This window comes from Rhinolophus ferrumequinum, assembly GCF_004115265.2.
Source record: "Rhinolophus ferrumequinum isolate MPI-CBG mRhiFer1 chromosome 5 unlocalized genomic scaffold, mRhiFer1_v1.p scaffold_110_arrow_ctg1, whole genome shotgun sequence".
In the NCBI taxonomy this organism is placed as follows: Eukaryota; Metazoa; Chordata; class Mammalia; order Chiroptera; family Rhinolophidae; genus Rhinolophus; species Rhinolophus ferrumequinum.
The window spans coordinates 14623907-14695995 of record NW_022680355.1 but is presented as its reverse complement, the minus strand read 5'-3'; positions in this window follow the sequence as shown (position 1 = coordinate 14695995).

The following is a 72089-nucleotide window of genomic DNA, read 5'->3' as shown; positions in this document are numbered from 1 at the left end:
CCTAAAGACTAGGATGTGTGTCTTTGTCCTATAAAACCACCACCGCTTCAGCACTGACATTTAATACTCAAGACTTAAATATCCTCTTTATATTTAATATGTCTCCCTGCACACACATTTTATTTCATCCCATTAATCTCAATCTCAACTGTATTTAAGTAATGGTATTTTATATACATTTTTATAGAATTGTATCAGGAGAATGATTCAGATTCCCTCAGTCAATAAATTATCATTTTCAAATACTGTGTTTCCCCGAAAATAAGACCTAGCCAGATCATCAGTTCTAATTGTTTGTCTTTTGGAGCAAAAGTTAATATGACCTGGTCTTATTTTACTATAAGACCGGGTATAATATAATATAATATAATATAATATAATATAATATAATACTGACTCTTATAATAATTTTTGCTCCAAAAGATGCTTCAAAAGAGCTGATGATCTGTCTAGGTCTTATTTTCGGGGAAACAGGGTACATTATTGAAAGTTAGAGTTAGAAACACTAAGTTATAAAAATTCTAAAAGGTAATACTTCAGAGTAGATTTGATGGGGAGATAGGAGATGTCGTTTTAGAACTGCATATATATATATATATATATATATATATATATATAGAGAGAGAGAGAGAGAGAGAGAGAGAGAGAGAGAGAGAGAGAGAGAGAGAGAGACAGAGAGAGAGACAGAGAGAGAGAGAGAGAAAGGTTATTACTATAAGGTGAATATGTTTTTGTGCCAAGAATAGTACAAAAAACATCCAAATTTCATAGCAAGCTGTACTGGCTATTGCCTGTTTACCTCTACAGATCCAATTTCCACTCTCCCTACCTCAGTACAGAGATAGTGATTCACTCAGATTGACTAATGTGTTTCTATTCCTTTTGGCTTCCTGTTAGACTCAATCAGTTGTGGGGCAGCAGGGAAGAAGGACACTTGCAAGAAGAAAAGGGCAGGAGGAGAGTGACTTTGGCCTGTTTTCCCCATCCTGCTCCAGGCTGGTTTGCATGAGCTTGTTGTACGTCTCATCACCAAGGCTATGGCTTCTTTCAGGACCTTTCAGTTTCGCCCACACTGTCGCTGGTTCTGGAAGTACACTGTCTCGTGTCTCTAAATCCTCCCCCGCCACACACACACTTTGAAAATAGTTCCTTTATTAAACTCACCCTATTGAAACTTAGTGTGTCCTCTCGTTTCTGATAGGACTATGACTTGTACCATCACTTTTCCCAGAGTAGCCTCAGGCAATAGTGTCATATGTGTCTAAGATCGGGGCTCTAGGTTGAGTTGCCCCCATAGTTGAGGAGGGCACAAATAAATTTTAGCTGGGGTCAGACTGAAAGCTGAGCTTGTGGTGACAACACAGCTACTCAGATCACTGCTACTGTGACACGGGAATGAGTATAATAAGGAGTGACAAGATACCTAGAGATCAGGTGACTCTGGTACTGATCATTATGGTAACAATAGTGAGTGTAACGATGACGGAACCAGCTGGCAGCTTGAGAAGGCCTTAGAGACCATCCACAAGGAAAGGGCTAAGGGAGGACCACGGATGTTCAGTTTGGAACACAGATAGGGTCACCTGGGGAGTGACATCATCAAAATGGCGGAATTGGAATTTTTACCATCTTTCCCCCAAAGACTACTGATTTTTGACAATCACGTGTAGGTGACAAGCATTTTGGAACCCACCAGTGCAGCACACTGTCAGAGAAAACAACAATAACAACAACAACAACATCCAAGGTTAAATACATTGAAGAGGGTAGGAGGAACAGCTTGGATTCACTCACGTCACTCCTCCTCTAGGGCAGGGCCGTTCAGCCACAAGAGAGCCTTCTCTGCCCATGATTTCCCCCATGAGGGAACATGAGAGCATGTGAGTGAGAGCCTGGCCTCCCCAGGTGTGTAGGATGCCGACAGAGACGCCCATTTCTCTTTGGCCCCATCCAGAGTCCTGAGTCCTGAGCTGCATGATTTGGCATGTGCTGGGTAACTGGGAGAGCAGCAGCCAGAGTTTGGAACATAACGAAGGGACACAAATCCTACTAATCACATCTCAGACACCATCGAGAGCCCTGTACATGAGCCTATGGGGACACCTCACCTTTGGAGTCCCCTAAATTGGCCCATTGGAACCCCCAATGCTTTGGCACCTCACCCACACACTCCTTAACCCTTTTGCTGGCTCCATGTATGCACTGCTAATGGCAGTGAAGATGAGCTTATGCATGAGGAAAGTGAGAACACACAGAAAGGCAGCATAGATCTGCAGGCCTGGGAGAAACCACACACTTGGGCACTGAGAAGCCACTAGGGACAGCCCAAGGGAAGCTGCCGGAACTTGGCTGGGCTCTGCAGGATCCAGAGAAAACATGCAAACTTAAGAAACCTACCACAGGAAGGAATAGAGAAGAGACCGAAAACTTTGCACTTTCAAATACCCCTTGCCAGCATAGACCACTGTCTCTGGTCCTGGCCATTCCATTATTTCCCCATATACGTATGAGGTGGCCATTGTGGTAAGGATGAAACGTCACAAGACGAGGCAAAACCAAGGATATTATGTAATACTTTACATACAAAGAAAGAAATTTCACAACATTTTTATTGACAATATTCTAAAAGTATTAATAGGATATGAATACCATTTTTTGGTAACATGGGTCTGTTCATCTGAAGAGCGAAATTCTTTTTGGAGGAGGCAACATTGTGTTTAATTGGAGTTCCGAGTTAGTGTTCTCTATAATCAAACTACTGGACACATTCACCTGTGAATGCTGATCTGTAAGGAGATTGTACATATTTTATCTTCGAAAATAGGTTTTCTGCGTGCTTTCTCATGCAGATATTTACTGCCAAATCCTAATATCCAATAAGCATATGACTTTAATTGAGCAGGTTCATCAATTCAAAGGCAGTCACAGAATTCTTAGGTTGTACTCGATATTGGTGTTTCAGCATGTCACTCCACCGCGTATCGATCAGTCCCAATCGAAGGGGAGGTGAAAAGTCCTCAACTGCACATTTAAGTGGATTGTGCAGTATGGAAATTATATTTGCATTTGCATCGAGGTAATAACGAAAATGCTTCCGGAACTGTAGTCTGCTCTTGGAACACATATTCTATGCATCTCTGTGGGTACGAAGATCTCACTTCTTGTTTTAACTTTTGACAGCACTAGAAACGTATCAAACAGCTTAACGTTACTTGCGATTTAAACATTTGTTGTTGAAATGAATTTAATGCAGTAGAAGTTTCACATATAAGCACTGTTTTGCCTTGCAATTTTAGGTTGAATTAATTAAGAAACATGCTCAAGTATACAGAAAAAGCTAATTTTGAACTCCATTTAGTGTCAAATAAAAGTGGTTGAGGGCTGTTCAGATAAATTTCAATCTTGACCCTGAGATCAAAAATTCACAATAAAATTTTACTGCTGCAAAGCTATGGAATTGTTGGTACAGGAGGTAGGGTAAGTCAAGCAACTCAACTGTTTCTGGCAAAAATTCATAGAACCGACAATTGTTAAGCATATGAGAGTGACTGAATTTCACTGTTGACACGACTGTTCAATACTTCAAGATAGATTCAAGCATTTTCTGCAGAGTATCGGCTGATGAATAAATACTACAGTGAATAACCACAAGCTTTAAACACCTTATATTTTCACAAGCTTTGTAAATTTGTGCAACTAAGCCTTTTTCTGCTCCACACATGTTTTACCACCATCAATTGTGATCCATCTTAGCAGATTTTACTTCAGTTTTCACCGAATGGTTTTTCAATTTTAAAGATATTTTACCTCAAGTTTTCCCATGCAGACTATTTGTAGAGGCTAATTCTAAAGTTATTTCAAACTCAGGGTTGACTCCTTTATCAACAATGACAACTGAGCAGTATCAGTCACATCTGTGGATGCATCAAAAGCCAAGAAAACCAATCAAAATTGTTTGCCTTGTTTTTTTAATCAACGGTTGTTACGACTCCCAATGTTTCAACTTATTGAGCAACTGTTCTTAAGAAAAGATTAGCAACCTTAAACAAGTTTTTTTGTTGTTGTTTGTTTGAAAATCTGGACACATTTCTTCAGCTGCTGCAATCAAACATGAATTAATTAACTCATGATAGGCAAACAGATTTCCTTGCTTGGCTAACAAATGAGCCACATATTAAATTGCTTCCCCAGCCCCAGAAAGGATCAGCTGAGTCCTCAGTAGCAAATACATCACAGGTAGGCTTTTCCCTCTGACTTGATCTTTGTCATTTCTATGCAGAAATTCTGCTGTGATGAGAGATTCTGTAAACAGTGTTACCCTCTCTTAGCACCTTGAATGCTTGGGGATCTTTCAGTGTACAGTGTGAGCTAAACCTGCTTCTGATTTGTGATGGTCTTGTCTATGTTGGATTACCTCAGAAAAACCTATAGAAGTAGAAATTGCAGAGGCGAAGTCTTAGCTATTCTTTTTTCTTTCTCCTTTTTTTCTCCTGCTACTTTGTATGAAAAGCACTGATGGTGTTATATCATAAGCAGAAAGAGTAGTGCTGTAGGGAGACGGGGGAGGAAAGGAAAGAAGAAGTAAGGGGAGACAAAAGTGAGAGGAGATGAGATCATCCTTAAGAAAAAGTGCAGCTACCGGACCAGCCAGAACTAGGTTTTGGTGACTGAGAACAGATCCAGGAAGCCATCTTGCCCTTCAAGGTGAAGTTTAGTTAATTGTAATGGATTATAACACTATTAGTGTTGCGGGCAGGGAAAGATCTCCTCTCCACCACCTGTGTCGCAATGACAGTTCCTACAAGGGCTAAATAGGAATCCCACCTCCCAACAGCAAGGACCTGCCTAGGAATGCCTAGAATGCCACCCCTAAAACTTGAATATTTTTCACCCTCATTTTAGAAGTAATAAATTCCTAAGCCTCTGTTCTTTGGAGCAGTTGCTCTTCTCCTGCCTTGCCTGCTCCCACTCTTATGGGAGTGTACTCTCTTCTCTTAGTAAATCCCCTGCTTACTTGGCTTGGCTTGCTTGGATTATTTGGTACGTCCTTGAGTTCTTTCCTGTGATGACACCAAGACCCTGATTTTGGCAACAGTGGTAGCTAACATTTCTGTTTCCAGTACGACCAGGTGAACACTGGCCCGCTGGCTTTCTGTTAAGGAGCATTGGCAGGAAACAGAAGGCAGGAGGTGAAACTGGGGATTAAGTCCCCTGGTTTCCTTTCTGCCTGTCCCAAAGGCCACATGTCCTATTGAGGAGCTTTCTCCACACAACTGGTGCCTCTGACTTGTAATAACTCTCCTTGCTCTTGTCCCTTCAAGCCTAGCGACAGGGGCTCCCTGCTGTTGTTCTCCCCAGACTATAATATCCTGCTTTATGGCTTTCCTAAACACTGCCCACACCTTAACAAATAAGTTCTTTAGTGAACTCTCCTCAGCTACCATGTTTAAGCTATTGTTTTCCATGTTAAAAAAAAAAAAAACCCACAGCAAATAGAGTGCCTGAAACAAGATCTTTTTATTGTTCATGATTATGTAATTCAATAATTTGAGCAGGAACCCGTAATGAGGGCTCATCTCTATCCCAAAGTATTGGCTGTGTTGTTTGGATTGTGGCTGAAGGATCAAAGATGGCCTAACTCACATGTCTGGCCCCTCAGCAGAGATAGCTCAAACGGCTTCTTTGAGGAATTTGGCTGGGATGGTTGAGTATATTCATGATTAAAAATTCCCAGCGAACGAGGAATTGAAGGGAACCTATAATGGGGTAACTACCAAAAAAATCTACAATTAACATTATACTTAATAGTGAAAACAGAATGCTTTTACCTTAAGAAGATCCCAGCCAGTGAGATATGGCAAGAAAAACAAATAAAATCTATTCAAACTGAAAAAAAGAAATAAAACTGTTTCTATTCTCAGACATCATCATAATATATGTAGAATATACTAAAGACTCTACAAAAGCTACTATCAATAAATGAGGTTAGCAAAGTCACAGGATACAAGAACAATAGAAATAAAATTAATTCTATTATATATGCTAGCAATGAACATTCAGAAATTGAAATAATTGAAAATAGGACCAATTAAAGCCCAGCAAAGGCAGAGAGTCCCAAACAACATGAACCCAAAGAGGCCCACACCAACACACATCATAGTTAAAATGGTAAAGGTTAAAGCCAAAAGGGAATTCTAAAAACAAGAGAAAGACAACTAGTTACTCAAAAGGGAACTCCGGTAAGACTATCAGCTGATTTCTCAACAGAAACTTTGCAGGCCAGAAGGGAGTGGCGGGAAATATTGCAAGTGATGAAAAAGGTGCAAGGTGCCTACCACCAAGACTACCTAGCAAGGCTGTCATTTAAAATTGAAGGAGAGATAAAGAGCTTCCCAGATAAGGAAAACCTAAAGGAATTCATTACCACCAAGCCAGTACTAACAGGAAATCTTAAGCAAAAGAAAGAAGAAAACAAAGTAATGAAGATCACAAATATGAATAATAAAATGACAACAATTATGTACCTATCAATAATAACTTTAAATGTAAATGTATTAAATGCTCCAATCAAAATACATAGGGTAGCTGCGTGTATAAGAGAATAAAACCCATGCATATGCTGTCTAAAAGAGAACCACCTCAGTTCAAAAGACACACGGACTGAAAGTAAAGTGATGGAACAAGATATTTCACACAAATGGAAATGAGAAAAAATCTGAGGTAGCAATACTTATATTGGGCAAAATAGACTTTAAAATAAAGATTATAAAAACAGACAAAGGACATTACATAAAAAAAAGGGATCAATTCAACAGGAGGATATAACTTTAGAAAACATCTACACACCCAACATAGGAACACCTAAATATATAAAACAAATATTGACAGACATAAAGGCAGAGATCAATAGTAATAGTGAGTAGTAGCGAACTTTAACACCCTGCTGATACAAATGGACAGATCCTCCAGACAGAAAATCAACACGGAAACAACAACCTTAAATGACTCAGGAGACCAGATTGATACAATTGATAGTTTTGGAGCATTTCATTCGAAAGCAGCAAAATATACGTTCTTTTCAAATGCATATGGAACATTTTCCAAGATAGACCACATGTTAGGCCACAAAACAAGTCTCAATAAATTTAAGAAGATTGACATCATATCAGGCATCTTCTCTGATGTGGTATAAAACCCAGTGGTATAAAACTAGAAATTAATTACAAGAAAACCTGAAAAACACACAAACGTGGAGATTAAACATACTACTAAGTAATAAATGGGTTAACAATGAGATCAAGGAAGAAACCAAAGATATCTTGAAACAAAACAACCCAAAACAAAACAACCCAAAATCTGTGGAACATATAGCCAAAGCAATCCTAAAAGGGAAATTTATAACAATGCAGGCCTATCTAAAGGAACAAGAAAATTCTCAAACCAACAGTCTATCTTTGCACCTAAGGGAACTGGAAAAAAGAACGGAAAATAAGCCCAAAATGAATACAAGGAAGGAAATAATAAAGATCAGAGCAGAAATAAATGAAATAGAGACCAAAAAAAAAAAAAAAAAAATTCAAAAGATCGGTGAAACCAAGAGCTTTTTTTTTCCTGAAAAGTGACATGATACTATATATAGAGAACCCGAACGATTCCACCAAAAACTATTAGAATTGATAAATGAGTTTAGTAATGTAGCAGGATACAAAATTAATATTCAGAAATTGGTTGCATTTTTATACATCAATAATGAACTATCAGAAAAAGAAATTAAGAAAACAATCCCACTTACAATTGCATATATATATATATATATGTGTATATATATATATATATATATATATATATATATATGAATAAATTTACCAAGGAAGTAAAAGACTTCTACACAGAAAATTATAAGATATTGAAGAGAGAAAATAAAGAAGATACAAATAAGTGGAAACATATGCTGTGCTCATGGATAGGAAGAATTAATATAGTTTAAATGTCCATACTACCCAAAGCAATCTATAGATTCAGTGCAATCCCTATCAAAATACCAATGAAATTTCTCATAAAGCTAGAACAAATAATCCTAACATTTATATGGAACCATAAAAGACACTGAATAGCCATGGCAAAACTGAAAAATAAGAATAAAGGGTAAAGTATCATGCTACCTGATATCAAATTATACTACAAGGCTATAGTAATCAAAACAGTATGGTACCGGCATAAAAACAGATGCATAGATCAATGGAACAGAGTAGAGAGCCCAGAAAGAAACCCATTCATATATGGTCATTTAATCTATGACAAGTGAAGCAAGAATTTACATTGGGGTAAAGACAGTCTATTTAATAAATGCTGCTCGGAAAACAGGACAAATAAATGCAAAAAATGAAACTGGACCACCTTCTTAAACCATATATGAGAATAAACTCAAAATGGATTAAAGACTTAAATGTAAGACTCAAAACCATAAAACTCCTAGAAAAAAATATATAGGAAGTAAACTTGCAGACATTACCCTTAATAACATGTTTTACTGATATATCCCCTTGGGCTAGGGAAACAAGAGAAAAAAATAAATAAATGGGACTACATTAAACTAAAAAGTTTTGTCACAGCAAAGGAAACCATCAAAATAACAAAAAGACATCCTACTGAATGGGAGAAGATATTTGCCAATAGTACATTTGATAAGAGGTTAATACCCAAAATTTATAAAATACTCAAAATTTATGAAAAAAATGGGTAGAGGACATGAAGAGACATTTCTCCAAAGAGGACATACAGATGGTCAATAGACATGAAAGGATTGTCAACGTCATTAATCATCAAAGAAATGCAAATAAAAACCACCATGAGATACCACCTCACACCTGTCAGAATGGCCATCATCAGTAAATCAACAAACAACAAGTTGCTGAGGGTGTGGAGAAAAGGGGACCCTCATGCACTGATGGTGGGATTGCAAATTGGTGCAGCCACTATGAAAAACAGTATGGAGGTTACTCAAAAAATTAAAAATAGAACTACCTTATGACCCAGCAATTCCACTTATAGGTATTTACCCAGAGAAATGCAAAACACAAATTCGAAAAAATATATGCACCCCTATGTTTACTGCAGCGCTGTTAACAATAGCCAAGACATGGAAACAACCAAAATACCCATTAATAGATGATTGGATAAAGAAACCGTGGTACATTTATACAGTGGAGTATTATTCTGCCATAAAAAAGAATGAAATCTTACCATTTGTAACATTGTAACGTGGATGGACTTAGAGGATACCATGCAAAGTGAAATAAGTCAAATTGAGAAAGACAGATACTATATGGTCTGACTTATAGTTGGAATCTAAAACAATCACAATAAATTAGCAAACAAAACAGAAATAGACTCACTGATACAGAGAAAAAACTGATGGTTGCTAGATGGAGGGGCTTGAGGGCTGGGGAAGAAGATAAAGGGATTAGGAAGTACAAATTTGTAGTCACAAAATAATCACGGGGATGTAAAATACATTATGGGGAATATAATCAATAATGTTGTAAAGTTTATGGAGGGTGCCAGATAGGCACTGGACTTAATGGGGGGATCACTTCATAGATTGTGTAGTGCCTCCTGACTATTGCACCATACACCTGAAGCTGAAGTAGAATTACACAAAGGTACCTTGGTTTTCAAACGTAATCCGTTCCGGAAAACCGTTGGAGTTCTGAAACATTCGGAAACAACTGACAGCGAGGCCTCAGGATCTTGCACTCAGCGGAAGTTGTGTGACATGTTCGACTTCTGAGGCGTGTTTGAAAACCAAAGCATTTACTTCCGGGTTTACGGCATTCATAAACCGAAATGTTCGTCAACAGAGACGTTCGAAAACCGAAGTACTACTGTATTGAATATCAACTGTTATGTGTGTGTGTGTGTATATATATATATATATATATATATATGTATATATTATATAAAAGTACAGTACGGCACAGGATGTAAAGTCAGTGGTACTGTAACTGCTATATACGGCAGCAGATGCGGGGATTCTCATTTTGTGAGGGGTGTAAATGTCTCATCATTATGTTGCTTTGTACACGTGAAACTAATGTAATAAAAAATATATACTGATAAGACCAAGTCGTGGCAGAGATGCAGAAAACGTGGAACTCTCAGAATGTCTTTACGAAATACAGAATGATGCAGCCACTAAAACATTCAGAGATTTGAGTAAGACTCCTGTCTGCCTTTGAGAAGAGTATGAGACTGGATGAGACTGTAGTATGTATGTCCAGTTGTAAATTTTCTTGAAATTTAATTTAAAGGCACAGTGCAATATAATTTTTGTATTTAAGGTTATTCATGGAAATTGCCTATTTTGAATGTGTTTGTATTCATATTTGGGTCACCTCTGCTGTTGACAATTTATTATGTAACATTTTTCTTCTGTCATTTACCATTATGCAGGATCTCAGATGAACTACATTTAACAATATAACGAACTGATCATATGTTGTTAAATAGAGTAAGGAATGTATTTTTGTGCCCTTAGACCTAGACTGAAAGAATATACAGGTAACCCCCATATAACACGGTTGTTAGGTTCCTAACTATCCCGTGTTACGCGAATCTGTGTTATACGAAATAAAAAACTAGTACAAAAAAGGTGGTTAGGTACCAAAAAATTTTAAAAAAAACACTATTATATTTTTATAATTAAAAAAACATATTTATTAAAGCAATTTTCACCAAAAGTATAACATATTAATATGTATTAAATAATGTTTTCTTCGTCATCACTACTAAGCACCATTAACTGAGGGTGCTTTCTTTTTAAGAGATAGCTTCATCCTCTGAACTTAATATTCCACGAACAAAATAGATTTAAAATTCTAATAAATTTTAAAATTCTGCAATCAAATCTAATACAACATCTATGCTCAAATGAAAAATTTCAAGTAAGTTATCTTTTGCTCTTGAAAGCTATTATTATGTTCCGTGTTATTAGGGGATTTCCCTAATTTCAAATGAGATATCTTTTCCTCTTAAGAGCTCTTATTACGCTCCATGTTGTTCAGGGATTTCTCTAATTCTCAAACCGTGTTAGAGTGAAACTGTTTTCTAGGCTGCCGTGTTTTAGGAGGGTTCCCCCCAATTCTCGAACCATGTTAGAGCGAAACCGGGTTATAGAAGTGCCATGTTATATGGGGGTTACCTGTACCTCATTTTATGTCCTGTATTAGTGAAAAGAGCTTTTGTTTCCTTTGCCCATCTTTTGCATTATATATATATTTCTTAGTTATTACATGAAGTAAAATGGGTAGATTTTCACCAAATTTGAAAGGTATATTTGAAATAGTTTGTTTAACTCTTGGCAATATATTTGAAGTTCTTGTTGAGCATGACTACCAACTGAGTCAGCTGAAACTGGATACAAGGCCTGTGTAGCTGCCAATTGAGAGAAACATGAGAGTTTGGTTGCAATGCCCTGCACAGGAAAAAAAAAAAAAGAAGAAAGGTTTTAAATATAAAGCCAAATCAATTGTGAAAACTACACATCATTCTAAGGCCTGTTTCAACTGCCATTTCCTCATTAAAGGCTCCGCTGTTCTTCTGAACCAGAAGTTGTATTTCTCTCCTTTGAAATCCTGCAGCACTTTCTACCACTTTTGCCATAAATCATAATCTTTCTTATTGAAGTGTCTCATTCCCTGATTAAACTGTGATTTATTTGAAGGTATTAACTATATCATATTTATCTGTGTATTTCTGACAATGTCTAGAATGGCATCTAGAGCGAAGTAAATGCTCAATAACTGGGTTCTGGGTTCTTCCCATGCTTCCATCATTGTTTGTTTTTTGTAGATTTTGTTGTTAAGTATAAAATACCAAGAAGAAAGTGCAAAAACTAACATGAACACCACCTTATGCATATTTTAAACTGCCTACGATCGTGTAGCCAGCACCCAGGTAAAGATGCAAAACATTACCAGAGTCTAGTAGTTCCCCTCATACACATACAGCCCCACTCCCCCCCCACCCCAAGGGTAACCATTCTCTTAATTCTAATGGCATAGATTAACTTTGCCTACTTTGAACTTCATAGAAATGGAGTAACACCAAGTTTGCTCTTTGGTGTCTGGGTTTTTTCACTCAACATTCCTTTGATTAGATCCATTTGTACTGTAGTTCATGCCTTCACACGACTGTGCAGCTGCGCTATTCAAAGTCTGTTTCCTAGACCAGCAGACTCAGCACTATCTGGGATCTTGTCAGAGGGGCAGATTCCCAGGCCCCACCCGAGACCTGCTGACTCAGGATATCTTGGGGCCAGGCCCAGGAATCTGTGTTTTATCAAGCTGTCCAGGTGATTGCTATGCCTGGAGAGTTTGAGAACTAAGTAGAACATCCCTTTAAATGAATACACCATGATCTGATCATCTGGTTTACTACTGATGGCACCAGCCTCCGTTATCAATTTTTGTCTCTTATCCATAGGAACCGGATGATACAGATAAGTAAAACTATTTGAGTTTTTTCCTCCAAATATTCCATACTCGTTCATACCTCTGAACTGTTGCACATGATATCTCATCTGGCTACTATATACTTAATATCCCATACAGAAAGCCGTTGCTGATCTGCGACAGATTTTTCTTTCTAATTCAATGTGCCTAGTGTCTATTTCATATCTCTTCCATAAGTCTTAATCATTTTTAATTTTTTCCTTTATATTATGACATTAGGACATCTTGAAAAACCTTTCTGGCTCTAAACACCAGAGACTGCCCCACCCCGGGCAAGCCAATTGTTAGAAATAGCGAAGGCTTCTGCGAGGAACATGCCTTTTATATGCAACTAACCACCCCAGAGCCAGACCTCCTCTGTCTGACCTGTACACTTAGGAGGCAATACGCCTCTGCCTTAACCACTCCAGGGCCGGCTAGAGGAGAGCTAGAGGTCACCCCGATAGCCCAAAGCCTGCTGGGATTATTCAGACTAACCAATCCGAAACTGTTTACCCGCGGGCCTTCCTAGCAGAAGTCCCAGTAAAGGCCTGGTCCTACCCCTCACTCTGACATCTGCTTCCTGATTGAAACCAGCTGTCCCTTCTGTGGCCCTGCATGGGGAACCACGCCTCTTGTTTCTGGGGGAAACAGTGAGTGACAACAAACTTTTCTTTTACTGGCATTTGGCCTCTCCTTGTCATCACTAAATCACCTTCATAAATAAAGACCTGGACAGAGAATACCGTCACCTATTGTATATAACTTATCTGTCCCCCCCGCCCCATGAGACTGGAAGCTCCTTCAGGATCACCAACTTTTTGGTTTTGTTTTTTGCATCCTTAACACTGAAAACAGGGTCTGACACAAAATTCATTCTCAAAATAGATTGTGGAGTTAAAAAATTAATTCAGCAATGATGCAAAAAGACCTATAAAAAGAAGCACAAATCCTAATGGACTAAAACAATCATCATTTCTTATCTACACTATAAAGTGACAAAAACATCTTCAAATTATCTGAAAAAGACCTGTGAACACTTACGTGCCGAGGGCAAAGCTTAGTATTTGGGGAAATATAAATTAATGAGTATTGATGGGTGCTTTCAAAGAGTTCTATTATAGTAAGGGGCATTATGTAATCAAGACTGGCGGTCCTTTACAGCCTAAACCTGCCAGGACTACTTGTTTTTAGGTCTCTGACTCTTTTCTTCCCTTTAAAGAGACAACAACAACAACAAAAAGAAGGGAAAGAGGGATGACGAGGGGGACGAGGGGATGGGAGGGGAGACGAGGGGAAGGAAGGAAAAGGGAGAAAAAGTGAAGGGACAGGAAGGGAAAGGGAATGAGAAGAGAGGAGAGAGAGAGGACAAAAGACAGAAGAGGGAAGAAGGGAGACGGAAGAGGGGAGAGGTGAAAAAGTACAGATTTCCTAGGAGTAGCTGGCTGTTGCTTTAGGAGAGCCAGGTCCGTATGCCTTGTGTAAGTAACAGTGCACGTAGAAGAAGGAACCACCTGCCTCCTGAAACTTCTCTTTCAATCTGTGTATTATCATTATGAATGTATTATTTTGTTTTAATTTTCTTACATACTCTTAAACGACCAATATTCCTAGGAGTGGCAATAATTTCGCCTTTTAAAGCATTATCACGATGTCAAATAGTCTCTGGAATTTAAAACACAGATGAATTTAGAATCCCGATGAATGGGATTAGTGGGCATTTAAAAGAAGTTGGGTAAGGAAGGGTCAGCCTACGAAAGAGGAAAATGCCTCTATAAATGATGAGTTGGTCTGTTCACTTTATTTTTTCGTCTGGTCTGTCCGTGCCCATCCTACAATCCAAGTAGAAGTCAGAAACTCCTTTACATGAATATATATGAATTTTTGTCCACTCTTCATTTGATGGTTCTCAACCAGACAGCTTCAGATTAGTGTGGAAGAAGGAAAGTATGCTCAATACAGGTGAAAAGTTTCTGAAATGTTCCAGGTGTTTTCAAGAAAGAATATGGGTATGAATTTTAAAACATTCCCGTCTTGTAGAATAATTAAATGCCTATCAGATCCTATACATATGGAGTGGTTGGAGGCAGTGTGATGGTAGAGATACAGTTGAGGCTATGTGGGAAAATCATACAAAATAGAGATGAACTTTAGATAAGCAAGTTTCCGAGCATTCCTCAAATCAAAAATGTTAGAACTTAACATAATAATCTTAAGATCCATCCATGCCTTTGCAAATGGCACTATTTCATCCTTTCTTCTGGCAGCGTAGTATTCCATTGTGTATATATGCCACATCGTCTTTATCCAATCGTCTATCAAAGGACACTTTGGTTGTTTCCATGTCTTGGGCCACTGTAAATAAACTGCAGTGAACATTGGAAAACATATATCTTTATGGATAAATGATTTCAGGTTTTTTAGGTATATACCCAGGAGAGGGATTGCTGGGTCATATGGTAAGTCAGACAGAAAAAGCCAAGAACCATATGACTTCACTGATATGTGGGATATAAAACTTAAAACAACAAAGAAACAAGACAAAGAAATAAACAAAACTCATAGACACAGGCAATAGCTCAATGGTTACCAGAGGGTAAGGGGGGAAGGGGGTGGTAGATGAGGGCAAGGGAGTCAGATATATGGTGACGGAAGGAGAGCTGACTCTGGGTGGGGCACACACAATCTGATATATAAGTGACATATTACAGAATTGTACATGTGAAACCTACGTAATTTTACTAACCATTGTCATCCCAGAAATTTTAATTAAAAATTTGTTAGAACTGTTGTATGTATCTTTGGAAATGTATCATATTACATATACATCGAATGCTATTTAACTGCTATGTTCAGATACTCTGCATGCTTTAGCAATCTGAGTCAAAAAAAGCCTCACTCCACAGTAATAGCCCATATACTAGTTAAGAAAGAGAGATAGTGTTCTGTGGTATTTGGAGCATTACTTATTTATACCAGCAATACACATTCAGTGCTAACTATTGAAAGATACCTTCAATGGTACACACTTTAAAACAGAAGGGATAGCATAGAAAGCACACTGTAATCTTTCTCATTGATTATCAAGGACACTCCCAAAAGGGTCTTAACAAAGTTTCGCATAGATTTAAGTCCCCGATCTAAAATGTCAGACCCCGTTCTCTGTGGATGACTGTGTCTCCTGTTTCACTGAGAAACTTAAGAACATTTGGCTGCCACTGCATTATCAACCCCTACCTCCACACATCCAGCTTCACATTTCTCCCATTATGTCCAGGGTAAACAGTATCTGTGTGTGTTCAAAAGCAGCACTACTCTTTTGTCCCCATCTTCCCTGACCTGCTGTCATCTCAGTGAAGGTAACCCCTTCAAACTTTCCTATTGCACAACTCCCCAATACGCTCTCTGGGCTTTAGCTAAACTGGTCTGCTTTCCAACCCTTGACCACACTAAGACAGGTTGCATTTCAGGGCTTCACTCATGTTTTTCTTCTCAGTCTAGAAGGAAACAACAAAAGCCTCCCTATTTTTTTATCGAATTGCTTCCTTCGTATAACTTCATATTCACAATTGCTCGGAAAGGACTTCCTCTAATAATGCACCCTACGTTAATATCATACTCCTATTTTCTGACACTAAGTTTATTTTTAATAGCTTTCATCAGACTTTGTAATTTTGGCCTGTCTCTCTACCTGACTAGATTACAACATGAGGGCAGTACTCATGTCAACTTATTCAATATAGCCAGAGACATAGAAGGTCCTCAATAAATATTTGATGACTAAAGAAATGGAAATGAAAATTCAGTTAGCAGCAGTAGTCCTGTGTATTAGTTGGCAGTTTATGGTTTTCAGGTGGCAAAATGTCAAATCAAATTAATGTGAAAAAAAAAATCAGAAAGTAATGGACTCTTGTACCTGAAAAATCCAAGGATGTATCTGACTATGGGTACAGTGAGGTCGAGAGGGTGGTGTAATATCATATGGCTTTGGTGCAGCCCCAGCTTTGCTTTGACGAGCTTTATTCTGCAGTCGAGTTCTCTTCACATGGTAAGCGTGAGCTTCCCGTCTCAGACACCGATTCTTCCACCTTGGCCATATCTCAACAAGGACCTTTTACAATGGTTATTTATTTATTTGTTTGTTTGTTTGTTTATTGACTCATTTAATCACAGACACTTATTTAATGACACTTAGTTTGGGCAGACACTCTTCAAGGTGCTTCCCAAATATAAACTCATATAGTCCTTGTGACTATTGTCCCCATTTTATAGATGAGGGTATTTACTTTCTAGGACTGATTCTGTCCGTGTTCATCTTCATTCATTATCTAATGTTAATTAGCTGCAGTCAGTCATCCCATGTTTAACTCTCTGTGATATTATTGAATAGCCAGTGTATTGACAGTGGATGAAGCTGTTTATGAGGGAGTAATCAGCGGCCGTGTCTTAGGATGTCAGGGCGAGTGAACCACCGACACAACACTTGCTATTGGTTGAAGTGATTGGCTTGTTTTCTTTTATCAGCTAACAACTATTTTAATGAGCGTACTAGCAAAGAACTTTGTGATAAAAGAAAGAAGTAAATGAAAAAAAATCACTGAGTACAAATTTGATGCAAAAAAACAAAACAAAATAAAACATAAAAACCATACCCACCACAACGTGACAAACATGTGGATTACACCAGATATGTGCCCTGTGTTGAGGCCTTTGCCTTACTTCATTGTGTGAACCTTACACAAGGGTGAGACCCACACGTAATATATCTATGAGTCAGAAACCATCAGGTGTTGAAAGAGTAGCCTGTGCACAATCCGTGGGGCGTGGCGAGGGTTCAAAGAAAATAGATGCTGGTCTTAACTTCAAAATCTTGTAAATCAATGGTAAACTTGATCTTTTTTTGTTTGTTTAAATTGTGCTCTCTAAAGAAAATTTCAGCATTTTTTGTGGCATGCTACAAACACTATCTGACTTAAGAATTTGAGTTATTTTGTATGCTTTTGTATTTAAGTATATTTGAGATGTTTCTGAATTTTGTTTTCTCTAATCTTCAGTGTCCAAGTCCCAACTTCAATTTCACCCTATCGAAATGGATTGTTTTACGAGGACCCTGTCTTTAGATCTTTGATTCTGTGGTGCTTCTCAGACTCACTGAGGTGTTCAAGCATTAGAGTGTAGAATCTCATTCTGATCTCATGAAATCATCATCACAATTACACTTACATTGCTCCAGACAATTAGAAATTATCCCCCTCTCTCATCCCAGTGTTTCTGAAATTGTTCTCCAGGCATTTACTACTATTGTCCTATATTTTGCCCCAGAAATAATGGACACTAATTTTTTTCTTGTTTTGCTCTCTGATACTCAATTTGGTTAAGTATTTTCCTCTCTTGACATGTCATTTTAACTTGGCTTCCAACACACAACTTTGTGCTGTATTTTCTTCTACCTAATTGTCTCTTTCTTCTTGATTTCCTTCTATAGAATCTCTGTTGTCACATGACTCATAAGTGTTCATTTCCCCAGGTCTTCTGTCCCAGAGGCCTTACCAAATCTTCTGTCTCTGGTCAGTCTCATTTACTTCCAAAGTTACAACTATATCTCTTATTTAAACCTTCTTTTGAGCCTTAGACTAGAATATCTGACTCATTTTTAGACAAAGTCATTTCATCTTCCCCACTTCCAATAAATCCCCCATTGAATCTGGTCACTTCTCCCTCTAAATAACTTCCTTAATCTGCTGGGTCTCTCCTCCCATTCTGCCACAGCTCCAGACCTCATCTTTCAGCTGGATGCCTCCAGCATCACGGGAAGAGTTCTCAGTGGTTTTTAGCCTAGGTGCCCCCTTATTCCACTCCCTCATTGCCGTTCAAGTCCTAACATTTTTTCAAGTCTTAGCTCAAAGGCCATTGCTTTGGTGAAGCCTTTCCCATCCCTGAAGTGGAATTAGCCTTTGCCATCTCTGAGATCATAAAATAACTTAGTTGTAACTTTAGTGTGAACTATTTGCATCCCAATGTTTATGATGTTCATTTTTACTGTATGTCTTTCCAACTAGATTGTATGCTTTAGAAGGCAGAAATGTCTTTTTTACTTTGTGTACTTCAGAGTTCATAATGTAATGTATTTTCTATAACAAGCAAGAAAGAAATGGTGAGGAAGACAAGTGAATTATCTTCACTTGTCTTGAATATGAATATTGAATATGAATATTCAATTCATATTTTCAACAAAGGTATTTATTCTATATGTACTCATCCCCATGAATGCTAATTATAAATAGAAATTAAGCTAAACTTGGTAGAAGGCAGATAGTGAATATCCCACATTATTTTACATTTTGAATCACAGCAAGTTTCAAGTATTATTTTTTTAAGAATTTTAGTCCGTTGTGTATATACAGAATACTTTGAATATTAGTTTTAATTCACATCATTAATTGGTTAAAATATAATACCTATGTCATTTATATCACATGTTCTATCAGTTTTTAAAGTATTTACTTTGCACTTTTTGATTCTCCTTTGAATAATTATAGTGTATTCTTTATAATGAGATACTTTGTGTGTGTGTGTGTGTGTGTGTGTGTGTGTGTGTGTGTGTGTGGCTTCTCCTGTTTTTTTCACATTCCTACCTCCCAGGACACAGTAGGTTTCCAAGAATGTTGGTGAATGGCTGGAGAAATGGAGGAGCAGAGACTTAACAGCACAGGAGATTTGAAAAATGAGAATATTTTATCATGTCACTATGAATATGAATTTTAAGTTATCATAAAAGATTTTACAACCAAATATAAACCCTTAACTTCTGCTACCTTTGAACAGTCCAAGAAGGAATTTAAATTAACAATCTGCCTGTTACTCATATAGTTGTTCAAAACGAGGATTTATTCAGTGATGCATTTAAAAGGAGCCAAATTAAAAGTATCTTTGAAACCCTAGTTTTATGACAAGAACAGCAAGAATTAAAAAGTATGTAGAGGTACTGAAGGACATTCAAAAGTTTAGGGAAAAAAACCTTAAAATCTAGTTTGACTTCTTTTTCTTTAAAAGTTGATACCTAAATAGAATCTATTAGTCTGATGCAGAAATAACTCCTAAAAAGCCCACTTTTGGAAATATCTAAGAAGCAGTTTTAGACATGAATTTCTGGTATATAAGATATATTCAGGGCACCAGCCTGAAATGTTGTCTTCTATATTTTTAATATTCAATCACATTTATTCATCATCAGTATAGAATTTCTGAGTTAGCAGGTCCATTCCCTGAAGTACTGTATGTCCACACCCTTGTTTATGCTCTTTTCCAGAACTTAAAATACCTTTACCCTTAGCCCATTCATTCATGATGAGGCCACCTACCACTTTGTGTCCTGTTACTAATTTTATGTATTTCCTATTTTATGCATTTGATTTGTCTTTTACTACACAATTCAGAAAAGATTTGTCTTTTACTACACAATTCAGAAAAGGATCAAGCAAAAATGACCCTTAAACAATGCAGGGATTTGGGGCACCAAGCCCTGTGCAGTCAAAAATCTGCATGTAACTTTTGAGATATAACTATTCTTTGGGATAAAGAGATAACCATTCATATCAAAGTGGGACCACACCAGAATGCAAGTCGACCTAAGGTAGCACAAATGAGATTCAAGAAATGAAATTACATTTACCTTCTGATGCATTGTGGAAATAAAATTGATATTTTCCTTTAAGTACTAGATTATATTTTCAGAATTACTAACGCATACCCCAGGGAAGAACAACTTTACCAACTATAGGACTGTCTTGTATTTTTCTAAGTCATTTTATTTTCCCAATTAAAAATATTTTAAGATATAATCCTCTGAGATTTGTCTGTACAGCAAGCATTTATACCTGTTCTGTCTCTTAATCTTCAAACTCAATATTTTGGTTCCGGAGAAAATAAAGATTTCTTAGCTAAGACTCAGATAAGAAGCAGCAGCCGGGGTTGCATTTCCAAATTATTTGTATGTGGTGAGACATGGCTTTTCCTGAAACTAAATTTCAAACATCAGAGGAGGGGAAACAGCTGAGCCCTTCTGCTAAATGGCCCTGTTGCTCCAGAATGGAGACCCTTTGGGTAAAATACAGCTTTAGCATCATCTATTGGAGAAGTGGATAACACATATTCACATGGTGTCCTGACAGCCAAATCGGTGTGGTGTGCTCTTAATCATCTTGAAAATATTCAGCCTTTTCCCCATGTAACTTAGAAAGGCAACAGCAAATAATTTTAGGGATAAATTTAACATTTTCTTAAAAAAAAAAAAAAAACGAGAAAAAAAACAAGCAAGAGTTTATGTTCTTAGGCCAGGAAGCAATTAAGATGGGACTAAAAGAAAGAGAAGTAGTCTATATTTTTTTCTAGTAGCTGCCAGCCCACATTTTTTTAATTATGGAAAATTCACAAGCCAGGTAATTATATTATTTAGATAGTCTCTCTCGTCGCAGCAGAATAACAACTGAGTTGTGGCATAATAGCAACTGAATAGATATAATTTTAGCTCCCCAGCTGGCTCTGTCACTAACATGCTGACAGATACCTGTTTTGAATGAATGGACAGATTGCTAAAATGTTGTTTTTTGGTTATCTGTTAATTGAACTTTGAAAATGAATATAAAAATTCAGTGATAAAGAGTACTTTTTAAAAACTGAAAAGAGTACTTAAAAACCTTCTCTACTGACAAAAAAGATGTACGGTTATTAACCCTTTGTCGCAACGTGTTAGATGGTACTGGTAATTTCTGAAGAGAAATGGAAGGTTCATTTCATATTCATCTTTGCCTCATAAGTGTTTAGCATATACCTTGTTAATTTCTATCGAATTAAATGGGTGCAAGTATAGACACAAATCTTTGAATTTTTAAGAGGTTTGGAAGATACGCTCCATTTGGACGTATCTGACGGTCCCCAGTTTTTAAATGACTGTCGGACTCTACACAGATTGAAAAGCTCATGTTAGTAGAGATACTCAGTTTTTCCTTCACTTGCAGCTGTTTGAAGATGCACACATATTTCTAATACCTAGTAGTACATTTAGCTTCTATTCCTCCTAATTGCCCCTTGGGAATAAAATTGAGTCTGAAATTCTTCTCTTTAGCTTGAAACCTACAATTAGAGTCCAAATTCCAGTCCAGATGGAAGTGAAGTAAGTTGTTTCAACTGAACCAAGCATCTATCTCCAGTATAAAATGCACAGGACTGGTTTACAATTGCTTATTGATAGATCAATGTTCTTTCTCACTAGACTTGAAGAGTTTTGAAGGTAGAGTTCATATTTTATTTGGTTTCTAGTCACCAGAATTTAGCAGAGTTCTGCTCAGAACAATCTGATGAACGGATGTCAAATGATTGCAGGCTATTCAGCCTCTCCGCATGCACACACCTGCCAGGGATCGTAGCAAACTCCTTTAGAAAACTGTAGCTGCTGTCCTGATTTTCACACGTTCTGTTGCAACTCAGGAGGAGCATTAAAATGCTGGAGAAGTTTTTGTAAATTTCGCCCATATTCTTTCTGGTTTCTCTGATATTTCAAAAGTTAAAATATAACTTTTAGTGTCTGTAAATGAGCTGAAAAATTCAGCTCAAGGAATGTTTCAGGGATCTTGGGAACCCACATTCCCTATCACATTGCACGTTATTCAGGTGGATATTTCCCTTCTAAGTGTACTTACTACGAAAATTTTATCAAAGTAGCCATCTTAGTTAATATACATTTTTTTAAATTTCAAAAACAAGCTTTATTGAGATACAATGCACATACCATAACATTCATACTGTAAAATATAAACTTCAATGGCTTCATTATTACAGTTATGTTATCATCAGCATTATCTAATTTTAGGAAAATTTTATCACCGCAAAATGTAACCTCATACCGAGTAGCCTCCCCTAGCACAGGAATCCACTAGTCTATTTTATGGGCTCCACAAATGGACCATTCTGGCCATTTCATGTAAATCAAGTCATAAAATATGTGGCTTTTTCTGACAGGTTTCCTTCATTTAGCATAATATTTTCAAAGTTTACTCATGCCCTAGCGTGTATCAGTACTTTATTCCTTTCTAATGTCAAATAATATACTTTTGTATAGATATTTGATTTCTCCATTCATCAATGGGTGGATATTTGAGTTACTTTTACTTTTTTGCCTATTATGAATAATGTTGCTGTTAACATTCATGCTTCTGTGTGACGTATGTTTTCAATTCTCTTGGGTATATATTAATACTTACAAGTGGAATTGCTAGGTGAAATGATAATTCTATGTTTAACATTTTGAGGGATTGCCAATCTGTTTTCTAAAGTGGTTGTACCATTAATGAAGTTAACAGCTATATGAAGGTTTCATGCTCTCCACATCCTTGCCAATACTTGTCATTTGGGTTTTGTTGTTTGTTTGTTTTGTTTGTTTGTTTTTTGCCATCTTAATGTAATGAACTGGTATCTTATGGTGGATCTGACTTGTATTTCCCTAATGACTGATGGAATTGAACATCTTTTCCTACCTTATTTATTATTTGGTGTTTTTTTTTTTTGTTTTTTTTGGGAAAATATCTGTACAAATCTTTCTATTTAAATTGGGTAATTTGTCTTTTAATTGTTGAGTTGAAAGATTTATATATATATATATATATTCCAGATGCAAGCACCTTATCAGATATATGATTTGAAAATATTTTCTCCCATTATGTGAGGTGCTGTTCCACTTTTCTGATGGTGTGATTTGAAGCAGAAACTATCGCCTAATTCAAGTTTACAAGGGTTTACTCCTGTTTTCTTTTAAGAGCTTTATAATTTTACCTTTTATACTTGGGTCTGTGATACATTTTTATTTAATTTTTGAATATGATGTGAAGTACTGGTTCATATTCATTCATGTGCATGTAAATATCCTTTTGTTAAAGGATCATTTATTGAAAATACTGTTGTTTCTCCCACTGAATTGTTTTGGCATCATTGTAGAAAATCTGTTGACTACAAATTAATTAGTTAATTTCTGGACTCCTAATTATTGTCTGATTTTTGATGTTAAACCAACCTTGATTTCCAGAGATAAATCATACTTTTTCATGGTATAAGATCCTTATTTTTTTAATGTTGCTAGATAATGTTTCTAGTATTTTTTTTAAGTATATCCGCCCCCCCCCCAATATCCCCCAATAAGGGATATTGGTCTGCAGATTTCTTGTGATGTCTTTGGTTTGGCATCAGAGTAACTCTGGATTATTGTATGACTGGGAAAGTCTTTTTTCTACTTCTACTTTTGCAAAGAATTAGTGAAGGGTTGGTTTTCACTCTTCTTTAAATATTGGCATATTTTATCATTGAAGCTACCTGGCACAGAGGGTTTGTTTTTTGTTGTTGTTGTTGTTTTTGTTTTTTAATGGGAAGGTTTTTTTTTGTTTGTTTGTTTCTTTTTTTTTTTTTTTTGATTGCTAATTCATTCTCTTGCTATAGGTCTATCAGATTCCTTTTTTTCTTTTTGAGTCATTTTCTGTGATTTGTATCTTACTAATAACTTTCCATTTAATCTGGGTAATCTAATTTATGGGTGTACAACTATTCATAACAGTCTCTTTTAATCTCTTTTAAAAATTTATTTCTGTAAGGTTAGTAGTGATACCCCTCTTTCATTCTTTCTTTTAATAATTTGACTTTTGTTAACTATCGTTTCCTTGATTTTTCTCTATTGTTTTTCAATAAATAACCTTTTGGTTTCATTGATTTTTTTTCGTTTTCTTTTCTTTTATCATTTATTTTCCTCTGATTCTTTTTAATTAAAGTTTATTGGGGTGACAATTGTTAGTAAAGTTACATAGGTTTCAGGTGTCTGCTTCTGTTATTATTACCTTCTTTTTGCTTATCTTAAGCTTAATTTGCTCTCTTTTTTTCTAATTTCTTAAGATGCAAGAGAAAGTTATTGACATAAGATATTCTTTTTACTAATGCTTTTACACCTATAAATTTTCCTCTAAGCACTGTTTTTAGCTGCAACTGATAAATTTTGTTGTATATTCATTTTAAAATACTTCCTAATTTCCCCTGTGATTTCTCTTTTAGTTAACTGGTTATTGGAGAGTGTGTTAATTTCCACATATTGGTAAATTTCTCAAATAGCATTTTCTTGTTGTTTTATAATTCCTTTCTCTTGTGGATGGAGAACATACTTTCTGTTATTTTAATCCTTTTAAATGTAAGTTTTATGACCTAACACATGACCTACCATGGAGAATGAATGCTCCACGAGCACTTGGGAGGAAAGTTGCACTCTGCTGTTGTTGGGTAGAGTGTTCTATATTTATTATTTATTTATTTATTTATTTATTTATTTATTTATTTATTTATTTATTTATTCTTTTTTTGTGTGTGGCAGATAAGTCCTCTTATTTTGAAATAAAATGTAATAGAAATAAATTATGAAGTCCAAAGAGCCATTCAAATTCCAAACCTTAGCTAAATATTATCTAGAGACATGACCAACTACTTTATGGCTTATTTTGTGGCTGCTTTCTTCACAAAATTCATAGAATTTATTTTAACTTTGAACTGTTAAAACAATGCATAACTTGAAATTGCACTAAATTTCTCCAGTAGTTAAAAGTAGCATCCTTTAAACCAAGATGTTTTTATGATAGCACAGACAATTCAGTTCCTAAACGCACAATTTCTAATGATGATACCTAAACCCATAATGCCCAAATTGACAACAGCAGGAAAATATACCAAAAATAATTCAAGTTAATTTTCTATTTAATAGGCTGTTTAGGCTCTTCAATTACCCATGTCCATTCCAGTGTATGATTTTTTTTTTTGCACTCCTATGTTTATTGCAGCACTATACACAATAGTCAAGACATGGAAACAACCGAAATGCCCATCGGTAGATGACTGGATTAAGTAACTGTGGTACATTTATACAATGGAGTATTACGCAGCCATAAAGAAGAAAGAAATCTTACCATTTGCAACAACATGGATGGACCTAGAGAACATTATGTTAAGTGAAATAAGTCAGACAGAGAAAGACAAATACCATATGATCTCACTTATATGTAGAATCTAAAGAAAAGAATAAGTGAATGAACTGATCAGAAACAGTTCTGAGACATAGAGGAAAAACTGAGGGTTGCTAGATGAGAGGGGGGTGGGGACAAGGAAGAAGGTGAGGGGTTTAGAAAGCACAGTCGGTAACCACAAGATTGCCATGGGGTTACGAAAGTTAATGTGGGGAATGTAATCAATAATGTTGTAAAGATTTTGTAGGGTATCCGATGGACACTTGTCTTGTTAGGGAGACCACCTCAGGGATGATGTAGATGCCTGATCACTGCACTGTACACCTGAAGCTGAAGCTGAACAATAATGAATGTCAACTACAAGTTTATATACACACACACACACACACACACACACACACACACACACACATATATGTATACTTACAAGAAGCAGAGTACAGCATTAGGAATAGAGACAGTAGAAATGTATTGTCTATGTGCGATGTCAGAGGGATAGTGGATAGTGGGGGAGGGGAATTGACACAATGTGAGGGATATAAATGATAAAAGTCTAACTATTACTTTGTTTTGTGCACCTAAAACTAATAAAAAAATAGAATAAAAAAAATCATTGTAGTGCAGGGGATCCTGCCGACTTCGCCAAGTGTCATGCGGGGCGTCCGGCGGGGTCTCTGCTCCCACTCCCCACATAAGAACGCAGGACATGGTGAGGCCAAAAAGGAACACCCACGGAGCCATAGGTAGGGGAGTCATACCATTATACTCTTGCTGGTGGCTGGGTTGGAGACACAGGAAACAGGAGCAACACAATTCTCAACCCTCACTGTGCCGCTTGCAGACTCAGCCACTATCTTCTTACTAGCTCCCCCTTTTTCTGCTAGCCTAGCCACGGCAGTTATATTCATAGCCAATGGCTCACTGGTTACAGCTGACGGCCAACTAGCCACAGCTGCTGGCCATTTGATCACAGTCGATGGCCATTTACTACCTGAGCCAGCACCTTTCTATGTGAGGCCAAGAGCCTGGATACTGCTTTTTGGGGCTCTGTCCCCACAATCATACTCCGGAAAGTTCTATATTTATTAATTCTGTTAGTTTATAGAATTGTTCATGTTTTCTACTTTCTTACTGATCTAATGTGTAGTTGTATTAGCCATCATTATAAGTAGGGTATGAAGTCTCCAACTATTATTGTTGAAATTTCCATTTCTTTTATCAGTTCTGTCAGTTTTTACTTCATGTACTTTGTGGTTCTTTAGTTAGGATCATATATGTTTATAATTGTTGTGTTTTCTTTGTGAATTCATTCTTTTATTATTATAAAAGGTTCTTTTTAGTCTATAGTAAAATTTTTTATCCTAAAGTCTACTTGATAATAGTTTTGCCATATCAGCTTTCTTTTGATTACTGTTTGCCTAGTACAGTTGACCCTAGAACAACATGACAGTTAGGGGCACCGACCTCTTGTGCAGTCAGAAATCTGCACATAACTACAGTCAGTTGATTGTAGTTATGTGGAATCACATATGTGAATTCCTAACTGTCCGAGTTGATCTCAAACCGAACATCGGTTTGAGATAGGCAAGTTGATGAAACTGATCCATTGAACTGCACATGTCAATTGAACGGTGGTCAGTTGAAAACAATCTGCATATAAGTGGACCTGTACAGTTCAAATCCATGTTGTTCAATGGTCAACTGTATATCTTTTTTTTTTAACTTACAATTTATTTGTGTTTTTGAATCTAAAGTGTGTCTCTTACACACAGCACATAATTGGGTCATTTTTTAAATTCATTTTGTGAATATCTGCCTTTTCATTAAAGTAGTTAACCCTTTACATTTAATGTAATTACTGGTAATGTAGTATTTAATGCTTGCCATTTTGCTGTTTGTTTCTTCCATAAATTATGTCTTTTATGTTCTCTCATTACTTAATCACTGCCTTTTCATGTTAATAGATATTAAATATAATAAAACAATATACCATTTTAGTTTTTTTTGTTGAACTTTATGCTGTTTTTGTATTCTCTAAGTGATGTCCACGGAATTTCAATGAATGTAACTTATGACAATCTAGTTTAGTTTATTACCAACTTAATTTCAATACTAAACAAAAAATTTGTGCCAATATAGCCTTATTTCTTCCTGCTCTTTTGTGCTCTGATTGCCATGCAAATTACATATTTGTACATTTTACGCTATCAACACAGTTTTGTAATTATTGCTTTACGTTGGTGTCTTACAAATTAAATAGAAGAAAAGAAGCATTGTGAACAAAAAAACATATTTTATACTTACCTATGCATTTATTTTTACTGGGATTCTTTACTTTTGTGTGTGTTTTTGATTTACTGTCCAGTAAATTTCAGCCTGAAGAACCCCCATTAGAGTAATTCTGTAAATGAAAACTCCCCTCAAATTTTATCATGGAGTGTCTTAAATTATTGTTTGATTTTTTGAAGGATCATTTTGCATAGGATTCTTAATTTACAGTCTTTTCAGCACTTTGAATATGTTGTCCCATTACTTTCTGACATCAATGATTTCTGATGAGATGTCAACTGTTAATCTTATTTAAGATCACTTGTACTCAATAAGTCATCTCTGACTGTTTTCAAGAATTTTTCTTTGACTCTAGGCATTTTTACTATGATATGCTTAGATATGCATTCCTTTGAGTTAATTCTACTCGAAGTTTGTTGGAATTCTTAGACATGATGAATGTTTTTTATCAAACTGGAAGTTTTTGACCATTATTTTCTCAAATATTTTGTCTTTCTTTCATCTTCTTTTGATACTCCCCATATAAGTCGGTTGTTAGGCTTTATTTGGCCTCATAGGTCTCTGAAGGTTGATTCATTATTTTTTAATACTTTTTTTTCTGTTATTTAGACTGGATAATCTCAATTAATCTATCTCTATGTTCACTGATTCTTCTCTAACTAAAATCTGCTGCTGAGCCACTCTAGTGAATTTTGAATTTAATATTGTACTTTTGAACTCCGACATTTCTATTTGGCTCTTTCTTACAATTTCTGTGTCTTTATATATATTCTCTATTTGATAATGCATCATTCTCACATCTGTCTTTAATTTTGTAGCCATTATTCCCTTAGTCATTTGAGCATATTTGTAATAGCTCGTTTTAAGTCTTTGTCTAATGAATCCAAAGTCTGCGTTTCCTCAGGAATAGTTTCATTGACTGCTTTTTTTTTTCTGTCTGTTTCTTGTGTATGGGTCATAGTTTCTTGGTATGTCTTGTATCTTTGTTTTTTCTTGAAAACTGGAACTATAATAATACAATGTGACAACTCTGGAAATAAGTTACCCTGTTTACCAGGGTTTGTTGCTCATTTGTTTAGTGTTTTGGACTAAACAAATTCTAATTCTACTAATTAGTCTAATGGACTAATTCTAATTAGTCTAATGGACTAATTCTACAGTGTCTGTATTCTTCATCATGTGAAGCCACTGGAGTCTCTCCTCTGTTAATTTGGTGGTTATCTAGTGATTGCACAGCGGTCTCCTTGAATGATTTGACCCAGAATGTCACTAAACCTTTGAGGGGCTCTGTGTATGTGTTAGGGGCACACGTTCAGTGTGTTGTTTACAACTCTGCCTTTGACTTCATTTCCTCTGTGCACAGGACCTCAAGGTCAGCCACAGGAGAGACGTTAAGGCCTTCCAGGTGTTTCCTGGGTGTTGCCACAGCCCTTCATGTGCATATGATCTTTTGGATTCCCAGGAATATATTTGAGCTTTGAAAAGCCCCCTCTGAACACCTCATACCCAAGCTTTTTTCTTAAGTATTTTTTTGGTCAGGCTAATGTTTGCTTGGACTAGCATCACCATCTCAGGCATCTGTGATGTTAAAATATTGTCACTGATTGTTTTTGGCAAATGCCCTGGGATAGAACTGTTCTCACAGAGAGTTTTCAGTCAGGTCCAATAAAGACAAGCTCTGAGAATGGGGCTTTTCCAGGGAGCTGTCAGGTCAAATAATAACAAAGTTCTGGTGATTGGGCTTTTTAGGGAACATCAAACCCATTTACATCCATCAGTGCCTGATAGGCTGTTGATTTTCACAGCTACTGTGGTTGTGATGCTGTTGTTTTTTAAGGCTATAGCAGAACTGATGAGTGGGCGATGGGAACTGGGTAAACTAAATGCCACAAAGTGTGTGGTCTTATGAGAGTCAGTCATTTTTATAGAATAAATGATCCTCATATTGCTGAAAACATTGAGTAAATTTCCAGACTTCTGAAAAGGTTAATTTTGACCACGTTTTTCCAATGTTATTGTTGCTTTTGTAGAGGATTGGATTTCTGGAGGTCCTTACTCTGCTATTCCAGAAGTGATTCCAGTTTATATTTTTTTAGTGGGTTATTAAATCAGTTTATATTTTCTGGGAAGATTTTTCCCCTCTTTGGGAAGAAATTTTATTAAACAACACTTTCCCCATAGAATTATTTCACCTACAACTTTGCATAATCAACACCCAATATTCCTTGGAAGCAGAAATAGTAATAAATCATTTTCAACCTATTAGAAATGTGTTTTCTTATTTCTTGAGAATAAATGGTAATAATTGGCTAAGGAATTGAGTAATACAAAAAGGAAGGAGCTAGGCCAGGAGCCCTAAAGAACAAATTCCTTACTATCCTTATTGTACCATATGATTTAGCCTAGGGCATTTATTTCTTTTAACAAACCAATAGTAGTTTACCACAATTTGCTTTGCAAAGAATATTAGTACAGTGTTTTAATATCGAAAATGAAGAGTTTTTCTTCAAGGTTTCTTAAATCCTTTTCACTTTAAATTATTGTGCACTGAAACAGGCACCTGTCTCTAAAAATGATGTAACCACACTTTCCCTTTAATATGGAGAGCTATAATGTGAAAATAGCAGCTATTTCAGAGAGTTTATGAAGAAGAACAGGAATAATCCAGACAGCTTTCTTTGTCAGCATACTTTATGGGGACTAGCACAAGCATTTAAGACATTATTCAGTATTAGAGATAATTGGCACATGGGAGAATAGATAGTGGTCCTATGTGGGTGTCCACAATGGTATTTGAGGGTTTTGTCTGTTTTTTTGTTTGTTTGTTTGTTTTTAATGTAGGTTTCTATTTCTAACTTCTGAAAACAGAAATTATCTACTCCTACACTTAGCCTGGACATTAAGAACTGAAAACACCGCACTTGTTATGTGTAGACCTCTACACCCAAAAAAGATACACTGAAGTCTTAATCCCTAGTACGAGTCACCATGAGATAGTTACCTAACATCCTTTTTAAAGTTCCTTCCCTGTTTAAATTTACAACTAAAAACTTCATAAAATTGGTAAAAGTAGGGGCCACAGAGTATGAATTTCAGGGAGATTGTTAGGATTTGATAGTTGGTATTTGGCCCGACTAGGTTGAGTGGATACTAATATAATGCTGAAGTTGATGAAGTCATCACCTATTGTCACCTGAATTGAAGTAGCACATGAAGCTAAGGATTTGCGGGACCAGCGATGCATGATGAAAACTGAGCTGAGGGAATTATTCTATATCTTGATTGTTATAATAATCACAATCAAATCAAAATTATATACTTAAAAAGGTAAATTTTACTCTAAATAAATTATGCCTTAATAAGCCTGATTAAAAACAAGAAATTAGAGGAGAAGGAGTAGCAGGAGGAGGAGAAGTAGAAATATCAAGAGCTCCAGCCTTTCAAGGAAAAGGGTTTGGACCTCTTAATTGGACAAATAATACAACCTCATAGGGAACCAGCTGAAGGCAGAGGATCTTAAAAGAGGGAATTTATAAAAGACAGCAAATGGCCTCAGGGCCAGTTGCAAGAAAAAGGACCTGCACTATTTTACCTGTGCTGCCATATACATGTTTATGTTTATCTTGGTTATCTGATATTCTCTTGTTTTCATGTCTATCTCACCCTGTTATAAAAAGTATATGAATATATATATATTCATTCATTCAATGGGTATAAAGTTTCAGTTATGCAAGATAATTAAGTTCTAGAGATCAGCTGTATAACATTGTTTCTGTAATTCATATTGCATTTTATACCCAAAACTTGATTAAGATGGTAGGTCCCATGTTAAGTGTTCTTACTGCAATTAAAAATAAGTAAATAAATAGTATATTGTATCTTGATGGTTGTTGTGAAGAAATGTAAGGTGCCTGGGATTTCCCCTTACTTGTAAGCTGACTGGTTTGGCAGGCAGGATTTCATGGATATTGACAGCAGATATGGAAGTCCTGGGCCAGTGACAAAGGACTTTGTCTCTCATGGTATAGCCAGCAGCCTGAGCTTCACGTTTCCAACATTCCCTCTCATCCCCAAATCTCTTGGGGGTGATGCAGAGGCTCTGTGGGTGCTACACATGCAGTGAGTCTGCATCAAAACAAAGGACCCCCAAACTTTGAAAACCCCAGTATTTTATTTAAATGTGGCTGTTCACAGATATGCCCAACATCGGCCCCAGAGGGAGACATTATTTTTTATTGTCCTGGTCAGGATACAAATCTACGTCCGCATCCATGAAAATAAAATTTGGAACAAAAACTGTCAGCGCTTCTACTCAAAACATGCAGAACTTAAGAATCCCATTGATTGTTGTTTCCCAACAATTGTTAACTTTCTAATTCACCTAGAACTTTACAGAAATTGGAATCAGGACAACAATTAAATTAAAGGAGCAGTGGACATAACCTAGATATCCTTAACTTTGAGTTGCATGTGCTATCTAATGAGACTTTGTGAGGTGGCCCTTTTAAAGGTTGAGGTTTTGTTAGGTGAGAGCTTCTTTCCATTCACCTCCCCTTTCTCTTTCTCTCCTTTTAACGGGCTTTAATGGTTATTATTTATTTTCACCCTGTGTAACAAAATACATACTTTATTAACTCATGTAATCTGTTGTTTTAATGTTCCCTCTCCTGCCTGCATGTAAATCCCACAAAGGCAGAACTCTATCTGTGGGGTTCACAGCTGTATCCTTAGTGACCACATTATTGACAGGCACCTAGTGTACAATTTATAAACATTTGCTAAATCTCAGCAGCTGAGGAGTATGTGTAGTGGACATATGCCATTGCTTTTGTCACCTGGTGCAAATACCCTTTTCATCTGTGGGGAATCAACACCTGATAGAACACAACCTATTTATTACCATGGCAACATCAGTAATCACAGTGTTTGCTATCCTACTTCCCCCACAGCTCAGGTAGGGGCTTAGGTAGGCTGTGGTCATCATAGGTCCACACCAGTGCTTGAAAGAGAAGCTGGGGATGCAGTAAAGCAGGAGCACACTGAATCTATTTTGACAAGGATGGTGGCAGCAGAAGAAGCTGGTTCTAGCTCCTGGAGACAGCGGACAGCAGCTCATGCAGCTTGGTCGCTGCCGTAGTTTGGGCCGTGGTCTTACCCTCCAGGTGTGTTCATGGACCCAGTGTTCTTGCATACTTGCAGGTGTTGGTCCTGGCTCCTTGTAGTCCAAGTCTGTGGTACCAGCTCTCTCAGACATTTTCTGAGCAATCAAGTATTCTTTTAATAGAATATTTAATGTCTAAATTAACTAAAGTTATTTTCTGTTGCTTACATTTACATATATCAGGGTACTATGAAATTTTCAGCAGCATCCAATACAAAAACCCAGTTCCGATCCGTAATTAAATTTTAAAAAGTTTCGGTCCATGTTCTCTCAACCCTTCAGTAATGCATATTAAAATGCACATAAAAATTCACACCATAATATATAATAAATAAACAAATAAATAATAAATGCACATAGTAAAATGTTTGCAACCTGACCAGAAAAACGGGATAATAATTTTAATTTCATACATTTAAAGATCATTTAAAAATAGAATAAAAAAAATAATATGGCATTATTTTTATTTAATGTGCAAAATGTGTTAATTTCAGTAATTTCTTGAGTTTTATGGGAGATTAAATGCAAATAACTTGCACATTCACAAGGCAGAATGTTCTTCGAATGACCTGAGAAATTTTTAGACTGCCTTTTTAATGCTTTTTCTCAGAGTACCTTTCTGAAATACATAATGCAATCAATGGAAAACTGTGGTAAAAGAAAGTCAACTATAATTTTCATTCTTTATTTCATGTTATTAGAAGAGGCTTAGTCCAAAGTACATACATAATATTATCCTGCTAAGTCACCAAAGAAGAAACCTGGGGCTAGTCCCATCTGATCACATGCTAGACACATCCTGTTATGGAGAATTTCCTATATAAATAATGCAATCAATTTCAAAGGCCACATGCTTCTCTTTACCTTTTCATATTTTCTATCAAATTATTTGAGAACCTGCAAATATCCCTTTCTAACTCAATGTGCTACAGTCAACTGACGAACAGTTTTGGGGAAAAGGAGGAGGCTTAGATTGAACAGATCCCATGCATTTCTGTGCTAATTTGGGTTGACAGCTCAATGATTGTTCTATACACAAAGTTAAAACAGCAGAAACAAAGAGAGCGGAGCAGCTGCCTCTGAGAAGTCCTCTACTTCCCTCTAGGGGCTCTCCATGCATCCTGTAGGCTTTTACGCATGGGGCGAGAAGCTAGTGTTGGTAGAAATATTTGCTTTCTGATCATAATTCATATATGTGTTTTACGATGGACGGATATCAAGAATAAATTAATTTCAATACAGAGCAGTATGAACTGCGGACTGTAAATAATTTTTAGATTTCTGAGTTGCTAAAGATGGTCCTTTGAGAAATACCTTTTTCCGCATGATGTTTTGGTAGCACACAAGGATAATTTGGTCCCTCTATAATTTGCAAGAGATTGTCTTTTCTTGTCCAATATTTGAAAGTAAGTCAATTCACTCATTACTGAGTAATCAGTGGTCTTCCTAAGAAGACCTAAGAACTTTCTAAGAACAGTCCATTAGACTGTTCTCCATTAAACTACTAGATATTTATTGCTTGTTAACAATCCTCAAGTGATTTAGGAAACAGTCCTAACAGAAGGAGGAGAACAAAGATGAAGGGTGGGAAATGGGCTTACGACATCATTTATTATGGTTTCTTGGCAAGGTGAAACTAGAAAAGTGAGCTTTATCAGTAAGTAAAAATCAAATCGAGTCATCAAGTATTTACTGAAATTTGTCTAAAAGGCTCTTTTTGTAAAAGTGGTGGTATATTATCAAAATTTTGTACCTAAGAATTAAGAAAATAATCTCTCTCTTTCCCTCTTTCCCTCCTTCCCTCCTCCCATTTCCTAATAGTGGAAAAGAGTAAGAATAAAACTGTAAACCTAGGGTAAGAAAACTGAAAAAAATATTGTAAAAAGCTGTAAAAGAACTGTAAAAAATATTGTAATTTGAATTATGTGCTTATTGTTTAACACTTATAAAAGTGAAGAATGCATTGCACAGAAAATAAACTATGAAAATTGTGCTGGGCAGTGTTTTAAGATCTACTTCAGCTTAGCAGAAAGAGACGGAAAACAGAGTGGAGGGTGAAACCTCCCAACTGTCATTTATTGGCATGGCCCTCATGTCCTATAACATGGCTTGAAAAGGAACAGGATAAATGTTAGCCCTAGTCTATCTTCAGGGAAATCTTGTATCAGTCAGGATCAGGCAGCCAAATAGAAACCACCCTCAGGAGGAGAAGGAAAGAATCTGATGGAGAGAATTAAAGTCTTTCAAAACCATCAGAACTAAGCAGCACAGACCTCTGAAGCCAGAGCTAGCCTAGCGTTCAGGAAACACGGGAAACGCTGGTGGTGACCTTGGCTGTGGGAGGCCAGCTGTTTGTACCTGTGCAGTCAGTACTTCTTCCTCCAGGTCCTTTGACATCACAGAGTCTTCCTGTAAAGTTTTATTTGTTATGCACTCACATCTGTCCTTAATCTTTGTGGCTTCTGGATTTGTGTCTTATTAAGGGAGTATTTCCCTAGTGCAATATAGCAGAGATTTTATTCTGTATTTTTTCCTAATATTTTTGTATTACGAGTATATTTTGTATATCTTTGTATTTGTTTTTTTTTAAGTTTTGATATCATTTATTTGGGGTTTATTTTTACATATCATCCTTCCAGCAGTACAGAATCAACCTGTAAACTTGTATTTAAGATATCCTATAGATATTTTGATTGTAGTTAGGTTGAATATATGGATTAATTGCGGAACTTCCATTATCATAATGCTGAAACTTTGCAAAAGTAATGTCTCTCAATTTTTTGTCATCTTTTTGACTTGTTAACAAAATGCTATAGGTTTCATTATTTAACTTTCGTTATTTTCTTCCTAGGTTGATTCCTAGGTATTTTATGTCTTTATGAAAGGAATCTTATTTCTTTTATTTTTACAAATTCGTGATCACTAGCATACAGAAAACCATTGATTTCTGTATGGTATTTTGGCATCTAGTCACATTCTTAAATTCATCTATGTTATTTAGTTATTTTGTATCTTTATTCTCATGTTTTTCTAAGTCTAAATATTGACACAATTTGTCTCTCCCTTTCCTACTATTGATATAATATTTTGCATTATTGCGGTAGGTAAAAAAATTAGTGTAATGCTGAATAGCTGAAAAAATGGTAGGCACATTGCTGTACTTCTGACTGTCATGGAAAACCTTGTAATACTCATTTTAAGGATCATTTTTGCTGCAGTTTTCTAATATCATTAAGGGGATATCCATCTATTCGAAGCTTAACAATTTTCACCAGGAATAGTTGTAGATTATCAAATTATTTTGGAACCCACTGAAGAAGTCATTTAATTATGTGGTTCATCTTCTCTACTCCATAAAACTGGAAAATTATTTTATTGAACCCTTTGCACATTCTCTCATGGCTCTCCGTAGGCGCTGTCAGTGTTGGTTATTTGTTTTAGATCATCTCCTTTAAGCTATTGAGTTTTCTGCCATGGTGTAGAGATTAACAATAATAATATTTTTGTTTTGGTCTATTTCTGTTGCAAAATCGAATTTCTTAAGTGATGTTTTGTTTTTGTTTTTTTTTGGGGGGGTTGTTTTGTTTTGTTTTGTTTTTCTAGCCATAAGGAATGAGGCAAGGTAGAGAAGGAGGCTAGGTTAGCCTGATTAAGGGGCAGGGCATACAGCGGTTCCTCTAAACTCACAGCCTTTTCTGGCTGTAAGCAGAGAAAATCTGTCCTCTCTCTGCCACGTGGAAGGGGAGACGTTCTCCGTCACAGTCTCCCTGGCAGGATGAGCCAGCCCAGAGGTCTGCACACAAAGTAAAGCCTGTCTTCCCATGGACTGAAGGGATCTAATGTAGTTACCTGCCCGGGAGACCTGGAAAGCAGTATAAATGTTTGACTCCAGCTGGCTCTGTTAAGCAGGTAGGACTTCTGCCTTTGGGTCCTGTATCCTCCCAATACTGCAAACAATTACAGCAGAAGAAATCCTCCACTCCACACTGTCCAAAAAGCTGAGTATGCGTTGAGTGCTTTCTTATTTGCACAGAGCATTCTCATCGTTTTAGCTTCGTGAACTGTAAGTGGGAATAATAATGGTAACTACTTTATAAGTTGTGAGGATTTCACAGGCAATGTATGTAAAGTACTTAGGACAGTTTCTGACCTCCCCAAATTGGCTACCTAACTGCAGATGGTTTTAACTGTATCTGTCATTTTGGAGTTGAACCTCTCCTCGTATGGACCTTTCTATGACACCTGCTCCAAGGAGTTCGTGTTAGTAACCTGTATTCATAGAACAAATAACCGCAGACTTAGCAGCTTAAAATAACACACAGTTTCTGTAAGCCAAAAGTCCAGGCACAGCCTAGCTGGGTCCTCTGCTTAGGATGTCACAGGGTTGCAATCAAGGTGTCGGCTGGGCTGCATCCTCCTGGAGAGGTTTGGCTGGGGAAAATCCATTTCCAAACCTACTAAAGTTGTTGCCAGAATTTATTTCCTGTGGTTGTTGAACTGGAGGCTGCTGCTAACTTCTAGGTGCCATCCTCAGGCACCCAGAGGGTGGGTGGAGCAGTCTTGATAACGTAATCATGGAAGTGACATCCCACCACCACTGCAATATTCTGTTGATTAGAATCAAATCACACCTGTGGACAGCACCTGCCCAAGAGCGTCCAGCTCATCCTTCCTGACAACCTGCCCTACGGAACGTGGACTTGTCTAGCCAACCTTCCCAATTATGTAAGCCAGTGCTTTTCAGACTCTTAATCTCTATCCATCCTTCATTCATCCTACTTTTAGTTTTTGTTTTTTCTGGTGGAACCCTGCCTGCTGTACTCACATTGATCTTGAGGTGAAATGGATTTAGAATTCACACATGTCTGTAAACACGTGTGCTGGTTCTTCCTCAGGCACCCTTCAGATTTTATTTCCACCCTTCTCCACCTGGTCTCACCTTGAGAGGCTAACCTCTGTGGACTGTGCCAAAAAGGCTACTTAATCCTCTGTCCTCAGGGAAGATTCATGCGAAAGTCCATCCTGACAGCAGATTGGAGAGTGGGGCAGAATGAAACTGGAGTGATCGTTTCCTCGGCTACTTTGCTGCTGAGCCAGTCTGCTGTCCCTCCACCAAGGCCATGGCTCCTGTAATGAGGCCATCTTCCACAGCCCTATCCCCTCCACTTGAGCTCCATGTTTAGGGTTCATAATGGCTCCCTGAGATTACTAACGACAGGGTGCTGCTCCATCTCGACCTGATTTCCGTAAACGCTGCCTCCACCTTTTCAAATAGATTTTCAGTATGGTCTCTTTAGTTATTTTATCTGAGCAATCCAGCTCTCTCCTGCCTACTCCCAAACTTACACATCAGGGATGCAGAGAAGTTCTGTATGTTATTTCTGATTCCACAGCCTCTGCTAATACCAGTACATGGGAAAAGTACTAAGAACAGATGAGATGGAAAGGACTGGAAAGCATGAGCCTGACTGCAAACTGAGAGAATACTCAGTACCTCCATCACCGTGCATATCTGCTGTGTTAGCGGTACAGAAAACGGTACCAAGTGAGAAAATGAAGTTGACTTTGTACTCTGCCTATCCTAAGAGGACAAAAACAAACAAACAAACAACAACAGCAAAACAACTACCTATAACTAAAATACAAATATTCTTCTGTGTGTGTTTAAAGGACCATTGCTAAAATAATCACATTACATAGCTCCTCAGATGTAAAATATCCCAACTTTATAACTTGAACTTTTTCATCCAAGAATTTCAAAGCAGTTTTTCAATGCAAATGACAAGAACATCAGACAAATCTGGGCTTCCAAACTCCCACAATCTCCTTACATAACTAGAGACACAGCCCTGTGTTTGAACAGGATTTTAAATCATTCTTGCTATAATATTTGTTATGTTAAATATCATGGTTGTCATTTCAGTTCATAATCATTAGTCTTTCTTAATTCCTCAAATAAAAATCATGAAGTTCCTCAATTCCTTATAAAAATTGCATCTAGTTTGCTCTGCAATTCTTACCAGTAATCAAAGTAAGGAAAATCAATTAATATATCATGAGGCATCTTAAGTGCTGTATTATTACTGGACCAGTTGGCAATATTTTCAGAACTCATTTTATTACAAAGGTTTCTCAATGGAACAATATAATAATAAATAATGATCTCAGTTATATACTAACAGCATTCAGGGTTATTGAAAGCATTGCTTGAGATCCTTTGAACGATCCACAATACACCGAATGAAAAGGTCAAGTAAGAAAATCACAATTTTTGTACAGAAACATTTTCATTAAACATTTACAAGTATCTGACTCCCTTTAACACTTCAGACATCTAAGGATTTTAGACACCACTGATTTTAAAACGATGTTTTACAACAAACTACGTTGCATCATACAGGCTCATGTGCTGAAGTACAGAATGTGGATGTCACGTTTCATAGTGTTACATTTTATATCGCTAATAAAGGTTTGGAAATCTTTTACAGGTTTGATTCTGAAAGATCTATTTCTCGATCTATTTCTGGACACCCATTATGTACCAGAAGCTTTGTGAGGCTTGTACAAACGTGGAATATTAATATACAAAGCTAGGTAACGCAGACCTGGAAGCAAACAATTTCAATTCAAGATGATGACTGCCCTGATGGAGAATGACAAAATGTATGGATACCATGGACACTTTTAGACCCGTGTCAGCCTGAGAGAGGCAGGAAAGACTTAAGAGAAAAGGAACAACAGAACCAAGACTTAAAGAATGACCAACAGCTGGGCAAGAAGATGAGTGGGCAAAGTATTCAAACAGATTTTACCTGCTCTTATTACTTCAGCTGTCACCTATATGCTAGCATCTCTGAAAAGTTTATCTTCAGCTCAGATTTATTTCATGCCTCAACACCCTTTTATCAAATTACTAATAGAATATCCCCATTTGGATGTCCCAGTGAAACCTGAAATTGACGGTACCCGGGCTCATCTCTTTACAGTCCCTCTATACCCTGTTCCTTCTCTTGAATTTTCCATCAGTAAATGCTGTCACCTTCTGCCCAGTTGAACAAGCCAAAGTCTTTGGTATCAGCTTTGAATCCCCTTTTCGTTCATACTTCACATTGAATGAGTCACCAAGCTTAGCCAACCTACTTGTGTTATTTCCCTTAACACATGCAGATTTTTCTCCATATGTCTATGTTTTGTTTCAAGTCTACACATTTTCTCCCTTGAACCATTGTAACAATATCCTAATTGGACATCCTACTTCCATCAGATTCCTTCAGTTCTCCAAACTACCACTAAAGCTGCCTTTTTGAAGCATACATTGGGTTACATCTCTCCTCCAATTGACGTCTTTAAATGGGCTCTCTTTAGTGCTGAAATCATAGAATGAAAAGTCCTCCATGACCTGGATTCTCCCGCCTTTCCAACCTCATTTCTGTTTCTATATCTCACTGCAACCGCCTCTCCAGCAGGCACTATGTTTTAGCTATGCTTGTCTTCACAAATGTTCTAATTCTGAGGGACTTTGAAATCTCTTTCCATTCTTTCACAAAATTCTATTTATTTTCAAAATTCTGTCCAGGTGCCACTTTTTCCAGGAAAACTCTTCCCATCCATATCCCCATAAGTCACACTCTCCCTCCTACTTAGATGTTCCCTCTTTCTCTTTACAAACAACTTGGGGTTGCCATACCATATTTTAAGTCTGTCTTCTGATCTTTTTCCCTCATTAGACTTTGAACTCTAAGGCTCACCTTGACTATTTCACAAGTAAATATGTTGGTTACAGCAACTGGTAGATGGTCACTTTTTTGCATTTAACTATTTTTTCACAATAAAAGTACAGTTTTGTTTTATCAAGGAATTTAAATATGGAATTTTTTTTTTTTTGAAAATTGTAAGGCAACCACACTTTTCTTCACCTAGCTGCCAGATATTCCTTAAAAGAGTACTGTGAGAAATGAAAGAGATAAAAACTGAGTAGATGTCAGCATTCTTCAAATTGAATGTTTATAAAGCAAAAATATACATTTATTCTAAAAATAGGTATTGGTTACCTAATTTATGTAGGTTAGTGTACCGGGACTGAAATTACGACAGTTAATAAAAAGGACATCCACTCCATGAGTTTACGTGAGTTTATGTTGCTGTGTGTAGAGCTAGGGGACAAGTTACCTAAATTTGAATTGGGACTCTTCTACTTCCTAGCTATGTCAGCTGGTACCTCAGTCTTACCATTTCTAAAGCAATAGAGTAGGGGCGTGCATGCTAATTTACAGTGATGGTATAATGTATCATGCTTTATTAGAGCTTTCAAAACATTCACATTCTTCATCTCATTCAAAGAATCTTTCTCAGATTGATATTTTTACTCTGTTAAGATCTGGTTACGGATTAAAATATGTTAATACACGTACAGTTCTTCTAACACTGCCAAGTACGTAGTATATTTTCCATGCATACTGATCACTCGTAGTGGTGTTCTTTGAAGCACAAATTGACTCTGCTTGTATCAAACTCTTCACTAATGAAAATCCAGCTCCAGGTCTTTGTTTTTTTCTTTATACAACTCAAAGGGACTCATATTGAATTTCCAGTAAGGCGCAAACTCTTGCTACTTGGGGAAAGAATAAGTGCAGTGATATGTATTACAGGTGCACAAAATGAGTAAGTGAGCAATGAAAACACTCACACATCAATAATACCCCTCTGTGAGAAAATACTGATCAAATGTTGATTTCTCTGAAAGAAAATCCAACTCCAGATGCTTTGGTTAACCATTACACACATGTCTAGAATAAGAAAATCTACAAAGAAAGAAAGTCAATTAGTTTGCCTAGGGCTGGCAGGGGCGGGGGAGATGGTCAGGGAATAATGGGAAGTGACTGCTGATTGGTACATGGATTCTTTGAGGCTTGAGGGAGATGTTACAAGATCGGATTATGGTGATGACTGCACAACTCTGTAAATAACTGAAAACTGTTGAATTCTATACTTCAAATGGGTGAATTGCATAATATGTAAATTATAAAGTGATAATGTTATTTTTAAAAAAGAGAAGTAAACAAGAAAAATATGTATATTTAGCAAACATGCTTTTGAAGGAGTGAATGAATGGATTTGAGAGAAACTCTAATTTGGACTTATTATATTGACTTTATTATATTAGAACTATTGTGATAACACTGTACACAAAACACTTATATCTGAGAAATAGTATGTTATTTTCCAGGGATAGGTAGACCTCACTTTAAATCGTTTTACATTTAGCCATCTGCCTATTGAAGGCCACTTAAAAATATAACTTTGTTTTAGGCTTATTTTTAACTGTAAGTCAGCATTTTGATAGGCTACTTATACTTGCCTCCCATCTAGTGGTAAAGGCAGTAACTGCTATATTTTAAGTACATGATGCCATTTGAGAATAATAATCTTATGCAGTAGCTGCATTATAGATTTCAAAACCCCTTTGCATGGTTTACCACACTGAGCTTTCACAAAAGTGCTATGAGATTCGTGTTATAATTATACCTATGGTGGAAAATAATAACATGTGTGTGTATGTATGTATGTACAAAAATCTATCCATTATTTCATCTCCTCAACGTCTGCCCAGCTCACCTTTTTTTTCAGATGAGTGTAATAATCACACAATGCTGCCCTTCTCGTCACAAGAGTCATTTCATGACCCCAAATATCCTGATCTACCTGCCTCGTATGACTGACACAAGCGTAGTGGGCTGGGCCGGTGACCCAAACTGACCTGGTGAGCTGCTCTTTGGAGATTTTCAAACATAGGTAATTAACAAAAGGCCCTTTTCTATTTGGTCATAAGCTACCAGCATGTCAGTCCAGAGCTGGACGTTTATCCTTCTATATGGGGAAGCGAATGTTAGAGAATGAAGCCACCTGCAGAGAAAGGAGCCACAGACCTCACTCAGACAGTCGTGGAATCCACGGTTAGGATCCTGTAGTCCTTCTGAGAAAAGCACTGTCCTTGTTTTTCCTATGGTGTGGCACCTAGGCCAATACATTAAAATTTTCCTTAAAATTCCATAAACTGAGTTTCTGTGGCTTACAACCCAACAAGTCCTTCAAAAACAATAAACAAAACAAAAGCTTGTCTACATTGACACATGAATGAGTGAAGTTTGTTCATTTAGTACAACATCGCTCTGAACTATTTGCTATTAATATCCTATTACATAGATAAAGGTTTATAAATCATGATAAATAAAAAAAATAAAACAAATTGACAAAGATTAAGTACAAACATATGAGTATCCACAATACTTGTGATGAGTTAAATTTATAAATTAAGAGAAAGATATTCTCAGATTAAGTAAATTAAACTCAGCTATATTTTATTTGTGTGATAAAACTTTTCAGTAATACTGGAATACTGAAGGTGAACAGAAGAAAATTACTTAGCAGAAGACCAGTATCACCACCAGTCTTTCATAAACCACCAAAAGGTCAAAATTATAAATACAGCTCTAATTTTGACTTATTAAGTTGACTTTATCATATTGGAACAATTGTGATAACATGGTAAACATACGAGAAAACATCCATGTCCCAAAAACCCTCTGAAAACTGTGCTCGTTCAATATTTGGTATTTTTATTCATTACACTTGCTGGAGGGCTGTTTTGCTTTGATTATTTGAAACCATGCACTTGCAACCTGAGCCAAGATGATAAAATAAAAGAGATCCTGCTCTTGGTGCCTCTACTTGTGAAGACCGGCTAGCTCCAAGTCTCGGCTCCCTGACATGTGCAGTTCACAGGAGAAAGTATACTCATAGGATGTTTGATGAAGCTGCTCTTGAAAAGACCACTGTTATTTTTTTTTTTTTATCTTGTCGGTAAGCGACCTAAATCATACATTCCCCAAGGTATGAAGGGATTTAATTTACGAAATCTTCTAAGTAACTGACAACTTTTACACCATGGGTTCTTCAGCTAGTTGGTTAGCCACAAACACACTTGCTCGAGGGGAAAAAATCATCCTGCAGTTTCTCTATTTTCTGAGAATTATAGAGCAATGAGGGAATTTTTGGGAAATAAGAAATTTCATGGTATTAGGGATTTATCAGATCATTTTTTTGTGAAACTCTGTTTAACAAGCACATATTTCTGCCATCCCATAGCTTGTCAAGCTTCTTTTCCCTTGTTAATGAGGGCCATTTCTCTGACTCCTGAGATGTCTCGGTTGGAATGAAGATGTTAACAAGGTGTATCCGGACCCTCCAGTGATACTATTCCCAGTCTCTTAATTATATTCAAGAAGAGATTGTATCCTTCCCAAATAAAAAAGAAAATGGTTAAGCTGTGACTGCTGTGTGAACATGTGTCACGTGAAACAAGAAGTCGATTATTACAGAAAGAGAAGTATGTCTTTAATGTTAATATTGGCTCGTAATGGGAAAAAAAATCTCTCCATGTAGTGAAAACTAATAGGACTGTCATTATTTTAGCTTTAAGATAGGACCATTTGCGACAACATGGATGGATCTTGAGATTATAATGGCAAGCGAAATAAGTCAGACAGAAAAATTCAAGAACCATATAATTTCACTCATAAGTGGGATATAAAACTGAAAACAACAAAAGAACAAGACAAACAAATGAGAAACAAAAACTCATAGACACAGACAACAGTTTAGTGGTTACCAGAGGGTAATGGGGGTGGGGGATGAGAGATGAGGGTAAGGGGGATCAAATATCTGGTGATGGAAGGAGAACTGACTCTGGGTAGTGAACACACAATGTGATTTATAGATGATGTAATACAGAACTGTAAACCTGAAATCTATGTAACTTTACTAACAATTGTCACCCCAATAAACTTTAATTAAAAAAAAATTAAATAAATTAAAAAAAGATAACTCATCCGTCCTACTAATTTTCACTCATGGACTCTATTACACATTTTGGAACTATACACAGGGTGCCAAAAAAATGTATGCACATTTTAAGAAAGGAACACTGCTTAAATTGTAATACTCAACATATACCGGTAACAAAAGTTGAATACAAGTCACATTTGGCTTCTGCAGTTACAAGAGGTGCTCAGAGTGGTTACCATCAGCGTCCAGATGCTTCTGATTATGGCAAACTACTGCTTGAGCAACGTTGACCAAAGTGTCCACTTGTATACGTTTTTTTGGCATCCCCAGTCTCTCTCTCTCTCTCTCTCTCTCTCTCTCTCTCTCTCTCTCTCTCTCTCTCTCTCTCTCTCTCTCTCTCTCTCTCTCTCTCTCTCTCTCTCTCTCTCTTTTCCCGGAGACTCTTTCTGTTTGTATGGTTTGCCTTGGCTTCAACAATCCGCTCAAATCTCCAAGACGCCTGACTTACAATCTGACGGTTAGGCACTTCTCCGAAAGGCCCAGATTCTGGTCAGGAAAACGTTAGCGGAGTGTTTGATATATTATCACAGAGCCACGGTGCTACTCTGAGCATTGATTACGTGCCCACAGTCCTGTTCCTTGAGGGGCGGCCTTTCAGCAAGATGAGAGTGACACTTCTGACTCCAGTCCTACCACTTTCATCTTCTCCCACCCAGCCCATCGTGGGGGTTTCTACATAAATTAAAGCAGTACTCTCGTGAGCTTGGTCAGCTGTGATATTTTCCTACATTTGAGTTTCTCGGTTTCTTCTGGGTTCTGAATTATCCATGAAGGTGGAGCATAAACTGTTTTTTGTATATTTTTATTTTTTTTTTGACTAAATCTTAACTTCCTTAAACCAAGCTATCTGGACTATTTTGTCATTGTTTTATGTAGATCTTCACCCTCTTTAGTTGAAAATCTTTGTCAGTCCACGACTATTTAGAACACTATTAAACAAAATAGTTAATAGGGTTAAAAAAAAAAAAAAGCTTTATTGAAAACAATTTATAAACCAAAAACTTCAGTCACTATAAGTGTACAATAAATGATTTTTAGTAAACTTATAGAGCTATGGCATTGTCACTACATTAAATTTTAGAACTTTTTCATCAGCTAAAAAAAGAAATCCCCATATGTCCTTTTATAGTCAATATCCACCTCCATTCCCAGTGCCAGAAAATTACTGTCTTTAAAAAACAATTGCCTTTTCTGGATATTTCATACAAATGGAATCATACAATAGTCTTTTATCTGTCATCTTTCACTTAAGAATATTTTTGAACTCCATGCAAGTTGAAGCCTGAGTCAGTACTTTGTTCCTTGTCATTCCTGAATCATATTTCACTTTATGGATATATCACATTTGTCTACCTATAGACCAATACATATTTGGATGATTTCCACCTTGGGGCTATTATGTATAATGCTGCTATGAACATTCATAATATGGATATATGTGGACGTATCTTTTCATTTTTCTTAGGTAGAGTCCTAGGAGTGGAATTTCTGAGTTGTATGATAACTTTAAGTGTAACTTTTTAAGAAATTATGACTATTTTCCAAAGCGATTGTATGGTTGTCAGTATATTTAGTGAATGAACTAATCAGAAACAGTTTTGGAGACAAAGAGGAAAAACTGAGGGTTGCTAGATGGGCAGAGGGGGTGGGTGTGGGGGGGAGGGTGAGGGGATTGGAGGGCAGTCGGTGACCACAGGATGGCCACAGGGTTTGAAAATTATTCTGGGGAACGTAATTTAATGGTTACCAGAGGGTAAGGGGGTTGGGGGGTGGGAGATGAGGGTAAGGGGGATCAAATATATGGTGATGGAAGGAGAACTGACTCTGGGTGGTGAACACACAATGTAATTTATAGATGATGTGATACCGAATTGCACACCTGAAATCTGTGTAATTTTACTAACAATTGTCACCCCAATAAATTAAAAAAAAAAAATATTTAGGGATTCAATTTCTCCACATCTTCGCCAACACTTGGTTATGTCTGTTTTCATATTATAGTAATTCTAATGGATATGTAATGATATCTCATTTTATTTTTAGTTTGCCTTTATCTACTGGTAAGTAATACTGAGAACATTTTAATTCATATCCATCTTTGGTGAAATGTCTATTTAATGTGTTTTGTTTTGGCCACTTTTTACCTGAGCTATTTATCTCATTATTATTGAGTCAGAAGAAATTTTTTCTGTATCCTAGATACAAGTCTTTTATCAGATATGTAATCTGCAGTTTCTCTCAGTCTGTGATTAGTACTTTAATATTCTTATCAGTGTCTTTTGAAACAGAAAAATTTTAAATTTTGATAAAGTTCAATTTACCAGTATTTCTTGTGTGGCTCATGTTTTGGCAATGCATCTAAACACCCTTTGCTAAATCTGTGCATTCTCAGTTAGGCCTATCAGTCTCAAAGGGGTAACCATGGGTTCTTCTGCAAGGGTACAAAAAAATCTTGGATTAAAAAACAAAGCAAAAACAAAACTATGGCTACTATATTAAAATAAAAATTGTATATGGGTGACACAGTTAGATAAAAAATGTTCAAAAATCTTTTTAAAGGGGTGGTAATGAAAAGGAAGTTGAGAAATACTGGTCTAACCCAAAGATTTCTCCTGTGATTTTTTTCTAGAAGTTTTACAGTTTTCGTTCTTAAATTTAGGCCTCAGATCTATTTCAGTTAATTCTGTGCACGATGTGAAGTCAGGATTTATTATTTGTATAAGTTTATTTGTGCATGGGTATTCAATTATTATTCCTGCACAATTTATTGAAAAGACCACATTTCCCCCATTGAATTGTCTTAGTATCTCTTTCAAAACCAATTGATTATAAATGTAAGACCTGATTGTTGTCCTCTCCACCTGGTTCCATTGATCTATATGTCTGCGTTTTAGTCAATAGTACACTGTCTGGATTACTGTAAGTTTTAAAATTGCAAAATATAAGTCATCACCTGCATTCTTCCTTTATAAAACTAAATCATTTTGGGGAGAATTGAGATGAGGCTTCCTATCCATTCTTTATTTTCTGTCAGCAATGTTTTGTTGTTTTCAATGCACTAGTCAATGTGTTCTATTAAGCTTATTCCTACTTGATTCTCTTTCATGCTATTTTAAATAGAATAACTTCTTAATTTTACTCTTGCATTGTTCACTGCTAATACGTAGAAAATAAACGATTTCTTAAATAAATCTTTTTCATATTATTTATTTTGGGATAGTTCTAGATTTCTAGAAAAGTAGCAAAAATAATAAAAAGAAAAGGTTCCTATGTACTCCATGCCTGTTTCCTTATTACTAACACTTTACAATAATATGGTACATGCCATACATTTCAATAGTATTTAATGAAATACTATTGACCCATTATTGGTAACTAAAGTAAACTATACTTTATTCAGATTTCCTTAGTTTTTGTCTATTGACATTTTATTCCACTATCCAAACCAAGATACTGTATTACATTTAGTCCTCCTATCTCCTTAGGTTTCTATTAGCTGTGACAATTTCTCAGATATTTTGTTGTTGTTTTTTGATGACTTTGACATCAGAGGGACACTGGTCATATATTTTTGTAGATTGTCCCACAGTTGAAATTTTTCAGATGGTTTGTTTTTTGTGTGATTTTTTTTTTTTTCATCGTTCGACTGAAGTGGGTTTGGGAAGGAGGACCACGGGGGGAAAGTACATTTTTATAACATAACGTCATGTGTTCGTACTGTCACCTCACTTACCACTGGTAATGTGAACTTCACTTGTGTAACTGAGGCGACACCCTTGTCAAGTTTCTCCACTGTACTTACACCTCCCCCATACTGTACACTTTGGAAGGAAGTCTCTATATGCAGCCTACATTTAAAGAGTGGGAATTGTCTTTCACCTCCTTGAGGGTGGGGTGTCTACACAAATTATTTGTAATTATTCTCCATGCAAGATTTGTCTAATCCCCCATATATACTTATTTTTTCAATCATAATTTCTATAAGTATAGATTAATGGGTACTAATTTTATATTTTGGGTTTAACTCAATACTGCTTTACTTATTTTGCTGCTCAAATTTCCCCAGCTTTGGCCATTGGAAACTCCTTTAGCTGGCATTGTGTCCCTTTGACATAGCCGTCTCATTGTGGGGTTTGTTTTGTTTTTTGTTTTGTTTTGTTTTTGAGTACTTCCTCACCTTCCAGAGCTATGTGATACTGCAGGGCCATCTGATATATTTGTTGTTCGGAATCAGCCATGGGCTTTTTCCAAGGAATCATGGGTCCTCTTATTGAAGAATGGGATTAGAACCTAAGATCTGAGTGGTAGGCATGCTTATTGCTACAGAGTGTCATTACATTTCATCCTTCTCGACTGACAGAGCGAGTTAATATATGTGTGTATACTTCTTCACATGTAGTATAGTGCCTTATGACAGAATATTCTCAATTCTTCCCTATAACATTGTTAGTATGTATGTGTAATGTACTATATGCAGATACATTTCATATATATTTTATATATATATGTATATATATATATTTTGTATATATCATTTTGTATATAGGTCAATACATCATATATATTACATATGTACAGGTGAATATTCATTTATTATATATGTACATGTGTAATATATGAATATATATGAATATATATTTATCCATTCCTTGGTTTAAGCTTCATAATTTTCTTGCTTGTAATCTCATATACGAGTATAAGTAGTCATTGTCATATCTACCTATTATTGAGACATTCATGTGAAAATTTTTCACTAAGATGGTGAATTTGCCAATTCTTCCTTGAATTTCTGTCTATTTCTTTTTTGGTATTTATTTGAAGGCTATATTAATAGGTATGTATACACTGAGAATAGTTATTTGATCCTGGTAAATGAACCTTTTTTGTTTTTTCAATTTAGTGACACTCTTTAACCTTAATTTTTTTTTACTTCGAATTCTATTTGGAATAATGTATTATCTTTCTTAGTATGTTTCTTTGGTTTGGTAGTTTCTTCAAAATAGTATTTAGTTGAATTTTTAACAGCATTACTGATAAATAATATACATACCATAAAATGCCCTCGTTTAAAGAGTACAGTTCAATTGTATTTAGTATATTTCTAGGTGGGCAACCATCACCATAACCTAATTTTCGAACACCTAGTACTTACTAACAGTCATTCCTCATCCCCTTACTTCCCTCTTCCGTCCCTAAGCAAACACAAAGCCCTCTTCTTCCTCTACAGATTTCCCTATCCTACCATTTCTTATAAATGGAATCACACATTACACTGTCTTCTGTAGCTAGCTTCTTTTACTCAGTATAAAGTTTTTTTAGTTTCATCCTTGTTGTAACATGTATCGGTACTTTATTCCTTTTTATTGCCAAATAATATTTAATTGTAGTTGAATTTTTAAATCCAATCTAAATATCTGTTAGTGATCACCTAATTTATGCTATTGCCAATACCCAAATTATGTCTCAATGTGAGCTCGCCTGGAAATAACTTAATGGTGTCCCCTTGGAGGTTACAGAGTACATTCCCTCCCCATTTTTGAGAGTTGGAATGGTTGGCTGAGATGCTGCACGGAACTGAGCTCCATCAGGTAACTGAGGTTGATAAGATGCTAGTATGGCAGGGATCAGACGACAACAGTTAGCCATCCAGGGCTAAGTAGTGGTAGGAATCATTATGAGCAGAAAGACATGGTTTGCGGGCAGTGGTCTTGATCTGCAAAGAACTTTCCTGAAAGCTAATATATAATGGTGGTCTTAGGCATGAAATAAATGAACAGTAGAGTAGAGGGTCATTTAATTTGTGTAATTTTTAAAAATGAAGACCTGATGAGCAAAGGCTTCTATTAGTTGCTGCAATGGAAAATGGTCATCTTTAAATCAATATCTAGATCTAATTCCATTTGTACAGACGGTAGCCCATTGCTTAAAGAGCAAACCAGTTTCCATGATGAAAGTCACTACCATATCTTTGTTAACTATCCCTTTCACCTTTTAGAAATAGGGTCAGGGCCATTGACTGAATAACCATGCAGTGGGAAAATGGGAATACTCAGTCCTCTGAGGAATATTAATTATGCGATCTGAGCTGAACTGAAAGAAAGTCACCAAAAATATCTTCATGGTTTTCTGGTAAAAGTGGGCGTAGGTTTATGGATATGATAAACAGAATATGACTAAAGCCTATCTCACAATAGGCCTCTTGGGCCCATAGACCTGTCTGTGGTTGTTTCCTCCTGACCCAAACATGTCATTGGGACAGACAAACTTAGTACCTGAGTGAACCTATGTTGTTGTTCTGTGACCTATGGAGTAAGAGTCATTATTTTAATATGGCCAAATGGAAGCCCATGAAAAAGTCCTCCACCGACCCCAGTCACCATAGAAGCAATATTCCATCTCAGAAGTCTTAGTTATATGCACAAGAGATCAGCACTACCAGAAAAGAATTAACAGAAGCTGGGGTGATGATGCTTACAATATCGCCATTCGATATACCTACATAGACCCTGAAACAAATCGAAACACAGCAAATGATTGTGGGCTACTGGAAAGAGTCCAGGCAGCCATCCGCATTGCAGCTGATTACTAACGCTGAGTGCTTTGTGCACTGTTGAATTGGTGACTGGGCTCTATTCTCACCTACAGGAAAGAACAAAAATTATACTTTACGGAGCAATGTGAAGTAACTCACTTCCCTTGCAGCTATGTTAACTCTTGAGCATCTTACATTCCGAGGAATATTACACTGGTTCACTCTGCCCATGTCCTCATACTAATTGAACTTAGTGAGTAGAAAGTGGTGAATACCCTAGAAGACCTAATATAGCAAATATGACAGCAGAAAGTGGCAGATAAACATCACAGAAATTCAAAGGCCTGACAGTTACTGGAATTCTGAAGAATCCAGTGGTTTGGGTTTTGTCAGCACATCACCTGTAAGATAATGGACACGTAATAGCTACTCACCTCTCCTGCCACTAAGAAAAATACACAGCACTTTGTGAGTCTCTAGTTTGGAGACAGAATATAGCACACATCAAATATGGTTCTGGCCCATCCTTTTTTAGAAGCTCAGAGGCTTACAGGTTTGAGAAAACGTTCTGTATCAGTTCCAGTTTTATTTATTCCTTCTTCTTATTGTTGATGGGAAATGAGTTTAAATAGTCAACATGCTACTTTGGATAAAAATAGTGCATTTAAGTGAACAAGTCACATATAAGTATGCAAAGCTTTGGAGGTAGTGGGTTCTACGTCCTCTAGTGAGCCCTAGCAACAATGCGTGTATGCTAAGAGAAACCAAACACAAAATGCTTTACTTGTTTTACTAATAAATTTAAAGGGCAGTAGTTTTAACCTATTAAGTTTCACAATATAACTCATGGAACAGTAAGTTTGCATTTTCCAACAAGCGAAGTTTTACTTAGATTTAAGCATTCAAGAAATATATATATATATATATATATGTATATATATATATATATATATAAACATATATATATATATATATTTCTTGAATGCTTAAATACATATATGTGTGTGTGTGTGTGTATATATGTGTATATATATATATATATATATATATATATATTTACGAGTGAGTACTAGCATAATCTGTTTTATAGAATAAAATATATAAACTGCCTGTAGAGTAAATGACACATGTTGAACACATAAATACATCCATGGCCCAGAATAGGAAGGAGTGTTTATTCTCAGCAAAGAATTATTGTGACCAATTCATATAAAGGTAAAGGTAAAGGGAATATCCAAAACTCCTTTCTTTTGATAAGGCACACTTTAGATTTTAACAAAGAAAATTGGAAGCATTTGAAGGGACCAAGAGTTATTCCTAGGAGTTTCTTTCTGTTTCTCTCAACCTCAGCCATGCCTAACAATTGAAATGCATAGACTCGTAGGCAAAGTAAGAAAGGAGATTAAAAAAAAAAAAAATGAGTATTAAGTTTGACTCAATAGATCTTTTCAATGGTGAATGGTTGCTTGAAAAATAATTCATTGGTTTCCTTGGAATGTGATTTTTATAACTTTCTTTATTCCATAGAAATCAAGGAAAGATATAGTTATACAAAGGTCTTCTGCATGATTGCATTAGTACCTCTGCTTGATTCACATGCAAATTCTTTTAGTCTAACTCAAAGAGAAGCCAGAGACATTTTCAATCAAGAATGTGCTCTTCGTTACATATGGTAGATTGCCAAAAGCACCAGAAAGAATATTAGGGGGAAAAAAGTTGACCCAAGAGTTCTTATTTTTTTAACCTTTGAACACTCTTTTGGCTATTTTATCAAAATTAAAAGAAAGGAAATTTTGAGCAGATGGGAAGATTTTGTTTGGTTTTCTTTTCGTTTGTTATTGAAACCCCTTATTTACTATCTTATATAGATTGATTCGTATATTCGCAGTGGATATATTTTCCTTCATTCAGCAGATTTGGTTTCCCCAGCAAGTTTTGTTGAAACATTTACATTGCTAGAGAGTCAGCTTAAAATTCAGATAACTGCCCAGATTTCTGCTATCTCTGGGCATGGACAGAATCAGTCAACTGGCCACGTTTTCTCAAAGTAATCATTCTGGATTCCACAATACCTATCAATGCTCTCCTTAAAATTAGAGAATAGCCACTTAAATCCCATGTATTTTAAATAAGATTTTTATAACAAATTTCAGTTATTAAAATATGTATATATACTTATTCTAAAGAACTAAACATGTGGCATTTCTAAATTCATTGGGTTTTCTCTCCCTTTAAGCTTTAGTTGTTTCTACCTCTCTTTAAGTTGAACTTTCGTTGGTACATTATGGGTCTATTAAACTTCTCTACTTTATATATCAGGAATTCAAAATCAGAGGCACTTCCCTGGGCTACAATAGAAACCAAAGTCACTGATTGCATTTCTCTTGCTGCTGTTTTAATAATAAGTAAACAATGTCCCATCCACCTTCATTTACCCCCCAGCACTATTTTTAGTGACAACTTTCCACTTTCCATAGACTCAACTCCTTTCTCCTTTCTAGGAGTCCTGGCTTCCTGAGGCATCTCTTGGGAAGGAATGACTTATCTGATTAGTGAGTTTGGGACAAGGAACTGACCATATCTAACGTGTCCCCTTTTTCCTTTTCTCTTTAGAATCTTCCTGATCTTGAAAAGCACAACTGTAGTCTCCCTGCTACTGCAATTTACGGCTGAGTGGAAAAAAATCCATATATTCGTGTGTACGATATTCGGAAGCTCAAGACTGTAACACATATAAGGCACATTCCCCAATGATTTTATCAGTAATAAAGATGACATGTTAATTTCCATTTGCCAGACATCCTTGTTTCTCAAAAGTGGCTAAAAATTTGAGCATGGAAAACACATTTATTATCCCTCTAACATACTAATAACTAATGTATTACTCCATCTTTTCTCCATATACATATATACACACACACATTATATTATTTATTTATACATATGTAATAAACTGTGAGATCACATTGCTATTCCAATTCTTGTCAAACTTCACAGATGCATTTTAATTTTCCTTCTTTCTATACTTGTAACTCCCTAAGACACCTAATGTCCATTATCCATAATATAATACATTTATGTATTTAATTAACCCCTTTTTATACTTTCTTGAGCTATTAGCACGAAGTGTGTCCTTCAGACATTCATAAAAGGCTGTTATTGAGAAAGCAGCCGTTATAGGGTATGAATGAACACATTTATCCACTTACATCTTGTGATGTTATTTAAAATAAATATGATCATGCCTATTTTATAGGTGAAAAAATTGAAAAACCAGAAGGTTTAGATTCTCAGTGGGTAACTTTAAAAAAGCGGTGGTGGCCATGCCAGTACAATATAAAATCCCTCCTTCCCTAATAAACTGATGCCTAAAATATTATGATAGCTGAAATTATTAACTAATAGTAGAATATAATAATATTTCTAAAATTCACTGGATCTTGACAAAGTGAGAAAATTAATGGGAACATAATCCAGATCCTTATGATTGTTATGGAATTATTAACCAGTTTAAATTGGTATAACCAAGATCATGCTAATTTAAGAAAACAATGCACATTTCATAAATATTTATTAAGCACTTCTGTGCAAAGTATTACACCAAATACTGTATTATGTGCCCCTAAAAGAATGCCACTAAGAGATTTTGGTTAAAGTTCTTGTCATCTAAATTAAACCAAAGGACACTTTACAGGTATGAAAAAAGTTGTATTCCTTTCTTCTTCTCTACTCTTACAGAAGAAACAAAAACATAACATCCACAAGAAGTTATTGAAAAGTATCAGCACAGTTTCTGTGTACTTTGTTTTACTTGTTTACTCATCTATAAGAACTCACGTCTCCCAACCCTGATCTCTGACCTTGACATAACGAACCTATTGTCTGAATGTACATACTCTCCTAGCTCTTGGGCACACAGTTTCTTCAAATATCTGGCTTCAGTTTGACAAGTTTTGATACTGTGGGCTCACAATACCATTATCAAATATTGTATTCTGGGGTTGTTACTAATTTCAGTGGTACTTCATTCATGAAAAATTGTCCACAGATGAAGGCATCCACCTGGCTCACTTTTCCAGGGATGTTCATCTGAAGTTACAAAGTTGCTGACCAAATTGTATTCAGTCCAATCTAACATGAAGCCTGGAGGCCAAAGGTAAAGTTCAAGGCAAACTATAACTTACAACCTTAGTGAGTGATCCAGGGAATACAGTATTTAATAATCAGCATTTCCTTCACTGTTTCCACCCAGGCCGACCTCGGAGATATTGGGGGTTCACTGCCAGACCACCACAATAAAGCGAGCACCATAATTTTTTTGCTGGTGGAGGGTCTTGCCTTTAATTTGTAAAAAAAACACAACATCTGTAAAGCACTACAAAGCAGAGCACAATAAAATGGGGTATGCCTATACTGAGGCAGAATGAAAAATGAAAAGCTTCCCGTTAAACATTTTTTCCTGAGCCTCAAGAATGGAATCCCTTCCTTTACCATATATGAGTATGTAACCGGCAGCCTTGCACGCTTAGAGAATAAGAACGAAGGTTTCATTTGTGACTGTGTGCATGTGTGTCTGCAGTTGTGTCTCAATTTCAGTTAATTCCGATTTTCTGTTTTAACCATCATTTATGAGAGGTTCATCTTTTTAACTTATGCAAATAGCGTGTAGACCAAAAGAACCAGTTGCAGCTGTCTTGTGGTAGGAATGTCTGGGAAAGAATCTATTTTAATATATTCAACAACAGTTCCCTTTAATTCTGAGTGCCTGCTCTGTGGCACACACAGAACCCTAGCTGCACTTTGGAGTAACCTGGAGGGACCTTCACAATATGGGGCATGTGTCTGTTCTGTGGGTTCAGGCTGCACGGGAGGTGCATCCCCAGTCTTTGATAATCCAAAGGTCCTTCCATGATTCTGAGGTGCAGCCAAGATTGAGAAGCATTAAAACAGAGAAACAGTATTTTCAGATGTAATCTTGGTTTGACTATTACTCTCTTAAGCTGACTTCTCTTTCACCCTCCACATGTTAAGCTCTACAAAGTCGGGGGTTTGGTCAATTTTCTCTCAGTCCCTGAGAGTCCAGTACAGTGCCTGCCGGGTAAGTGCTTAACCAGTATTTGTTGAATGAATGAAGATAGTTTTTGAAAGATAAAATAACTTAATCTTCAGTCTTTAATATTTACATGAGGATGGCTTTTAAATCTATACCTCTCAACATAGCCTTTCATCAACAGTTGGACCTTTAAAATATTCACAGTGATTTAGTGTTTTCTTCTGAAAGATAGTGTAGAACTTTTGAGGGCAAGAGCCTTGGTTTGGAATAGTAGCACTCTATTTCAAGTTACAGATACCGGAACTGAGGTTCAGAGATTTATATATTTAATAAATAGCAGATACCAAAGCGGATCCAAACATTTTTGGACTCTTAAATCTATTGTCACTACACCATGCACCATGCTAATAATTTTATATTCTCTATATGACCAAATAATGTTGGAGACCAGATGGGAGTTCTGTAATCACTTGATGTATTGATAAAAAACAACCATTTTCACATTTCATCTTTTGGGGTCTGGCTCTGGAGTCACCTAGGATCCATCAATCAGAGGCGTTTACCTTATTCTGTTCTCTTAGTTTTCCAAAGTCTTGCAACTGATGAGGAAGTTGTGTGCACTGTTTATTAGTATGTTCACATTTAGCCTTAAAGGAGTTAAATACATCAAAGGCATGACAGTCCACCCTTTCCATAAGACTGTGAGGTTTAAACAGTAAATACCTCAATATTAGAGAACATTGATGTCTTCGAATAATCTTTTGAGTTTTCCTTGCAGGTTTATATCTCAACTGCCAAAAATGAGACAGTGTGAAGAACAGAAAGCAATGCAGTGAGCTGCCCTGGATGTATCCCGTGATGGCTTGTCTGAGAGCGGAAAGATGAAAGTTAGTCTCCTGAGCCCTGCCAGTACAAGGCTGGCCCAAATCCTTCCTGATAAGCATCAGACAACTAGCTACAAGGAATTCCTCCAGCAATAGAATGAATATTGGCACACCAAGAAATAATCTACTGATGGGAATAGAGGCACTGAAAATCATCCTGTGGCTAGTCAATCCTGAGTTCAGCCATAAATCCTCATCTTGACACAATCAGGAAGGTGTCAAAGTAAGTATATTTCTAGTCAATATAAAAACAATTATTCCCGGTTTCACCTCCTGTTGGCAGTCCCACGCCTTTCCATGTAATCCACCAGAGCTGTTCTTTCTACACTTTCAGTCTTGGTTAAATCAGAATTGATTTAACCAAGAGAGTCACTGGGTATTTGCTGACTGGCCAGGGGAGCAGCTGTTTAGTCCCCTCCCCCTGCCCTACACCTCAACATTGACTGGAGAAACTTTTATGGGGGCCATGGTCCCCCAGTGGGAAGCTATGCAGGAGTTTCTCTATTGAACGAAGTGTTGTGGTGCTGCGGAAAGACACAGAATATGAGTAAGTAAGCCCCAGTCCTAGTCCCAGCATTTGCACTGTGTTGTGTGGGTGCTGATTTTGCTTTGCAAAAACTCACAGATTCTCATGTGGGCAGACATGCTATCTCAGGGGGGAGCGCTTTCAAGATTTTGTTACATGGACATGGGTGCTATTGTTAATATAGAAGCTTTAGGAAAACTATTTCTGTGAGGATGTTGGTGTCCTTTCTCTTGGAAACAGTATAATATCAGCTGTTCCCATTCATGAAGACCTCTGGGTAAAGAGCATGGCGGCCATCTCACAAAAGTTCTGTTGCTACTTGGCATTCTTGCGCACCATGAATTTTTAGCCATTTCCCTTTCCTCTGTTGGCCTCTCCAGATTTTTGGACATAATTTATTTTTTCAGTTAATGTGTGTGGGGACAGATCCAGGAGCGCAGTTTCCAGGCTCTCGGTCTCACGTGGAAAGGTGCTGGCTCAGGTAGTAAATGGCCATCAACTGTGATTGGATGGCCATCAGCTGTGGCTAGTTGGCCGTCAGCTGTAACCAGTGAGCCATTGGGCACTAATATAACTGCCTTGGCTAGGCTAGCAGAAAATGGGGGCTAGCAAGAAGGTGGTGGCTGAGTCTGCAAGTGGCGGAGTGAGGGTTGCGGATCGTGTGGCTCCTGTTTCCTGTTTCTCCAACCCAGCCGCCAGCGAGAGTATAGTGGTGTGACTCCCCTACCTATGGCTCCGTGGGTGTTCCTTTTTGGCCTCACCATGTCCTGCGTTCTTATGTGGGGAGCGGGAGCTGAGACCCTGCAGGTCACCCTGCGTGACAATGTGATTCAAAACTTAAATTATATCACCAAAACAGCGTGACTTCTTGCCCCGGGCAACAATGAAAGATAGTCAACCCCATTCTTTTTTCTTTGAAATCATAACTGTTTTTCAGGTAAATATATAATATCTTGACAAAATTAAAAGTAACGTTTGTACCTCCACATTGTTTACTAAATATAATTGATTTATAAAGAAATTTGAGTATACTCTTTTTAATGTTATTTTATTGGCTACAAGTAAGTACTCCTCTAACTTCCATGCCCCATGGACCTTGTGTTATTTAATGTCCATGTTTCCTAGTCTACAGGTGAGGACACTAAAATGAAGTAACTAAACCACTCAGCAAATAAGAGGTAGAGCTAGGATAGATACCAGGCCCAGAATTTTCCCAATGTGTCACCTGCCGCTTGAATAAAACGCTCGTTAGAATCATGCTAATGCCAAACAACCGCTGTGTTGGTAGAGCTGGGCCCCCCAAAAATGAGGGTTTTTCCTATCACGTGTCATCAGGAGTCACATTGCACCATACAGTAAACATCGGCCATGTGCAGTGCTGTAGTGGCTCAATTCCTGTTGCTCCTGCTCAGAATGTCATTTTGTCACTAGCCATCTCGTAACAAAACAGGCCTCAGCATGTTCAAAGTTATATGTAAACAGGCTAGCTGGAAACAAATGTCAGCAGTAGCTTCAGATTCAGGAGCAGCTGTTCTGTAATCCCAGGCATCCATAAGGACCCATAGGATGCCTTTTAAAAAGCAATTTGTTAGAAACGAACTGTTAAGAGTAGAAAGCAGACCAGGATCACTCAGTGTTTAGTATGGAGCATTACACGGATCAGTCATGTTGTAGAGACCACCGACAGCAGACAGCACAAATTCTTCCATCAAAAATTTTAAAAGAGTCACTAACTGACTTTAAATTCACTATATTAATTTTGAAAATTCCTCTCTCTCTCTCTCTCCCTCCCTTTTCCTCCCTCCCTCCCTCCCTCCCTTCCTGCCCTCCACACCTCTCTGTTTCTTAGCTCTTCCTGAGGTTCTTCCTTCTACAGAGGACCTTACACTGCCACCCACCCAGTTCCCATAAAACTAAGAGATACCATGAATCCAGGGTAAGTTTTTAACCTTTCTTCATTGTTTTCATACTAGTAGATACATGTCAAGTAAGAAAGCTACCGAGAATACCAAAGCAGGTCTACTGGCAGAAATCGATGTTGTTCATGAAATTTTTTATTAACTGCATAAACGTCGGCCGTGCATCAGCACATTCATTGACAAAGAATTTTGTCAGTACAGGTAGTTCAAATTTTGCTGCATCAAAAAGAGGGAAAGCATTCATGATAGTCAAGGGGTAAATCCACTTTTCCCCTTGCTGGCGCCTCATGCTGGGATCATCTCCCATTCCTGAATTATCTGTAGGGACAGGCGTCTCTTTGTCCATATTATCTGGAAACTGGCAGTTTATCTGTGATCTGCTCTTTCTTTAACTTCCTTTGCTTTGCTTTACTGTGAATATTCTCTTCTGTGGTTCAGCCCTCAGTGTAAAGTCTTTTTTTCTGTCAGACACACATAAACCTAGGCCTGCGTTTACATGGCAGCAAGGACATTAAGCACCACTTACCAACTGATAGAGAAGAAAGTAGAGAAAGAAAGTCAGCATTTAACATCAAATGAGCATTTTAGGAAGTTAACCTGAATAACCAGTAGAGGTCTCTGCTGCTCATGTAAATGTCCCTTAAGAAAAAAAAAAAAGCAAAGCAAAACAAAACAAACAAAAGTCTTTAAAAGAAGTCTGTTGGGCAAATTGTAGTGTGGTCAACAGAAGTTTACTAGAAGAGGAAGATGTATTCTTTCAAATGGTGGGAAGAGAAGAATAGACGTGAAGGGAGAGTTCATGCCAGATTTGGGGGTAAGAAGCAGGGTTTGAGAATGGAAGCACGCAGAAGGCAATGTGGGACGTGGAAGCAACCCGAGCTGCATTTCAGGGAAGGATTGAAGTCAGGCTCTCAGTGAGGGATACCCTCAGGGAATTCAGCAGGGCGATAGGAGATGGGAATTAAAACAAACAACATCACCTGAGGCAGAGAGTCAGCTGTGGAGATGCCTGAGCTGGGTTTATGATCTACACCTGCCACACGGCTGTTCAGCTACAGTAATTCTGTCCAAAGGCATGGCAGCGTGAAACACGCAGGGCAGCAATCCTAGAGGGACGGGGTATCAGGATGTACCAAGACAGGAATTAGTCACATAGGAACAAATCAGGGGCCTAAGTATCGCCCTTGTCATGTAAGTTTAGGACGTTGGTACAGAAAGAAAAGCTGATGCTCAGTTATTAAAACTGAGTGTAAAGATCTTACTCGCAAGTCATAAGATTGTCCAGAAGCTGTCCACCTGAATGACAGAGTTCTGAAAATTCCCTCTGCATGAGAATAAGATCGAAATCAGAGCACGTGGAATGTCGGAACCTACACCGGTGAGTACAGTAGTTCCCGGTATACAGGATTAGGTTCCTAAGCACATCATTACAGGCCACCTTTTAGTATGGTTTTAATGCTTCCTCTGTGATTTTTCTTTAACTTTAATTGTGGATTAAAAAAATTCACAAAAGATTTATCAGGGATTGACACCTGTGAAAAGGGAGAAATTGAACTAAGATGCAGACTCAACAAAGTCTTGGCTAACCCAGTGAAGAGTTCTGGAAAGAGTAGCATTCATCAGCGTTGTCACACAGAAGGCCATGACATCTGGAGTTTGTCCCTCTCCCCCACAACCATTCGGTCACCATATGAGCGTTGCCCAATAATCATATGACTCTAGGAAATCTTTTAGATAGAAACTAACAGCCATGCTTTAAAGGCCATCATTATTTTAAGAAGACAGAGGGTGAGACTGCAAAGGGATTCAACCACTGAATTTGACGAGTGCAAGAACACTGAGAATCTCGGTGAAAGTAATTCTGATAGACTGATGGAGTCCAAGTCAAGATATACAGGTTGTAGGAAACAGTGGAGATTTTGGGAAAGAAAACATTCGTTAACATTAAGATACAATCCTTTGGGCACCCATGCACTGGTTAGAATGTGTGGGTCTTTTCTGATTATCAATGGGCTAGCCAAAGAAACTTTGGCATCTGTTTGTAACATTTCCGAGTGTCCTCATGGCGCGTAAACAATAATCAGTGGATCCATTCCTTTAAAATTTTGTTTTAAAATTTAAAAATTTTTTAAAATTTAAAAATTTTAGAAATTCCTTTAAAAATTTTATTTTTATTGGTGGGGTGGGAAGTAGGAGTCATTGGAGAAAAAATGGGCAAAGAGGAAATATAATCAGTGTGGTTTCGAAGTAGATGAAGCCTCAGTTAACCACCTCCTAAGGCAAAATTCGTGAAACTGCCGGTCTTCCCTTTTAAATTCCTCCAGGCTCCACTCAGCTTGAGCCACCTTCCATGGGAGTCACCACCAGTGAATGACAAATAGATTTTTTTTTTCCCCTCAGCTTTAGTAAAAGTGGTGAGAGGTGTTTGACGTCTCCACTCAGGATGCAATGGCAAAGGAGGTTAAGGACCCATATCCTTAGCGTTATACTTTGGAACTTTGATTTCATTTCCTAAAATAAGTGTTTCTATCCGTGGGATTTAGACTCCATATAATGAGCAAATACTGCAGGGTGGACTATCCATGAGGCAGTAGGAGTGACCAGAAGAATCCGAGACCTTAGTTCTAGCCTTAAATTATCCTTATGCAGCCTGACTATTGTGAAGTCACTTAATTTCTGCGGGCCTCAGTTTGCTCACCTGTAACACGGTTGGGTTGGAATAGTTCTGTAAAATGCCATTTGGCTCTAAGACTCTATAATTTAGGTTTGTGAAAGTAAACCACATTTCATAATCTCATTGGAGGTTAGATAGAATTTTGGGAACTTGAACATAACCTCCACATACAGTGTTATTTCTATCACACACAATATTCCAAGTCCCAGATACCCAACTTAAAAATCAACATTGTAAACCTAATAATATGGTAACATTTGCTTATACATGTGTTTTGGGGTTACTTTAGTTAAATCTATGATCGTTTCATCCACAAGATGTCACTGTCTGCCACAAATTGTTTTATAATCAACACTTCCCTCGGGCTTTAGGATAGCATGCCCTTTGTTAAATAGAGTCAAACACATCGAGAACTAAACATTTTGTGATAATTTCTGAAATCTTATGTATAGTTAGCAGATTTCAAAGGTAAATACACGTATTTCATAATAGTCTGTTCTTAAAAAAATGTTTTAAACCTCATCTACTGATTTTGAATGTAAAATGTTTTTGATATATAATCTAAGGAAAGAATCACAGGAAAAGAATCACACCAAACAAAGAATATGTAAGAGGCTGAAAATAATATTGGTCGCAGCAAAAAACATTATCTTCAAGAAAATAGAATGGATGTTTACCGTGTGTTGTCATGAGTCTAAAATAACAAGGCAGAAGGTTTGACTGAATGTAGAGCGCACTTTGCTATAGAGTTCATCATCACCTGGGCATAAAGAAGACACCTGGGCTTCCACCTAGTATTTAGATAAGAATGAGGGTGCTGCAGTCTTGGCTCTTCCCTGGGCGTTTATGTAACACCCGTCCCTTTGTTTACAAGACTCTTATCATTGGTGCCTAATTAGCAACAACAGAATTGCACCATCTCTTCTGCTTTAGGAACCTGAGTTAAAAGGGTGACACTCATTGGAATTGTTCACGTTACCAGGCACTATGGAGAGAAACCCCTGAGCACGTAGTTTAGTAATTGATACAGTGGAGTATTTCACTCTGGGACAGTTGTATCTGCAAAGCGTTCCTATGGCACAGATTTTGAGGATACTGCTAGGTAAAGGGATCTTATTTTGAATTGTCTACATAAATTCCAATCACAAGTATCAATATAATCTGACTCCTAAATAAAGGCGCAACACATTAACCCTACGATTGCTAACTACTGTGACCAGATTCTATGAAATATGTTTTAATCATATGTGGAGAATTGGCGCCTCAAGCATAACAATCAAATTAGAAATGTTTTTCTCATAAACATGTAGCATTTTGGGAGGCCACAAGATGTCAGGCTTCACTCTAAAACAGTTAAATGAGTTCAGCGTCATATTTATTTACCCCTAATGTCCATGGATTTGAAGTTATAATAGGTAAGTAGATTTTATATTTTATTATCTCTTGGAGGGCTATTAATTTCATCTGAGTCTTAGTATATTTTTCAATGAATGTGTGGATAAATTGAAAAAAAAGTGTATATTTTGTTTTCCTGTTCTATATGCCCACATACTTTCTTACTTGGTCTTAGATGACTTTTTTTAATTAATGTTAGTATTTCTACATTAAAGAGAATCAGTAAAATTAATAAACAGGCCTTCTTGACTCTTCACATATGAAATGTGTTATTTGGCTTATTGCTAGTCTCAGCAACAGTGTCACCATAAAGAACTGAATTTCTCTACCGCTTTCAAGTTCTTTCTGTTGTGGGTACTCTAACAGCCTCACCAATTTGGTGTCCAGTACTCTGTCTTGGCAGAATACTGGGGTGACAGAGGTAATGCCAGTGGGGTATCCTGGAAACGCCAGTGAGCCAGGTTAAGAGAACTGGCAAATTCTCTCTTGATTTCAAATCCAAATTTTACAAAATTAAAATAATATCAACTGGACTCACAGAAGTTCCATGAGCACAGCAGTATAGTATTTTCTTATTGCTAGTTGATAGCCAACATCACAGAGTTGGGTTAAAACTTTAAGAACAGCAATTTCAATCTTGCATCAGCTGTACTCCCAAATACAGACCGGGGAAGCTTTGTCCACCGACTGTAGCCTCTACCAACAGGATGTTTTGGTTACCGGATAGGAACCAGAGATGAAACAGCATGAAAAGCTGAAAGTAATCTATTTCCGAGGCCCAACTCCTTGAACCAGATGTAAGTTGGGCATTAGCACAGTACCCTACAGCATGAGTCTGTAGGCAGCTCTGTTTCTCATTGGCCTGAGTCAGCTCTCTACCTGTTCCAGCATGTATTGGCTTTATTGTTCCATTGTTCTACCCCAAGGGCAATCAGAACACTTTTGGTCAATGTGCTACCAGGCTAAGAGTAGCCACAAACATTTTGTACCTGACTACAACTGATGTCCAGCTTTGGTGCCACGTGTAATTTGCACTGGGGCATTTGGCTATGTGCTAACAGCCATCTTGGTTCTTGGCTTCAGTGTGTAAACAGGTCAAATGTGTGGGAAATAGTAGCATCCCTTGCTCATGTATCCTTAAAGAACTTGGACATCAACAGACAATCATTTCTGCATTTCCTTAAGTTCCCCAAAAATCAGAGGGCATAGTCTTAACATTGACTTTCAGATCTTGTTATCTAATCTTGTTTCCGAAATTAAATCAAAATGAATCTTGCTCTACTACATTGGTGAAGTGCACAGATTTAACTTTAATTATCAGCTTACCAAATCTTACCAATTGATATGGAGACAAATAGGAATGTAGTGAACTTTTCTACGTAGCCAAACTTTCTTGGCTTGGAGCAGTCAGGGCTTGTCTACACGGAAACCTAACTTCTCTTTAACTGCTAGTCACCTCTGCCTTCCTGCCAGTCTGGGTATGCCCAGTAGTGAGGAAATAGACTGCTGATGGATTGGCACAGTATGTGTAGAGTTTTTTGATGGCCCAAAGTGTGGCTGTAATTCAAGATATTGTGAAAAGAGATGTAGATGGGTATTGTAAATATCACTATTCATCAGTAGTCTATCCAAAAGACATATCATAAAAAAATTGTTTAAAAGAACATGAGCGGGCATGTTATTTTAATTATTTTAGTAAGCAATAATTATCCTGGTGTCGAGTATAACTATAACTTTGCAATATGACAGTATCATAACTTCTTTAGTACATTTCAGCTGAACATGTGATTGGAAAGATATATTTTAATTGTTAAACATTGCTGGCACGGACAGTATTTTTCTCCTCCTTGTATCCCATTATATTCACATGTGCTTTATGGCCAGACTGGAATTCATTTATTGATTTGGATTCACAGTACCACTTTTCATTCATTACATTTCACTTCTTCATTTGTTGGGCTAATGATCTATAAACTATGAAAAAAATTAAAAGAAAACAATCTGTGATGCTGCAGTACCAAGCATCAGAGAAAGAATCTCTGTCCCCATTATATGTGTTCAAGGCAATGTTTACTCATCTGCTCAGAGGACTGGTTTCTAGGAGCCCATTGTTTTGTCCTCCTCATGTCTGTTCACCAGTGACGGATTCCACCTATGGTGTTTTTATTTGTCTGATACACTAAAGACAAAAACTTTGAATTAATTTACTTAGTGGAGTCCGGTGATGAAAAAGGCCAGTGTTTCATGCCATTCAGAACGCAAACCAAAACCTTTATTATCAGAAATATTCAAGTCTTTATGAAAAGAAATAGTAGCTTTTTTGTATCTGAAATGCTCAAGTATTATTTATATATATAATTTTATATTTTACATATTATTTTACATAGATATATGTTTTACTTATAAAAATATATAAAACAATTCTCTGGCAATCATCTGGCATGTATTATCATTCAAATACAAATCCAGCATCCTTTAAAATTACAACCTTACACCTTGGGTTTGTGAAAAGCAGTCACGAACCTGCTAGCTTACCTCTACTCACTAACTCAGGGTAGTTTTTATCATATTACAGAAATCACTAATCAACTCTACACATAAATGTCCATTTTTTTTTCTTTTTTTGGTTAGGGAATGGAATTTGCAGGAGTTAACCTTTTAACAGTCGGAGATGAAATGGGAATAAACTTTGGCCAATAAACAGTGACTGGCGACTTAAGGCATCGAGTTGGAATGAAATCCATGGTACTGTAAAATAGTAACCTATTAGAGGATCAAAGTCATGCTTTTTTATCCAGCGCTTCTTTGTGACAAACACATTATGTCAGCCCCACTAGCTCATTTGTCTGCTGCAGTTCCACTTTATCAGCCTGGAGTAAAAAGAATTGATGTGTCTGGACAGATAAAGTAAATGGAAACTCAGGACTCATTCCAATATGCTGCACTTTGATATATTTTGCAAACCTGAGAGCAGCTGGTGTAACACTAGTTACTGTTTGTATTTAAATATTGTACATTAGAAGACCTTTGAAAAGGTGTTTTATAATGTTCTTTTTTTTTTCTTCTTTTTAGCACCTATTGGCTTTCAGATTGTTCTCTTTTTCTTTCATTTCTTTATCGTGTTCACAAATATTTTTCACAGCCTGCTGTTTTGGAAACTTTTGTCTCATTACCAAGTCAGATAAAACACAATTCTTTACACAGTGCTCACGGAAATGCAATTTTAAGAGTGACTTGCCTTTGCTTTCTGTTCTCATCCTTTACAATATTAAATTGGGCTTTCGTGAATTAGTAAGATTTGTTTTCCCAAATTTCCTGTTTTAAAATCTCTGAACTTCTGGTTGAATTCTAAAGTGCTACCAAATTTTGCATAACAAATTTATCTTCTTTAACATTAGATCAAGATTCATTATAAAATTATTTTCATATAAAATTCAATTTTGACATAAAAGAAATTACTTGCATCAAAATAAAAATCTTTAATGTTTTATTATGTAGACTAATGAGACAAAAATGCTACCCAAAGTTACATGTAATAGAACTATATATCCTTGTCTCAAATTATCATACCACAACAAGTGTTAACATGTGGATATTGACAATAAATTGCTGTTATTGTATAGTTTTGGGCTGCATACAGGTTTACTGATTATAGCTCAAGGTACAATGGGGGAAAAATATTTTTGATAACAATAAATTCCTAAAAGTTATGTATTCTTTTACTTTGTCCTTTAAAACTTTTTTACATAGTTAAAATGAATTATTGAGAATATTACTTAACGAATTGAAACCCAAAATGTTCCTGTTTCTTTATTTGGATGCTTTAATTCATGTATTTTTGTTTTGTTTTGATTTATCTCAATAAATGCTCTGCTCTTTCTGTTACACATAGTTAAAAATCTTGATTTAGATCTACAGTGCAAGAGTATAATCAGGAAACTTCCCCCATGAAGTTGAACTAGTACCAGATATTAGGCCTGTTAAGGACATCGGTAGAGAGAGATCGGGGGAGGCTGTGGCAACAGGAAAGCATCAGGACTGAGTAACTAAAATGACCCGCTGATCTCTCCTTTACCAATACATTTAGGAGGAACTAAATCAGCTACTGATGACTCTGCTGATTATGGGCTTTCTCAGGCTGCCTTTATGAAGAACAGGAAGACAAGACGAGTAGCTCTTCTCCCTGAAGAGGAACCTGATCCTGATGGAAACATCCTAATGGAAAATGTGGTGTTGGGATGAGAGACTGATGGAGTGGCAGCTTGGCCATGCCACAAGTCATTCAATAGCATCTGCGTGCCTTCTAACACGAAATCGTCCCACGGATTTTTACGTATGGAAAAAATATGCACTGACATAAAATGGCTAACACGGTGTCTACATTTTTGTTGATTCCTTGATCACATATCAATGAACATTTCTATTTAGAATGCAGTTGATTTTTTGAAAGCATGAATGAGAAAGGAAAAGCATATTCATTGCTCTCCTTACAAATAGACATGGTTACCCATTTGACTTTTATTGTAAATGTGGTTGCCAGAATATTTTAATACAAAGGAAAAACCAGTGTGAAAGAAGGCAGAAAAAGCGAATTGATATGTATAATGTATCCATGTAAAAATAAGTATCTTTAAAAAGTGCACTTTAACATCAGCCATTTCAATTAACCTGAAAGCTAAATTTTTTGAGTTTCAGTAAATTGAGTTTTTTTCAATAATAAAATGCACAGGATCAACATTTTTAAAAATTATACTTCTAAAAACTCTTTATTAACAGAGATGGCCCTTAGCATGTGCGGCATATATCATAAACATTTAAGGTAAACAGGCAATGACAAAAATGTCATATGTGACTAATACATACATATCTATACACTTTTACCCTCAAGAGAAATGATAAAGATTCTCATTCTAGCAACCAAAAAGGTCTTTCTTTGGAAGATTATTTGAAGAGCATCTCAGTTCCTAGATTTCTGTGTACATGAAAAGTAACTGAAAAAACAAAGCAAAATAAAAAGAAAATGTATTCAAATGCTGTAAAGGCCATAAGGATTTCATGTTTCTGAAGTTTCAGTAAAGTTGAGCTTTTGAAGGGGCAAAATATAGAATTCGGCCAGGAGTAGAGGCAAGGATGATTGTGAGCAAAAAGGAAAGGGAAGGGGGAAGACAAAAGAAGAGTGTTATTTAGGATGTGTGCAGTGTAGACACTGTGTGGCTGTGCTTTCAGCAGCTCCAAATGTCATGCCATTCTTCAGTGTGTTCAAAATGCCATATATGCCGCAAGGCTCGTGCAGTGACATTTTCTAAGTTATATCAGCAGGGAAGAACAGTGTGTAGAGTGTCATGAGCCCTGCGGGGTGCGATCCTATGGAATGCCAGTGCACACATTCAGTGATGTCACTGAAACCCTATCTCAAGCCATGGATGGCAGCCAGCCTATCTTCTAAATGTTTCACTTGATACAGTAGGGGTTTGTGAGAAATCCTCCCCATTTACTGAACTGCCTTCTTGCACTTGGCCAGAGTCAGTTCCTTTGCAGTACAAATGGGTCACGTGAGTCTGCATTTGCTCACTCTCACGTGTATAACCACATGGCCCAGAGAGAGCATAACCTGCTTCAAGCCTTACTCGTGTGAAAACCACCGAAGCAGGGTGACTGCATGTTAGAGTATGAATACTCTGGACTGAGCGTCGTGAGCATGGAGACCTGGTCTGAACCCGTCCCCTGAGCCACTGAGTGCTTTCAGGCATGCCATTTAATCTCTAGGAGTCTCGGTTTCTTTACCTGTAAAGTGAGAATGATGAGCTGCTCTTGACAGTCGTTTTTACTTCTAAAGCTCTGTGAGACCTGGGGAACAAGGCACCTTCATTTCTCTCTCATGGAACATGATTTCTAGAAAAGAACAATTGGGAATCCCAAAATCTGTTGCTGTTGATGAGAAATAATGAGGGTGATTTAGCTGCCTTTGGGAATATAAAGGTCTCAGGTAGCCCTTTGAGATAGAAATCCTCATAGAGAGTCTGAAATAGCTAATTTTTAAATGAAACCTCGCTGTGGCAGAAATTTTGCATACTTTGTCATGTTTAAGTTTCATGAGAGCCCCATAAGGTAAGGAAAGTTGGTTCCACTTTACAGATGAGAGATGTGAAGCCAAAGAATTACACAACTGATCGCCCAAAGAATTGCACAACTAATTAGTGGCAGAACTTGAACAGTCTTCTGGATCCAAGCTCACGTGATTTCCAGTATGTTATAGCAGCTGGGAAAAGATGAAAGACTTGTTCTGAGTGCCTGTGGTGTATGAGTGCTACATTACATCATCATTTACTCCTTATTCTGGAGAAAAAGCAATTCTCATCATTACCTGAAGGGTTATATCAGATGTTGTCTAACTGCAGTCTGTAGGCCAAATCGGGCCCACCACCTGTTTTGTAAATAAAGTTTTATTGGAACAACGCCACATTCATTCATTTACATATTGTCTCTGACTCTTTCAAGCTACAACAACTGATTTGAATAGTTATGACAGAAACAGGATGGCCCACAAAACCTAAAGTATTTATTATCTAGACCTGTCCAGAAAAAGTTGTTTGATCATTGGATTAAATTAATTCTTTAGGAACAAAAGACAAGGTTATCACAGGAGTAAAACGCACTGGGTTGGTAGCCTTGACTGTAATCTAGAAATCTTCAAGAGAGAAAAACCAACTGATGAATAAAATATGAGATGAAATTATAAGTGTAGCTATTAATTTAATTGACTGATTTCTTCATGTAGCTCAAAATTGACTCTGAAAGCCATTCAAGAAAAAGTTCTAAAGATATTTCGAGCAATGGCAACATTATTGGAATAACTGAGTAAGTTATTTTATTATAAGTTTTTATTTGGTTATTATGATAGGATGAAGATGTTTATTTGGAAGGAAACTTACATTTATTTGCATAATTTCTAGTAGGTTATATCTCAAAATGCATATCATTTTCAGGCTTCTTTTATTGAGTTATTCCTAGTGTGATTGTTAATGTGAGAAGATAAATATACATGTTAGATATTAAAATGTTCTTAATCCCTAAATATTGTTTCATTGTAGCCTGCTGCATTTTCCATTGCATGTGAGAAAGCAGAAACTATAACGTAAGCCAACTCTGAACAAAATTGTTAAGAGTATACCTTCCCAATCTTCTGTCAGTCCTCTGTGGTTGCCATCATGCTCCAAATCTGATTTCCCTTTCCTGAATTATTTTCTTGTTGCTTTCAGGACCCAGAGCTCCCGACTATGTAACTTTACCCACGTCTTCTTTCCATGCCTAAGCCCTGTTCCCTTCAAATTTGCTCCCTAAAAACTTATGAGGATTGTCTCATCTTCACAGCGGATGGTGAGTGTCTAGTGATATATGGTCTTCTAGGTGATTTCTACATTTTCAGCTTCTAAAGCATACTCGCTTAGTAACAGCCAGATTTTCATCATGCTTACTAGGTGCTAAGCACTGTTCTGAATGCCTCACACATATTAATTCATTTATCCCTCACAATCATCTCTGCATAGTTACTGTTATTATTCCCATTTTACTGATGAGATGACTGAGCACAGGAAGGTCACCCAGTCAGCAGTCAGTGGCTTGGTGGCATCTGAACCCAGGCATTCTGGCTTCAGAGCCTGTGCTCTTTGTCACCATACAATACTGCTTCTCCTCCTGCACCTATTCTAGCTTATGTAACCTGTACAACTGCCCCATGAGGAAGGTGGATGGGGCAAGTGGGTTTATTATTCCCTGACTGACACAGAGGTGAGGTGACTTTACCTGAGCCATAGCTAGAAAATGGCAGATCTAGAATGGGAGACAAAAACCTTCTTTTTCTAAAACTATGTTCTTATTCCACAAAACCATTACTTCCTTCTAGGAAATAAGGAAACAAACACATTCTTCTTGAGATGACAATGCTTTACAAATTGTTCATCTTTTTGGAAATAATTTTATTATATTGGGTGATGACTGGGAAAAAATGGCTGACTCATAAGAATCAATCTCTAATAGAGTTACATTGGGAACCGTGTTAAATTGCTGGAGACAGTTTTTGGTTAAAGAAATTGGGGATCACTCAGAACAAGGTAGAAGGTATGTGACTATCTGGATTTTCTGTGCCAAGTAGAAAATAGCTATAGATAATTCTACTAGCATCACCTCAGGCACCTTCAGGATTTGTGGGATCATCTAT